Here is a 72,089-nt window from a genome sequence, read left to right as displayed (position 1 = left end):
GTCGGCCATTGATCGCCTTTGTTGTAGGAGCCGTCGGTTGCGGGAGGAGCACTGTGGGCTGTTGCGCAGCTACTGTAGGGAGGCAATGGTGTTAAGTGGTCGCTTGGAGCTGCCTTAGGAAGGCTCGTCGATGGAGCGGGCTGAAGGAGTCGTCTAGTTAGCGCTGGTGGAAGCCATTTGAAGGGTGCAGTTGCTGACTTTGGAGCGTCGCAAAGGGCCGACAAGCTCGGCTGTAGTAGGGAGCCGCTCAGAGTTCATTGTTGAAGTCGGCAAGCTATGGAGCTTAGCTGCTAGCTTTTGTTATGAGAGCCTTTGTAGGCTGTGTGTCGAGGTTAGCTGCCCATGTGCAGATATATGGCGATGAGGCGCTGTTGAAGGCGGAAGCCTCAGTACGTCGTGTTGTAGATTCGGTTGCTCATTGATGGCAACTTGTAGGAGTTTGTGTAGGGCCCGTGAGCCCGCGATACAGGAGGCTGGGAGCTGCTCATCACTAAGAGAGCTGCCTACTGGAGGCATTGTTGGTGGCGACTAGGAGTTGCAAGAGCTTACATGCACTGAAGGCGCTCTGGACTTGAGAGGCATGGAGCAGCCCGCCATTGGAGAGGAAGCCAAAGCAATGGCTATCGCAGCAGCTACCGAGGGATAGGCACCTTGGATACAGCGAGGGCGTAGAAGTTGTTAGTGCAGCTGGATAGAGTATCCAGAGTCATAGATGCTGGAGCAGTATGTGCAGGAGGTTCAAGGGTTTGTTGTAGAAGAGCTCATTAGTACGGTGCTTGGCTAGGCGTTGCTACAATCCTGGAAGAGTTGGCTCGTTCAGGTGCTGAGGAGTTGATGGCGATCAGGGCCGTTGCTGAGGAGCGTGAGCAGAAGCTTCACTACTTCGAAATCAACCTTTCTTTCTCTCAACTCAAGAAACACCAAATAAACTCTCTCAAATGATGGAAATCTCTCAAGAACAAATGACGGAAATCTCCTTCCGATGAACGGAATTTTCTCTCAACGGAAGAGAATGGAACACTCAATCTCTCTCGATCTCTCAATCTCTCAATCACTCTCACAAGAAGGATGGCGCCTTAACGGAAGGCAGAACCATGCTCTGATACCATGATAAAATATGAAGAGGGGAGAGGAGAAGAGTGGAGATGAGGAGAGAGGGCACAGCTAGAGAGCACACCACAAATGACTAACTGTACACTAGAATTAGTTAAAAAAATAGAATATATACAAACCCTTTTAGGGTTAGGGTTAGGGGATCTAACCCTTTCCTTTATAGCACTCTATAAGGTTAGTGCTATGCACATATGATCACGTGATGGTGCTATGCACACATGATCACATGATGTTGAGCGTGAACTCTCAACAAGGAGCACACCGATGCATATTTTTTTATACTAATGTATGAGACATGGTGAAAAATGGGAAAACATACGTGCCCAACCATGCAAATGGTGTTTGATAGACATAATAATTTTCATGTGTATAAATGTGAATAGGTTTAATTCATGTGAAAAGTATGGTACCCATCAGACAAATGCATGTGTGATAGGAGCACAATGATGCATATTTTTTTATACTCATGTATGAGATATGGTGGAAAAAGGAAAATATGTGTGTCCAAGCATGCAAATGGTGTTTGATGTGCATGATGCTTTTAACAGGCCATAAATTAAATATACTTAAGGTGTGTGCAAAGTATGTACCTATCAGAACATGTCAATGCGTATTTTTAATACTCATGTATGGGATGTGGTGAAAAACAAGAAAATATGCATGCCCAACCATGAAAATGATATCACATGATTATGATACTTTTCATGGGACTTAAACTAAATGGTTTTAAGGTGTGTTTAAATTATTATACTCATCAGATAAATGCACATGCGATAGATGCACGCCAATGTGTATTTTTTGAGACTAATGTATGGGATGTGGTGAAAATTTGAAAAATATGTGTGTCTAACCTTGCAATCGATATCAAATGGTTATCATACTTTGCACTACCTTAAACTACATAGTTCTAACCCATGATGGAAATGCACATGCAATAGGAGCATGCCAATGCATATTTTTTTATACTCATGTATGAGATGTGGTGAAAAATGGAAAAATATGTGTCCAACCATGCAAATGGTCTCTGATGGGCACGATACTTTGCACAAGCCTTGAAGTAAATATTTTTAAAGTTTGTGCAAAAATATGGTATCCATCGAAAAAATGCACATGCAATAGGCGCACGCTAATGCTTGCATATTTATTTATACTCATGTATGAGGTGTGGTGCAAAATGCAAAAGTATGCATGTCCAATAGTATGTGTGTCCAACCATGCAAACAGTGTTTGATGGACATGATACTTTGCATGGGCCTTAAATTAAATAATTTAAAGGTGTTTTTAAAGTATGTTACCCATGAACAAATGCACATGCGAAAGGAGCATGCTGATGCGTTATTTTTTTTATACTCATGTATGGGACGTGGTGAAAAATGAGACAATATGCATGTCCAACCATGAAAACAATATCATATGATCATGATACTTTGCATGGGACTTAAAGTAAATAGTTTTAAGGTATCTGCAAAGTATTATACCCATAAGACAAATGCACATGTGATAGGAGCATGCCAATGCATATTTTTTGATAGATGTGGGAAGCAGGAAAATATGTGTATCCAACCATGCAAATGGAGACTGATGGGCGTGATACTTTGCACAAGCCTTAAAGTAAATAATTCTAATCGATGTGCAAAGTATCATACCCATCAGATGAATGTATATGTGATAGGAGCACGCCGATGCACACTTGTTGATATGTATGTATATACATACATAATATATATATGTCATATATTATGTAATATATATATATACTATATCTCCTTTTCAATATATATATATATATATATATATAGAAAAGATGTGTGTGTGTGTGTGTGTGTGTGTGTGTGTGGAAGGGGGGGGGCACAAAATAAATGTTGTCTAAGATTTTGATGCAGCAAAGTAGACACCTTGTCAACAAATCATACACCTTATACCTTGAGTATTAAGTCAAAATGATTGCTAGAATTAGCTTGTTGATGACCCATTGAATGAAAACACAGTTGTTGCATGACCACGATAGGCTCATTCTGACACCTATGATTTTGCTAACATATAAGGTTGTAAATAGTTTAACAATATTGTCTTTGTATTGCAAGTGGGAGGGATTTATGAGAAATGGAAGTGGGGAGGAGTGGGATGAGAGAGGGGGAGCTAATAGGGGAGTAGGATAATAAGGGAGTGGGATGACTAAGGGGGATTTAATAGGGGAGTGGAGAGAAGAGGATTGTGGGATGGGGAATGGGGGCGTGGGAAAGGTGGGATGGGGAATGGGGAATGGGAGTGTGAGATCGGGAATGGGGGTGTGGGAAAGGTGGGAGGGGAGAGGAGGAGCATGGGAGTGGTGGAAGTGCAGGAGGAAGAGGGAATGGATGGGAGGGAGGGCCAATGGGAGAGGGAAAGAATGGGGGGCCAATGAGAGAGGGGAGGAATGGGAAGCCAATAAGAGAGGGGGAGGGAAACCCTAGTTTCTCTTATACATGCTCTTCCTTGGTGGAGCTGATATTGTTGCTCTTGAAACATAAAGAGATAACATCCTTACAACTAATGTTTCTCCCTTAAGTGTCCATGTCACTAGCCCTTCTTTTTTGGGTGGAGTTTCATCCCTTTTGAACTGCTCCCCACCTCGTGTTGTGAAAACATCTGTGAGTGTTGAGCCATCTCTAAAGAGGAAGTTGTTTGATGCAATAACTTTTGATGAGAGAAAGGCTAAAGTAGTCAAAATTAAAGAGGAGTGCCCTCCATATATAGACACCATCAATGTTTCTACTTTGCAAGAGGCCAATAACTGGTGTGGCTTAGAAATAGAGGAACCCATGGTTAAAGTGTTGGAAACATCTAAAATTGATCTTACAATCAAGAATTTGGTCTTGGTTTCATAACTTTGCACGTTGATGAGCTCTACTATGGAGAATTTGTGAAGCTCTTCAACATAAGTGATTGTATTAGAATAAGAAATTTCTCTATCTACTCAAAAAACCCTAGGAATGATGGAGGCACTACTGACTATAGTATACCTTCCGATCCTTCAACTAGGGTGGAGAGAATAGAACCATTTAGCATAGTGCTAGAACTTTATCCCCAAAGAACTTTTTCCCAATATAAAGAGAAGTGCAAGGATTTGATAAACAAAGGTGAGGGAAATCATTTGCCTTTAGCTATGGTGGCAATAGCCATCATCAAGTTGGGGGCTTCCCATAAGTAGCATGATGCGCTCATTGTGGGAGATGGGGACCTCCATGAAGACGTCATAATAGCAAGAGTTTGGTATTTCATGTGGTTTTAAGAATCACACCATCTCCTTTGAAAAGTCACATGTAGACCACATTGTCACCATTGTTGACTTGTGGGCATAGCTAACCTTTTGGAGCAACCGGTGCTCAGATTTTATTATGATTGCTGAAAAATGTAAGACCTTTGTTGGGGCTCAATTCATACTACATAATTTTGGCTGCGGCAAAAAGAACATCAAATCTATTGTGTTGAATATGTTGGACATCACCATAATTGTGTCCATCAAGGATTCCTTGCTCGGAGCCAATCTCTTGCACGTGTTCAGCACTTATATCCAACACATTGGCTACGGCAACTAGGTTCTGTACTTAATGCACAATGTTTAAGCTAAGTGTCATTATGATCAACCAACAAAGAAAGATAACTAAAAGCATTCCAAGTGCTTATAGGTAGGTAATCAAGACCTTAACCATCATAGGGTTAACTCAGCATTATATGAAAGTGCATGTGCCATGTTCAAGGGTAGAAAAATATCAAGGGACCTAGAGAACGTCTATTGCCGAATTTGTGACAAACCATATTCCTTGATCAAGATCCCAAAAGTAAATCCCCTTATAACCACATTCAAGGGAACAATCATCGATGAGATATTAAAGGATGCGACATGGGAGAAGTTTTAAAACTACCTCGACCATTTGCGTATTTGCTTCATAGCAACACAAACTTATTGAAGCCACATGTGTTCAACAAGGAAGTTGAAGGGAACTTCTTGAGGAACATGTTTGGCTTGGTTATTGGGTTCATTGCTCCTACTACTAAGGAAATCAAGTGAAAGTCCTTTGCTTGCCGTAATGAGAAGTCTTGTTTTTCAATGTAATAAGAAATATGCTTACAGAAAAACACTTTGTAAAACCTGTTGGATTTGCAAAATAAAGACACCTGTTGTAAAACCTGTTGGATTTGCAAAATAAAGACATCTCTTGACTCACTCTCTTTGCAATTCAAAATTATTAATGAAATTTCCCATTTCGTTGAATAATGAAATTGGTCATTAATTTCCTTTGAGCATGATCTCTAAAAGTCCATTGTGCTTTGCTACTGCTTTCAGAAAGATATTGAACATATGATAAGAAAACCTTTTGTTTCCATGGACACCAATTTCCTAGCAAAATTACTAGAGAACAAGTGTGTTTTGTTTTGCATATCATATTCTCTCAACTTTCACATATCCACTGACTCTTTTATATAATATAAATCTAAGAAAGTAAAGAAGTTAATAATATAAAAAAGTGTGGACTTCAATGAATAGAAGAATACTTTCAGCAATCCAAATTTTGAAAGTATATACCCAAAAATTGAAAATTTTAAAAGTTATCTCGCTACATAGAAGATATATACTTTGTGTTGAGTCCTTTTAACTCTTTTTCTTTATCTACATTGGTCAACACATATGCATTTCAATTAGAACTATTTTATGACAACAAAAGATGAAGTACAAAGTGTATGAGAGTTTCAATTCTATTAGAAAATTTTAACCGTTCAAATTGTAATAATCCAACATTCGAATATGATCGTTTTCTCGTGCAATTTTGTGGAACACCCTAACAAAAGGAAAAGATGGTCTATAAACATGAAGGAATGCTTACAAAATCTTGTGTTAGAAGGACAAACAAATCCTAGTAGTATCAAAGATTATATTCAGCAAACCTGCCCTTCACACAACATTTCTCTATCTAAGGTGCTAAAAATTAAATAGAGTGTGAACAAGATGCATGGCATAAGCAATCCATAACAAATGTAGACTTTAGATCCACAAGGCTCATCAATCATTTGAAGGAAGCAAAAGGAGAGAATTTCCATCAAGCAGAAGGTGCTAAAAATTAAACACAGTGCAAACGAGATGCATGGCTCAAGCAATTGCAGACTTTAGATCCACAAGTCTCATTAATCATTTGAAGGAAGCAAAAGGAGAGAATTTCCATTGGCAATAATGTTAGCTATAGCAAGTTTGTGGAAATGTTTGGAAGTTGCTCGTAATAACAAGTGAAAAAATACTTAATAGAAATTAAAGACACACCTTCATATGATTTATTTTCATGCAAATGAATTGTTTTCAAGAAACAAAGCATTTATGTTACTAAGAGAACACTCAAATGGTTGGAAAGCAAAAGAGAATACCCAAACATTGGATTCATCAAAAACACCATAGAGTTTTCCATGAATGTAACAAAAAATCAAAGGGAATATAGCAAGGTAATCAAAGGGAATCACTATCCACCACTATGATATAACACACAAATAGAAACAATTCAAAATTTCACCACACTTCATCATTCTTTACCACAAAAATGGAATACCAACCACCACAGCAGAGCTGCACATGAAAAATAGACCCAAAGGGAAAGCCAGACCTCCAAAACCACACATGCATGCAAAGAATGACCAAAAATCAAACAACACTCCAAGAAGGGAAACCTTAAAAATCAGCCATCTCCTCCAAATGACACAAATTGCACAGCATGTATGCAAACATGCTCACAAGTCACACAACACCCAACAAGTTCCCCTTTTACAAGCACCAAAGTATGCTAAATTTACCAATCTATGTTGTGACACATTAGATATGAATTTTCTTGACATGAAGATCCCCCTTAACTACTTTGCTCTATGATCATTTGAAGAGAGCAAGCCAACAATAGCTATTGTCTTCAGTGTGATCAAAACTACCTATGTTTGTAAGCAAAAATGAAAATTGTGCTCCATCATGAAATCCATGTTTCGTCGATTGACACTTTTATTGCAAAAAGAAAGCATCATGAAATCCTCTTCCACACAATGCCAAAACATAGCCAATTCCTTCAAAATTTCCTTTTGCTCCTTGCAATGCCCCATGCACCAAGAAGACACCCACCCACCATGCAGAATCTAGCCTCTTGCGAGCATGCACAAAATACCTACCCACCATGCAGAGTAGAGTCGTTATGCTCCAGAGAGGACAAGTTCATTCAACATCTCCATATGGAGACAAAACATGAACCCTAATTGCACACAAAAACCTAAACACCAAATTGACCACGTGTTTAAGTAAGGTCCAGTTAACCAACTATTAATTGAAAATCTGGATGGGCTTCATTGGGGCCACCCACGTGGGTTAAACCCTAAGGACCCTTGCAAGGCCAAAAAAATCACTCACACACACACACACACACACACACACACACACACACACACACACAAGCATACACATAAAATTTAATTTAAATTCTATATGTCCTAGTGCTCAACTTTTAATCAAAATCTAGTACTTGAAGTACACAGCCATACACTCCCACACACACATAGAATTATACTTAAATACAAATGAAAATAAGATTAAATACATCTAAGAATTTTTCCATAAGAGAAAGACTTAATTAATTGCAACAAGAAGACTCAACATTATCAACACAAATTTTCATTATCAAAATTATTAAAAAATGTTACAACCACAAATGTGGTGAATCACTTTGGCCTTAAAGATGGTTTGCTTCTTATTGACCTTGCAAGGTACATGTCTTTCCTCATGATAGTAACCTCTTGGCAGGTATTCCACATACGTTTGGGTCCTCAAGAAGGGATGCTAGAGCCATTTCACATGCCTCTTGCAAGGTAGAGAGTGATGAATTAAATTCATGGGACTTCCTCTACACGGTTAATGATACAACCTCTGGAGGGCATATTTACTTGGTTGGACCCCCTGTGCTATCCTTACAAAGCTTGACATTTTCATATGATTGCTTTGGGATGTGGGAATCCATTACGTCATTGGATTTGTTGCATGGGTTGCGAACTCTATATACACAGTATTATTGTCTCACCAAGTGTTGGACTGATCTTTGAGCCTCTAACTTCATTACATATACCTTCTATGGCTGCTTCTCACTTGGGTGTCAACTAAATTCTTATTAGCAATTCTTGAGAAATTGCTTGTTCTTTTTATGGTTATGCTTCTTATGTTTTTTGCCTAACTGCCCTATGATTACTACATGCATAATTATTGATACTTTTTAGTGTTCTATTGAAGCTACAATAGAGTTTTGTGTTTATATATAAGTAGATGGTGTAGGCTTGTATATAGATAAGGGATGCCATGTTGTGTTGCTTATATGTACATTGCACAAACACGTGTGTGTGTGTGTGTGTGTGTGTGTGTGTGTGTGCACGCGCGTGCGCACGTGCACGTGCGTGCATGTATTTATGTATGTATGTATGTATGTATGTATGTATGTACTTTGACCAATATTCTTTTAATCATACGGGCTTTTATTCTTGTAAACTCTCTAAATACTTGTAGATGTGAATATTGCTGTTTAAAAATTAGTGCCTTAGTAGAAATTATATATTCCTTTTTTTCTTAACTCCTTCTAAGACAAATAAATAGCTTTTCAATGTTGTTCTTTAGGTATAAAGATACCTATGTTTAAAATCCATGAAGTTTCAAATGATCATACATTTTTTTGATTAGTATGGGTGGTTCTTTTTTAATTTAATATTTTAGACATTTTATGGCTCTTTTTTCAATGAATTTTTTAAGCTTACTTGTTGTAATATTTAGCTTCGAGTAGTTATGGCTCTTTTGTCAATGATTTTTTTAAGCTTACTTATTGTAATATTTAGCCTCGAGTAGTTATGTTTTTAATACTAATTGTTTGTGAGAGTGATGACAAATGTGTGAGGAACATTTTTATACCTATCACCCACACATTATTCAAGATGTGGTAACTCTGATTTTGGTCTAGATGGTTGGCAGGTCGAGTTCCACACTCCTCAAAAAAATGGCATTAAAGACTTGGCTACTCAGGCTTGTATTTGAACTAATTCTTGTTATTATAATATAGTTTATGAACAAGACAACTTTTAAATTTCTTATATTCCCTCTAAACTATTTTCTTGCTTTAATTGATGCATGGCAATTCTATTATGAATTGATAATATGGCTCAATCTATGATGGGATATTGAAATCTAAACGCACACACATAGTTTCCCCAACTAGCCCTTCGTTAGGTAGTGTCATATAATCAATTTTAGTGTATCAATTGCCTTTATTTAGGTCTTTAAATTCCCTTCAGTATTGTTTATTGTTATTTTTGCGCAAAACCAATTGATTTCCTCTCTTGTGAAACTGGAGTATGCAACAACTAGTGTCAATCTACCCATGTCCCCTATTGGTGCCTATTGCATTCTCTCTTGTTTTAAAGGACCTGATTCCCACAATAAATTGCTAGCCTTTGAGAAACATGCTGGTTTAGAAATACCTCCTTCTACTTACACTTTTGCTCCAGTGAATGATTGGATTGCCCTTCTAGTCACGTTTAAGAAAGACCAGCCTGATTTCTTTAATGCTTTCAATAAATTTCTCTCATCCTTATCTCTCATTGATTGGCAAGATGCATGTGATATGAACTTCTATTTTCCCTCCCTCCCATCTATAGTTAACAAACTATATCAAATCAATGGTATTTCTTCTATTTTCTTAGAGATCATGAATACTCTAGAAATTGTTCATCCTCTCCTCTTTAGCCTCCTAGCCATCCACTTCTACTTCCCCTCAGAATTTTTTGGTTTTTTAAACAATGCATAGGTTAACAATGTTTATCATTTTCAAAAAATATGTTTGGAGTATCGTGCAAGCGATTTCATACCCGGTCCACAAACAGGACAAGCATGGTACCCACTTGTAGCAAGTCCTGCATGCATGCATGAATGTGTTAGTATAAGACATGCGTGCGAAAGAGAGTCATAAAAGCATAATCCTATATTATACATGTAGAGACACAATCACGTACCTGCACACTCTCCATATCCTGGGTAGTTATGCATGGTCCACATCAAGATACCTCTGACCAAAATATCATTGGTATGTCTAGGAGCTCTGGATATATCAAAGACCCGCACTCCTCTTCATAATATTTGTATGAATGATACTCTATTTAAAGTTTGGTAATTGGTCAAGGCTATGATAATAGAGTGCATTAGGAAATATCGAAACACTCTCGTCTCTCTTTGTGAAGAAATTTTTGATGAACTAAGTAGAATTCTTAAGTACTTTAGGAGGACGAATATACTCTTTCATTAGATATGTGGCCAACCATTGGGATTCTTAAAACTTCAATTTAAGTTGGGTGCTTGGAGGCTCTTGAATACTATACCTTCCTCCATCCACCTTAGATTTTCAGCAGCAAGCCTCCACCTCGCCATACGTCCATTGCGAGTTCGTTTAAGAGGCTCAACGTAACCGTTCGGGAAGCATGTAGATTTTATACTGGAAGCCTATTTAGTCCGTCACGGCCTACCCTGCCACGCGTGCCTTATCCGCAAGGAATAGGATCTCGTTTTTAGGATCGAGACAACTATGAACGATCGAAGTCCACTCTATCCAGAAAGCCGTGTTGGCTAACACTTTTCAACTTTTGTCTTTAAAGAGCTTTCAAAAAATCTGTGCGGCTACCGGTGTAGATAAGTGCTGACTAAGCCTCATCAAGGCACCGGTGACGGATCGTGCCTGCGGATAGAATCATATCTGGATCTGACGTCATCTGCCAGCCCATGTTACTGGTTCTGTACGCCGTCATTTCCCAAGACGGCCAACTTCAACAAGGTCACATTGTTGCTCACTGCGCATTTTGTTGTCGTGGCTTCAAGATGCTAATGATCTGATTATATTAATGACAAGGGTTAGAAAAATAGCTAGTAGTTATAACCACGTTCTTAGAGCACATTCCCCCCCCTTAGCTAGAGTGGCTTTTTGGCAACTTCCCTTGGTAGTGAGTGGCTCAATTGGGCAAAAGGTTCCCAGTGTGTCTTGCTTTCTAGTGCAAAAAATACCGCTTACAACATGTGAGAATGGCTGAAAAAACTTCTTTTCATTCAAAGAAACCATTGGCCAAGCGCAACAAGCCCCAATATACCCTATTGGAGAGGCTTTTTCCTCGTCTACACTGGGCATGCAAATGCTACTTTTGGGTAGCAAAGATTCAAGAACCAAACAAAGGAACCAATCGAGCGCTGGCAATTAGCATTTTTACCAAGGTAGCCACTAGAGGGAACGCGCTCTACACTTCTTCTCCTATGTGTGATTGTTAGCATTTGGACTGGCCTTTGATAAATGTGGCTTGTAAAGTTATGGTGGGCCTTTATTAAATGCAATACATGGGTTACTCATCCCTCATTAAGTAATAAGCCTCCCCCTTACGTGTTTTCCCTTTTCACCCCTTTCCTCCTCCTTTTAAGCCCCTCTATTCTTCCCACTTTCACTATCTTTTAGCCTCTTGCATCTTCATGTCTTATTCCCTAATTGAAACAATATCGATTTTGCCACCTTGTTGTATTATGAGCTAACACCATTCTTTCATGTCTATATTCTATGGAGTTGGCATACATTATTGTGCCTTGAGCTAGATCATTGTTGCACTCCTCTACATTCTATGGAATTGGAGGCTATGGTGTAGTTAGCCATGGCCTTGTAAGAGTATATGGGAATGTGTCCAAACTAACCATAGTAGTCGTATTATTTATAGGTTTAAATCCCTATAGATTGTTTAGTTCTCCTCTTAATTGTCCACATGTGCCACCTTCTTTGGCTAGATAATGCTAGCTAAATCCATATTAGTTTTTACCATTCCTAATGGTTAGCAATTCATCCTACTAGAGCATATATTGGATTTTTGTGTCAAAGGTGAAGAATCTTAAATCATAAGTGGTGCTAGATAGTAGTAGAGCACCTTACAAGGCCAATTTGTCTGGGAATTTGAAAGCCATCGTTTTGAAAGTTTAAGCAACAAAACTTCAAGCAGCATGAAAGCTATCTTTCAAGGACAACTCAAAATTTACTTGATCTCATTTTACACATTTGAAAGTGTGTGTGTGTGTGTGTGTGTGTGTGTGTGTGTGTGTGTGTGTGTGTGTGTGTGTGTGTGTGTGTGTGTGTGTTACCTATTACTTCAATAAGTCTATATCTCCACTATTCCACATTCTTAGTCAAAACTTTGGAAGGCCCCTGGCAACCATTGCTTCATCAAGACTATGTTCACAATTAAGTTAATGCTTAAGGGTGTAGCAAATAGAATCCCCAAGTAAAGAGAAATCCTTTTGATTATCCTAGCTACATTTTAAATCAAAAATCAAAGAGAATAGCTTCTGGTAACTTTCTCCAATGGTAAAAACCATAAGATAATTTTTTAATTAAGCAAGCTTTAAGGTAACTCACTTTACAAGTCAGTGCAAACCAATAAATTTATGTAAATGTGCACAATAGAGTCGAGAGTATTATATCTCTCATCATAAGTCACCCAAGTGTATACTTCAAGGTTGCCAACATCCTTTTCCACAATGTCATGCCCAAGATTCTACTTGCAAATCCGATAGAGAGGTGTGCCAACTCGCTTGGGGCCATCACAACTAAATGAGAGTTAGAACAATTCATTCAAGATGTGGAAGCCAAGCTTCAATGCCTGTACATAGTTGTTATCCATGTCACTCTATCTAAATTTGCATCAATAAAATCTTGGCATTCTTACAACAAGAAATAAACAAAAGTTGGCATATAAGATTGTTGTAAAATAACTCAACGTCTCTGAAAGGCTAGAAGTGGACTAGAAATAGCTAAACCTTCAAATTTGGCCCAACATTAGTGAATGATAGAATCCAGCAAATAAAGTGTTTAATTCTTATAAAACAAGGGTGAAGAAATACTCTTGATGTTGGGGTCATGGGAGCCCATGCTACTGAGTTTCCAAAGGCAACATCTAATCCAAAGATGAATTACCAATTATGGTTCCAAAACAGGGTTGTTATGCTGACCCAGAATGGGGACTTTATGCTGCCCTAGAATGGGGATATTATGTTGATCCAAAACCTCTGCCTCTTCCTCTTGTGGCTGTTATGCCACCCCAAAATGGGGTTCTTATGATGCCCCAAAATGGGGCTACTATACTGCCCCAAAATGGGGCTATTACGCTGCCCAAAATGTAATAAGGTAATCATGTAGCCTTATCATAATAAAAATTCAGATGGCAAGATAAGATTGGTACTTATTCCCCTTAATTAAATGAGAATGTACAAGGACATCCAAAGTGTAAAAAATGTGCAAGGACATCCAATGAGAATGTGCAAGGACATCCAAAGTGTAGAAGAGTAAAAAATTCCTTACATCGACAGTCCCTTTATCGTAGCCTTCCCCAATTAATATATCATGGCTAAGGGGATAAATAATCACAACCTCTTTTAAGAGAATTCTAAAAAGCCTCTTTCTTTTCCTTCAATATAAGAGGATGCACAAAAATTATTAGGCCACTTATGTCAATAGCATATGCAATGTCTCCCTCCACCAAAAAGCCATAACAATTCCAATCCCATCCTAAGAAAAGGGACCATTATATCCTTTTTTATCATCATGCCCAGAGTAACTTAAATTGAAATGATTAATCACTAGAAAATGAACTACTATGTTATATTGACATAATTAAACACCTTCCATTGAAGGGACCTTATCTGCAAAATGATTAAAATTTTAATGACTTTATGCAATGAATGTTCAAAGGTGGTCAACTGCTCAATCCTTATAGGACAAAGTTAGGGATTCAAACCTTATGTGTCTCCAAAATAATCGGCCCTACATAGAATAGTCTTTTAGGACTCAAACCTATCTTCTCCCTTAATACAAGGAGATGTAAAACACTGCTCTTTTCTAGCATGTAAAAATCAAAGAAGGAAAAACTTTTCCAAAATGTAAAAAATAAATTTTCATGGTTGAAACCATAGTAGAGAGTTGTGATGCCTCATCAGAAACTCACTAGCTTAGTAATGCTTCCTGAATGCCTCATAGTGTCCCAACCCATACATTCATTTTCAATTACCTAATAGGAAACTAAGGTCTACTTTCACAAGGCTAACGACTCACAAGAAGTCCCCTACATGACTCCCTCGTTAAGTTCTATGTAGAGGGTTGCATACCATTTACACTGTACATGGGAGTAGAAAAGGAATACGCATCTAGAGGCTCGCCATCTCCTCCATAGGCCTATAGGAGTCATCCAAAAAATGGATGGACTTCTTATTGGTCTTCAAGGACTCTCAAAGTTAGTTGGATCGTTTGAAACATCAATTATAAAGTACTAACACCCCTAGGTAGTCTCTAGTCTCTTACAAATCCCATGCTCTATTTTTATATGTCCTCTTGTAGGAAAGGACCTGTCTTAATGTTGATGAAGACATTAGAGGATGATCTGGTGATAACAAATCTCTATAGAAAGTGTGATTACTACTTACTTGATACCGAGTATAATTCATGTACTTACTAGAAAAAATACTATGTCATAATTATATAACATAAACCTGCCAAATGTACAAACCTTCAAATTCTGACCCTTATGATCTCAGGATTTCCCTAGCCTTTAAGGCCCTTCATCTTATCCTGTATCATATTAAATCCATGGACAAAGTAAAATACTTCAAGAGATTCAAGCTTAGGTCAAGGGCATAGATGCATACTTCACTTTGTAACCAACTCTTCCCTCCTGAAAATTCTAAACGGGCTCTCATTATTCATCCTCCCTTATAGATCTAGAAAAGGTGCAATAAGCATATGATCAAGCATATGATCCCATCATTCTCGACAATCCATCAAGTCCTTTGAATAGACCAAGGTCATGTTCAATTGCAAAAAATACAAGTGGGCAATTTAACTAATTGTCCCAAATCCTGCTAAATGTACAACAATGTCATCCTAATACATAATGCTCATTAACAATAATGCATATATGTTCCAAGCCTTATAGTCAGTATCATAAAAAGTGGTGGTAGGGTCTCAATGACCTTAGTATGTAGATGCCGAATACAAACATGAACATGAGCCAACATGCTACACCATTTTCTCTTCATAAGATGTAGGCTTGTGATGAATTTTCAAAGCAAAATTAATGTAACAAGTAGGATTCTAAGCACACAAGCATTGTAGCAAGCCAAAATCACAAGGTTATCGAATAACAAGGGGTCTACTCTAAAACAAAGTGTCCAATTAATCAAAAGTGTCTATAGACGCCAAAACAAATTGATTCATGGGAAAACCATTTATTTTGCAATCCTCTAATCTTCTTATGTCTCAAAAAACATCTTCCAAGGCAAATCTATCCACCATGTTAAGCAAGGAGACTTGTCAGTGAAATATGCTAAGTAGAGAATCACCACTCGGTTTACCTCAAGATAATCAAAGTAGGAAGTTTGAGTTTTAGAGGCTATTGCAAGTCTGGCTAGTCCCAAGATGACCTCAAACACCAACATCCAACCATTATAGGTCTTGGCTACTACACTTTGGTGTCTACCTGCCACATAAAACTTTGACAATAGCCATCATTAACTAATTGTGTGATGATCTCTACTCATAAAGGATGAGATTGCAAAAAAAAAGGGGATGTGGAACCATTCAATGCATAGGAAGCTCTAGCATACAACAAACAAATACAAAAAGATAAAGAAACACTGTCCCTCCTAGATTTCCTCAAAGATACATAGAGCCCATGTCTGTTCTAGAATTTGTTGGTACATAAGGACTCTCAGTCATTTTCTAGGACTCTCCAGTCTCCCTAGACAATATATATATGTCGGCAATGTAATTCTCACTAGAGTAACCTGCTCATGAAGGGTCCTTGCATTGCTTTGAGCAAACAATGCTAGCAAGCTCATATACAAGTGACTCTTTGAGCAAACAATGCTAGCAAACCATCGGACAATTTTTTAACTAGACATACAAAGAATTATATAACTCTCTGGAGTGTATAAAAAAAAGACTTACGTCACTGTTGCTAGTCAGAGGGAGTCATGGAAGGAGCACATGAAAGGTAGCACTGACAAAAATATTATAGAAAAAGTAGGTGTCACAAGCAAGAGCATTCGGGTGCCAAACTAGAGTGCTTGGAAAACGCATATGTAGTAGAAAGCAAAAAATAGGAGCGCTTGAGTCTCAAACATGTGCCATGAACTGTGACAATTATCGGTAGTAGAGAGAATATGGCCATGGAGCAAATGCAAGGTAGCCTATTACTTCTTGATATGGTAGGTGTTCTAGGACAAACCACAAGTAGGGCATTGGAGGCCAGGCCAAAGAAGCAGTGCAACTATAGCAAAATTAGGTGGAGCCACCTAGCGAGGTCATAGGAGACTCTAGAGAGGACTCGTAACTCCTATGAACCAATTTGTATCTCCCAAAACAACTCTCAATTCTTCCTATTATATCATGTGATATGGCACTCATGGAAATCATGCCAATGTTTCCTCCCTTTGTAATGCCTTCCTCTACACATAACTTCCTAACTTAATAGGATTTTCATGATGTGCCAACCCCATGTCAAAGAAGTGGTTATTACTCTCCCATACATATGTATTCTCCCTTCAATAAGTTGATCACATCTTTATTGTAGTATTATCAACCAAAATATCCCATTCCCAATTCTTTGATTTGTTTAACAACATGAGTATTTCTACTTCATTATATTCCCATGGTTCTAATAGTCCTCCTTCTTAATTTTCCTATTATCCCAATATATCCATGGTCTTTCATGAGGTAATCCAACTACAATTCTCCCTCTTTTTTTAATATTAAAAAAAGTACTTTCGTTAAGATTATTATGTTGCATATATTACATACACCTCATATCTCAATGGAGCTCATAGCAAGGGTGTGTGTATGCACGTGCACACATGTGCACATGCATGCATGTGTGTGTGTGCACGTGCACACTCAACAAAAAGCTATAGCCACCTCTACTATTCGGCATGATTTTTCTCAAGGTCCCAAACATCAACATATCAATGATTTGAGTAATACTATGGAATCATAGAAACTGGCTTCTCATGCAAGCTTTGATGCACAATATGTTTATGATGTACTACAATAAATTTTTTGACATAGTCGTATGGCTTAGGACAATCCAGTAGCTGCATTCACTTATAAGATTGCTTTGCCCTCTATTGTATCTCCAGTTCAAAATTATTTGGAGAGTGCAGTTATCATACTCTTCCCAAGATAGATGCCTTCAGTGGATGTTGTGAAATGGATCAAGGGTTTATTGCCAGGGCATAAGGTGGAGGGAGTGTACTTTGATGTGCCTAGATTTTATGAATATCTACTCACTAGCCCAAACATTGGAATGTTTTACTTGAATGGCCATTGATGTTTGGTACGCAAATGTTACATGTCTTGCCATGGTCTCCTACCAAAGATTATCAGGGTCTTATCTGACATAGCTAGCCAGTGTGAGTGGAGGTGGTCAAACTACCTGAATACATGCAGAAAGATCTCCCATTCATTGTTGCTTCTCTTGGTAAAGTGGTTTGCGTCCCTCCTTGTCCGATAGGGAGTTGGAATAGATTTTATATTTTATGGGACACATATAAGCCTACTATATCTTCTATTGCTATTGAGGTTGAAAATGTGAATATGGGAGCTAAATATTTTGAATAATAGGGAGTAGTATTTGCAGGTGCACACTACAGATGTCCCAAATTTGGCCATGTCTCTGTAAAATGTCCTGTTTTATTACATCAACCTCCCCCAGTGGCAGTTTTGCAACCAAATTTGCCCCCGCCCAATAAAGTTCCTACTATAGTGAAGAACAAGAAAGAAAGGGTAAAATGGGTACTACATCTCCCGCTTGGCCCCATCCTCAACACATGCACAGTGTCAAAGAAAATAATCAAGCAAAGAGCAAGGGAAAGGTATAGCTAGATGGAAGGAATAATTCTAAAAGATCAGCTTTGGCCTCTATGAGGTCTCCAATATCAACAGCATGGGGTGAGTGTGAGGGTGCATCTAGTTCCACTTCTACCTCTTGTGATATTGTTGTGGTTGGAGCCCTTTGGACTGACATTGTCAAAGGAAAACATACTATAGCCACCTCCATGCACCTTGGAAATGATATGGTTGATAGCATTGATGTCATGGCACATGATGCTTGCTGATTTGCTTTTTTTCTTTGTTACAAATCATCTTTCTTTCATGTATATTCCTCAAAGTGCTTTTCTTACAATGTGCAAGGACTCTGTAATTTAAAAAAATGGAGGCTTTTTGCCATTATGTTTATAAAACACATCTACATATAGTTTCCTTTTGCAAGAGCATAATCAACACATGCTTGTTGGAGAAAATAGACATTTTGCGAGTTATGATGTATTCTATTTTGGTTCTCATGGATATTCTTGCACATTGCCAACATGCAACCATGATCTCCATCCCTACATTGCATTCAATCTTACAAGTGGCAAATGGTTAGTAATACAGTGGCATGATTCATGGAGAAGTATATGAATTAGGATCTGTTTATGCCTCACCAAATTTTGCTCTTAAAGCAAGTCTTTGATCAGAGATTGGAGCTAATCCATGGTGTAGAAATGCTTTTCTTTGCAGAGATTCTAATGAACCAATTTTGATGACAACATGACACATCATATGGTATGATAACTATGGAATGCACCTCTTGAGCTGCTATGCTTTTAGGTCTACATGCTTATGACCTTTGGGTTTTGTTGAAGCCCTTTGATAAAGGGATTACATTTCATCATAATGCACATTCATAATTCTGGGGCTGAGTGGATAGGTGGTACCTAATTCAAGGTGAATTGAATGAATTGAACAATGATTTCACATATGACATGTGGGTGGACCACTCGCTTTTTCTTTCTTTTCATTCACCACTTTGGATGAGTCTCTATTTTGGAATGCATACTCATTCTCTGAGGCTACCCATGCAAAAAGTTATCTGGCACATAGACAGTTTACAAAAATGGTACAATAGGCTCATCGGCCTTTGCTAATGCAAGCCCGAGGATTTGGATATGGCTTGGATCTCTTTAGCCACAATGATACAATATGTTATTAAGTAGTATGGCCACCAATATTTAGGGGAGCAAAGGCTCCATGTCACATTGGGAAAAAAAAATACAAGACTACTCAGAAATGTGTCAGCTAAGAGCATTACATGATGCCGAGATGCTTGAGTATCTAGAGGCAAGGACATGTTTAAGACAAAATGACCAATGTAAGCTTCAAAAATGGTAGATTTTTGCAAGGAAAATACCTTTTGAGGATAAACATTGCTCTTCAAAAGGCTTCTTCAAAAGTCTACATACTTCTAGACAAAAACAATCCATGGCTCAGGTTAAAAAATTGGATGGGACTTGGACAATGGATAGCTTTGAGCTAGAAACAGAATGCTTGGACCACTTCAACCAATTTTTTGTAGCACCATTGCCACTTACCCACCTCGGATTGCAACTAAAAATCTATTTTTGGATACGATAATGCCTATCATGCCTCCATAAGCTGCTTTCTCTATGGATATGCCTTTCCTCTAGAGTGAGCTTGATGATGCTTTAAATTCCTTAGGTGCATGGAAATCCCCAAAATGGGATGGGCTTGTAGTGGAATTCTTTCATGCATATTGGAGGCAACTCAAGAGCCTGATCCTTCAAATGGTAAATCATTGTTGGGAGATTCAAGTGCTCCCATCATCATGGAAAGAGGGGCTGGTTAAGTTGATCCAAAAAATCAAATGTCTAAAACACTTGTTGATTGGAGACCCATCACTTTAATGCCTATTTTCTACAAGGTCATTACCAAAATGTTAGTCAATTAATTAAAAGGGGTTCTTCATGTAGGTTTGCATCCAACCCGATATGGTTTTGTGCCAAGAAGGCAAATACCTGAAAATACTTCCAATGCATATATCGGAATCGAATATGCAAAATATACAAAGCAAGGTATGCTAATAATGAAGGTTGATATTGCTAAAGCTTTTGGTTCTATTGAATGGGATGACATTGCTCAAGTAATGCACAGATTAGGTTCTGGTTCTAGAATGTGCAATGCTATCTATTGGTTGTATAGATAGTATTGCGCGATGCGTGATTGGTGGTGATCTCTCCCGTCCATGGATGTTGGGTAGGTCAATGAGGCAAGGATGCCCTCTCAGTGCTTTGCTTTATGCCATTACTTCTCATACATTATTGTTATACATGGACAAACTTACAACTGATGGAAGAGTACATGGGCTGTAACTACCAAATGGGCTTTGTGGCCCAAGCATATGCAAATGACTCTCTTTTTTTTTTGCACAACACTCAGTCATCACAGACATACATGTGATCCATCATGGAGACTTTGTAATTATATGGAATGGTTGCTGGGTTAATTATTAATTTTCAAATGTGAAAGCCTTTGCCTCTGATTGGCAAAGATTGGCATCAACTATTGTGGCTTTGTCACATTCCATGACAAATTGGGTGGAACTTGGGATTTTCGATTGGTTGGTGTATATGTTTAAAGGAGCACTTGGGTGATGCAACATAGCCAACAAAAGCTAGATTATTGGAACCTCTCTACTTGGCCATTGCATCTGTAGCTGCACACCATACAAGCAATCATCATGGCTTATATACAATTCCACTTACTGCTCGTGCCATGGGATAAGGAAATCTTGCATGCTTTATGCCATAAGCAATGGAGTACCTCTCAAAAACAAAAAAGGACAAGAAATCTCTTTGCCTAAAAGTTGAGCTAATTTTTTCTCCAAAAATGCATGGAGGGCTCAATAATTGATTGCTCAAAAAGCCTTAATTTTGCAACCCAAAAGGAGCCATGGACACAGATGTTAGCTAGAATGTATACTAACACATGCTTTTGGTGATTGGGAGACCACTTTCTCGGATCTATTATGGGATATTTTAAAAGAAATGTCCCTAGCAGTCCTTTCTCCAATCGATTGATCATTGACTGGCAAGTACTCTTGCAATACATTTGTTGGTCTAGACGTTCACTAGATATGGGAAATAGTATGGCATTGGAAAATATACATTGGAGTTGACTCTTTCCTACACCTCTTATTGTGGTTGAGCCCCACAAGGTGTATTTTCTGCATGCAGATCTGTCAAATATGTGCAGGATGTCAAATATGTACAAGATGATTGGAACCTTGAAAGATGAGCAACTAGTTATTGAACCCTTTCGATGGTGAAATCGATTATTGTGAGAGACTATCAACTATTGATCCTTGTGCCATGGATATAGCACCATGCTAATGAGCTTTGGAGGTTGAATAAACCTCTCACATGGTGGACAAGATATATGCATACCATTTGGAATAATGGGCTTCCTCCCAAGCAAAAGGTTTTCATGTGGCGGTGTTTGCTAGGGGTTCTACTAGTGGGGACCACATTGGCTCGCTACCACATTGCATTTGCGCATTGTTTGCATTGCTCTTCTCCTAGAGAAGCAATCCTCCATCTCTTGTGGATGTGTTAAGCTACTAAGGATCTCCTTATGAACCTATCCAGATTCCAAAGGCCTTCTGCTTCACATAGCTTCTCAAAACACTTCTGGATTTTTGGAAGATTCCATTTGTAGCTTGCTGATTATATCCCTTTCTTCTTATGGGTTAGATTTAGTGCATACTAGATCATTTGGAATGATAGAAACCATCGCATGTCCTCTCATACCCCTTTAGATACCTATACATTCTTTAGGCGCTCTTTTCATACATCCCTATATGATACTTATCATGTGGGTGATATCTCTCTGCATCTTTTAGAAGTGTTTTTCCACTACTTCTAGATGCCAAACTTTGTGGTTGCGATTTGTAAATTGCATTAATTAATTAAATCAATGGTTTCACCCAAAAAATGTGTGTGTGTGTGTGTGTGCACGTGTCTCCAAGCATGCATGTGTGTGTGTGTGCACGTGCATGCCTGTGTGCGTGCCTATGTGTGCATGCCTATGTGTGTGTGTGCACGTGCACACATGCATGCTTTATGCATGCATGCATGTGTGCATGCATGTGTGTATGCATGCGTGCATGTGTGTGTGTGTGCCCGTGTATGTGTGTGTGTGTGTGTACATGTGCATGTGCATGCGCATGTGCATGTGTGCATGTGGGTGGTGGTAGGGGAGGTCAGCAGTAACGCCATATAGAGAAGGAAATCCTAGCAAAATTAGGAGTAATCTAACATGCAAAAAAAATATAAATTTAGACAATGAGAATGAGAGAACTACCATGCAAATATGCTATAGGAGAATTAAGATTAATTATAATAAATAGCTCCATCCAACACTGACGAATATGGTTACAATCTCAAACTTGAAGAACATTATACCAAGAAAATTGTTTGAGTATTAAGTATGTAATTCCTTTTTGTCATAGCAATTTATGCAACCCTAATATCATTAGCATGAAAATGTACATAATAAAGGTATCACAAGACAATATGTAATTCCTCTTTGTCATAGCCATTCATGCAACCCTAATACCATTAGCATGAAAATGTATAAAATAAAGGTATCACAAGACAGTTGGTAATGCATGATGCATAATTTTTTTTTTCTAAAAATGCACGGTGAGTGCCAAAGTGTAATAATGACCATACAAAGATTTGGATAAGGAAAAAAATCCAACTTGCGCTTTGTTTATTCCATAATAAAGCAACTCATGTATTGCAAAGAAAGGCTATCATTAAGCAACACATACACTCTATGAAAAATTATTGAGAATCACGATCAATAAGCTAATGACTTATAAATAATACCTCTATAGTAGAACTATAAATTTTTTATTGTAAATAAGCTTGCACTTATATGGGTGATAATCAAATCTAGGATTCATAAGTATGTTGCTGCACAAAGGAATTTATCTCGATGCATAGTATGCGTAGTTGAAAAATCACATAATCCATGCTATTATTCATATGAGGATTTGATTGATTGAAAAATCCATTGCAATATCTAAAGAGATATCTAATAAAGTAAAAATATTAGCTAAAGGTATATATGCTACTAATATGTACTGAGTTAACCCATTGCTTCATTCATGCAATTAACTAAATTGCTAGCCCATGGCATCATTAGAGCAATAAGCGCATCTTGAGCCTACATACCATTAAACCTGGAGTTGCCAATGTTAAGATAATCAGGAGGACTATCTTCCTCAAGAAGTGGAGAGGCTCCCCTCTTTTCTTGGATTCCATTATAAGTTTGAGGTGGCTTTTTTTGCCTCAACCTTGGAGCTTTCCTGTCTCTTCTTGATGAGCAAGTTTTTGACCCACTCAAGGTATTTTGTCTTTCATGTTGTTCTCTTGGGTCTTTTTTCCTACTTAATAGAGGTATTTTCATTGAAAAAAAAAAGAAATATTAAAAGTAGAGATACAATCCTATTAAGTAACCTCGTATTTATAAAAAGCACCCAGAAAACCTAGAATTCATAATGACTTAAGTAGAACAAATGATTTTAGCTCAATGCATAGTTGAAAATTGAAGTAATCAGTGCTATTGTTCATATAAGGATTGGGATGCACATGGGCATTGCAAAAATCTCCTTGTTATTAATATCCAAAAGGGATAGTTGCAACTAAAAATCTAGTAATCAATTCTATTCTTTATATAAGGATTGGGATGACACATGGGCATTGCAAAAATCTCCTTGCAATATCTAAGAGATAATTAAAAACTACTATGTTAGCGAAAACTTTGTATACACTAGAAATTTGAAATGAGCGAACCCATTGCTTCATTCATGCAACTGACCAAACTACCAACCCGTAGTAGTATTAGAATAATAAGCACATCTTCAAGATTATAAATATAGTAAGCCTTCAATGCATACCTTTTGTCATTGAAAAGCATGGCACATGTCTATTACCATAGAATCACCATTTGGGGTAAACATTTAAAGACGACAACCTATAGATGTTGTCAAAAACACAAAGTTAATATGTATAGATTCATTAAATAAAACCAAAACATTCACATACATGGATTCAAGCCTAAAGTGACATGAATCCATGAAGCGGTGAAGAAACAAGCCTATGCACATCAGGATACATCTATTTGGCTTGTGGAGGATAGGCCTAAGCTCTTGTTATGCAATTGGATAGCATGAACTAAGGTGTATTATCCAATGCTTCAAACTGAGTGTATTAAACTTTTTGGCTCACTAAGATGCTAATTATTCCCCTTTTTATTTATAGACATTCTAGTTACATCTATTTACTCAAAGCTGAATTTTTGGACACATGCAATTACTCGTTGTTCCTCTGATTCTCAAAATTTCTATGTATTGTATAGTTTGCTAGTTTATTTGGTACACATCATTTGGACCCTAATTTAGTGAGTTTAACTTAACTTCCCAATATTTAAACTTCCAAAACTTTCAATTATGTATCTATTAATGGCCATATGTTGCATAACATGACCATTGAGTCCTTTATTAGGTCATTAATAGCAAACCTACTAGTTGTTAGAGAGGTATTTTCCTACCTAGTGGTTCACCATGGTCTCTCGATTCTTCTTAAGCTTAATGCCATATATTCTTCTTTTTTTAAAGATGAGAGAGCCTTCTTCTTCATACCTATCTATTCTATTCATAAGAGTATATGTTGGTTGGACTAAGTAAGGTAATTATGGCATGTTGGTTATTGCAAAATATGTGTATAATTTTGTAATATTGACTAACATATGTGAGTCCAAGCAACGAGGGAGTCAATAAATCACACATTTGATTTATAAAACTAAACTTCAACTCTACTCAATTGGCAACTACTCAAATTACTTGATGCTATGAGATCCTAACTAGTCTTGCCCCCAAAGAAAAGAACTTTCCATTAATGCTTGAAAACAACCACACAAATTAGCAATCCATAAGGCACTGATCATGGGCAATAAAGAGAGAACACTAGCTATATAAAAAACCAACCTGTTTCAAGAGAACCTAGCTCATTGCCTAGGGAATCTCTAGAATAAGGGCTAACATCTAGCTTATAACTCACTCTATAAATATGTTGAAGATACTTGAAAGCCAAGCCTTGTAGAAATGCTCCTACCTTTCGGTGATTGATTTGGATGCTGACATCCTACACTAGCGCATAGGGTGTCTTGTTTAAGATCTTGATTTCCTTAGAGTCTTGGTGAAAACCCTCCAAGTTTTCCTAAATCTCATGCCTTAAATAGTCCAACGTATTTTTGTTGGTGAGTTTGGCCACTGCACTAAGTTGGTTGTCACCTACCCTGCATTGTGAGTTTGTTACTTTTGTCTCATCACCCACAACTTGCAATTCATCACATGCAGATTTTACCAAGGGATGAATTGCTAAACAAAGTATCGTTTAGACTTGAGTTAATGACATAATCTAATCATGTTATCATAAGGCCTGTATATAGTTTTTTTGTGGCCATGGACAAACTCTATGGCATGGGTAGCACTTGTGTGTTAAGGTTGATGGAAGTTGTTTGGAAATTCATGAGTTATATATGGCTATGAAACTCTATGCATTTGTAGCTTGTGCTCTTGTTAGCATTTCAATTAGTTATTGTTGACAAGGGATCATTTCTTGCCATGTATGCACCTTGCCTGCTTTTCTTAGTTGACGTAAATGCTGGTAGACAGGTGATAAATTTGAAGCTAGTATGTCGGTTTGGTTCTACTCACGGCTAATATGCCATGATAAGGGATAGCTAAGTTGCTCTATGCTCATTAATAAGATGTTCCTTTCATTTGCCTTTACAAAAAAGTTAATGGTATTGCTATATCCTTGATTTGCATGATTGTAACCATCCCATAGACACTTTTGCATCCAAAACGGTAAAGGAGAATAGTTAGGTCTTACATGAAGTGTAATTGGAATGTAATGGCATGTGTTGTGGTCCTCCTACAATAAACTTTAGTTTCATAACGTATTATTGAGCTTGATGTGGTCCTTTGGGTGGTGTGGTCTTGGATGTGACCCAACTCATGCCGACCAAAAATAAGATACTTTTTTTTTGGGGGGGGTAAAAAGAGAACTACGGTGGGAGTTGGAACGGAAGCTTCGTGGGAAGCTTCTCACACGGGTTGCAACTTATAAATACGCTCCAACCGCTCTCATCCACTCTCTGGTTAGCTAGCCCGCTCTCCTTGTCTTCTTCCTCCTCTCTCTCTCGCGCACTGCTCCTGGATGCATCCTTCCATGGCTTCGCTCTCCAGCCTCATCCCGCCTCTCTCTCTCGGCAGGCCCCTCTCATCTCTCCATTTGCGCCCACGCCCTTCCCACAGCTCGCCCTTTCGTTGCTCCCTCCGCCGGTCCAATCCAGTATGCATCCCCCGGCACAAGCTGACGAAAAAGTGTTCGCGCAGTACCCTCATTATCTGTTCATCTTCCTCCTCGCTCTATGCCGTCCTTGGTGTAGAGCGGGACGTAAGTCTTTCCTCCATCAAGACCGCCTACAGACAAATGGCTAGACGTTACCATCCGGACGTCTGTAGGGGCTCGGATGCAAAGAGCTGCACAAAAATGTTCCTTGAAGTGCAAGAAGCTTATGAGGTGTTGTCCGACCCCGAGCGGAGGGCGGACTATGATTACACGCTCTTGCACCCTTTTTGCGCCCAAGCCTTGGGGAAAGGGTTTTCGTCAAACTTTAGAATGTCGCACAGGAAACCGCGGTCGACGGCTCGAAGCCAAGCATCAGCCGCGTGGAAGCTTCAATGGGAAGCCCAGGTGAACAGATTAAAGCAGCGGCAAGAGCCAGCCACTGAGTCTGCCAGGAACTCCTGGGCTGCAAGAGCGCGCTGCCGGAACGTTACCGGGGATTATTCTGTTTGTTAAATAATTCTGACAGTATGTGACACATTTGTACAGCTTAGATAACGCGAATACTGATACTTGATTTTCCGTTAGTCCATCTTTGTTGGACATTCTACAATACAATACCATGGCCCTCGATTATGACGTATTTCTTTTGCAACGCCATGGTGCTTTCAGAACATTCAAGATAGAGACGCGCTCACCGTCTCAAATCTGACATGTTATATGAGTGGTTAACAAAAATATAAAGCTCGAGAGCACTTCGATTACTAGGTTCATAAGTTAATATAAGTTCTCTCTCCTATCTGCATGCATTAAGCTAATGCATGTATGTATAAATGTACATATGCGCATGTGTCCATGCTTGCAAAGCTTTGATTCAATTTTCTATACCATTATTTAAACTTCTCTCTAAAGAGAGAGAGAGAGAGAGAGAGAGGGAGAGAGGGGGGGAGAGAGGGAGAGGGAGGGAGAATCTTCTGATGATGTTGTGTTACTCCATGCTAGTTAGCGCTCTTTCAAGAGGGTAGAGATGTTGTGTTAATTCTTGTTGTGGATTCTAGTTGGCCAACTCTATTACAATTGATTTCCCAACTTGGTGAGGAGATGCTTTAGCTTCCTTAGCATTTGTATGCTTACGAACTCTAGAGATTGGTTGGAGAAAGATTGTTTGAAGCATTGGTTGGTAAAGTCTTTTTCGAGGCCTTGGATGAAAAAGTTATTTTGTTTTTCAGCGTTTGCTCAGGGTATAGACTATTAGGTATGGGAATTGATCTATAAGAAGCATGCACTTGTTTATGAGACTATAAGAAGCATGCACTTGTTTATGAGATTGTGGTTCTTGTGTTATCAAGCATTTGCTAAGAACAGACTATTAGGGATGGGAGGAGACCAATAAGAAGCATGCACTTGCTTATGAGGTTACATTGGAATTGGAAAAGTTTAAGCTTGAGATGCCAAAATTGGCAAGAGCAAGATGTTCATTGTAACATTGATTCTCATTGTCTCATGAGGAGCTTGCAAAGTTTTTGGAATTGGAGCACAAATGTCTTGTAGGATGTTTGTTAGGGTGTAAAATGCTAAGTTTCTTAGCAAAAGGTTTCTTCTCCTACATTGTGCCTTCGTATTTATTTGAAATGAATTTGGTGGATCACTTGTTTTGTTTGGTTTTCATGGTCATTATTGTTTTTCTTTAGCATCCCTCCTCCAATATTAATGACTATCTCTTACATGAGTGCCACTATACGTTGAGTTTTCCCCATGGCTTAATGATGCTTTGCAATATTTGACATGTTCTCTTGGAAAATCTCACACATTGCAAAGACAGTTAAGAAACTCTCAAGGACGAACCTCGTGGGATAGGGTTTGAAACACTCTAAATCACTTGGACATTTGGTTGTTTCATGTGCTTTTGCATACATAGTTGATTTGGTTTGTTTTTGAGATGGTGAGATTGTCAATAGGAGAGTAGGTAAGCTAATTGAGGCTAAGGCCCCACACATTTTTTCCATTTCTTGCATGGCATATAGGTTGAACATCCTTTTGAAGAGATTTGTAGCTTGGATTGGGTTACATCACTCGACACCACTATTTTTTGCTACATTTCACAACTCATAGCTCAAAAGAAATCTTGAGGTATTCACTCAGTTTTCTTATAATTTCATCATGTTGCAACACCTTTATTAGGTTAGTACTTCCTTGAGGCAACTTGTTTGTCTTCTATTGATGAAACCCTTATCCTATGAAGGTCCCCCCCCTTTTGACTTTATCCTTTTAATCTTTGAAAAATGTGTCCCACTAAATTGTTCCTTATAGTGCCTTTATGACAAGAATACTACTAGCCTTTGTTGTCTTTGTCAGAATCTCTCATGGCTAAGCCTTGTCCAATTTGATGCAAGGCCATCCTTTGATGAGGATCTCTACCAGGTATTCACACCACTAGAAAAGTGGTGCATCTAGAGGTTCATCATGATGGTCTTGATGTGTTTTGATGTGATCCTCAACATGAGAATTCAACATTGGTGCATTAATGAGGGATTTCTTTACCTTGTTAACGATACCTTCCAATCCTTTGGATAGACAAATCTCATGATAATGAATCTAGAGGTTAAGATATGGCTACATAATCTAGATGTTTAAGGGTATTCAACATGCCTTATGAATAATCCTTTATGATTTGTAGACCTATAAACATATGTATTAAATTGTAATATGAATGGTTGCTAGCTCGACTATATGAGCTGCAAGCACCCTATTGCCACTACCTGCTAGCCTTCGCCCCCGCCAGCAGCAGCTGCTCCCCTTTGCCTTGCCTCTCCCCTTTCTCTCCTTCTTGCCCCCCTCTTTGCCTCCCCACTACTACCATTCTACCCCCCCCCCCCCCCCCCGGGCTGCCATTTTGCATCCCCCCCTCTAGATGCTCGAGTCTACCTCCCCCTGTGGTGTCATTCTGCCTTTCCCCCTGCCAACTACAATTGACACAACACACCCGCCAATTGCAATTCACACAACCACAATGAGCCCCCTCTGGTCAATGTCAAAATCTTCAAGGAGAGGTGTCCTTCGATCTTCTAGCAGACCCTCCAACTATCCCTCAGGGATCTTTCCTATTTCTTTAGTCCACTCAAGGCTCAATTTCAGGGGAGAAGCCCCTTCCCAAACCCCCCCTGTCCGCATCAATCACCCCCCCTACCTATGTTCTTGCCTCCCACGCCCCCCTCCATTTCAATTTTCGTAGTGAGGTTAGGGGTTACAATCACCACCCATCCCTCGCTATTCCCCCCGCTTCATCCTCAATCCCCCCTCCTTTGATTCTCGCTATCACAATTGCTTCCGCCTCACCCCTCCCCAAAACCACCCTTTTTCCATCCCCCCCTCCTCGCCTCATCTACTCAATGTTCATCTCTGCCGAAGACCTAGGGCTAGAGCACAATTTTGCCACCCCAGTCTTAGCCTTTTTCCTTGTAGGTTCAGGGCACAAGTCCCCCAGAGCCGACATAGGAGTCTTCTGCTTTCCCTTGGACCACAAGGCCAAAGCCATGCCTAGGACAACCCAAACCGCAAGAGTTTTGGCAGCTCAGGCCTTAGAACAATCTAAACATTCTAGACAACTGCTTGCTTGCACTCGAGGTATTAGTCCTAAACTTGCAACCCCGGCCAAGGAGTTCCATCATCGCAATTGAAACTCTATCCCCTCATTTATGGAGCTTCAACTTCGTTTCCATGGGAGCAAAGCAATGGAACTCCCTTCTCTTTGATCTGTTGATGAGGTATCAGATGTTCAAGATGATGGAATAATAGGGGGTGTAGCAAGAGGAGTTTTGGATCACGCATGAACACACAACTACAGGTGGCATCTTTGGTTGTAGGCCAACCTTTTCAGGAGCTATAGTGGAATCCTTACACCAATAGGACACTCGCACTCAGAGAGCATGAAGGAGGTGCCCTTCTTCCCGTACACGACATGCATTGGTCATCGCTTGAACTTGCTTGAGAGAGCAATACCGGGTTAAGCAAAGGATTACAACTAGAGGTGATCTCTTAGTTTTGGTGCTTATGGGCCACCTCAAGCCACAAAAGATTTCATACTTCTTTTAGATGGTGGCCCATGGAAGTTTGTCAATCAACCCATGGCTACAGTAGATAAACGTAGATGGTAGATGCCACCATTGCAAGGATAGAGATATGAGGATCATTTTACATGTCTTCGGAGCTACCTCACAACACAAAAGATTTGGATGGGCGCCCTCTAGATTGCTGCTAGTATATATATAGAATGCGTAGAGTCTCGCTTGGGGGATGGCCACTTGGCTAACAATTGACAAGACCCAAGGTCAACGAGCCTAACAAATAGAGGCTCAACACGCGACAATGCCTTAAGCCATCGCTAAAGGATAGTTTATGATAAACTATGTCCAACATCACTACTTGGAACATTTTGGGTTGCCCGCCACAGTTTGGTAATGGGTGGCCACAAGGTTCCCCTCGTAGCAGCCTTTGTTGCCATTTGCACCACATCATCTACAACCCGCATGGCATTTGGGAGCATGCGAGTCAAGATCTCAAACAACTATTGAGAAGAGGGCACATTTTTACAAGAATGGTCTTTCCATATCCTAGTTGCTAGCACCTATTTCAAAGTTTCCCTAAGGAGTTGACAACCGATTTCTATCTAGCATTTCTTCTAGGATCCACAACCTATGGTTGGTTTTTTACAAGCATTAATTTAAAAATTCTTTAAAAGAATTTTACAATTCAATAGCTTGACTTTTTATGTGTTTTTTAGCCCAATTCACAAGCGAGTATTATGTTTGCTACATTTGGTAAAACCCTCTCAAGAGTGATCCCTTGGTTAGTCCTTGTTAGCATACATAAGCATTATCTAATATAACTTTCAAAGACATCCTAAATTGATTCTTACATGTGATGCAAATAGATATGTTAAATGTTGCAAGATCATTTGTATAACCAAAAGAAAGTGTCTGGGCAAGGACATTCTCCTACTATCCTACGTGGATACAATGTGCACGGCTGCCTCTAACAGTGCACCATCTCCAAATCTTCCTTTATACGTCCATATAAATTTTGATAGAATATATTTCAATAAGGAATGTAGTACACAATGACTTCTTGAAAAACCTTAAATTGAGCTATAACATGTCTAAACTCATGTTATATACATAATTAACTCTTACATGTCGAGCCAACCCACAAAGACACGCAATCTTCAATAGTGGGATTAGGCATTTTCACATACCACATTCATTCAAAGGGGAAAGTGCAGGTAATTGGGATTAGGCATTTTCATATCCCACGAACATTCCAAGGGGAAAGTATATTTTTGCAAGTAATTATAACACTAGAAAATTTTATAGTTTTCCCAAAGGTGTTCGAACAGAAACAAGAAAATTTGTAAGATAGTGAATGCGCATTTTGGGGTCACAATTTTGACTAATCCTTGACAAGCAAGATGCACTTGGTCATTTATTGTCTATATTTTCCATCTAGAGGTCTAGAAATGTCTCTATGTAGGGAATCAGGATTACTATCCATTGATGGTCCCTCAATAGATTCCGTCACTCTTACCTTGTCAATATGTTAGGCGGTGGTAGGAGACAACATAGAGGAAGTCAATCTTGATGTTGCACTCTTGGCCGTTGCTTGTAGTAGACTATCCCAAAGCTTCATACTCCTCTTTGCAAGAATGCAATATATATTTCCCTCCGTAGGGGAATGGAGGGGGGGAGGGGGGGGGATCATGTTCTCAATTAATTTGAATATCAACAAGACAAAACCTTCTATATGTTTTGACTTACCCGAACTACTATAGGGATATAAATGCACAAGTATTTTGTTCATGATGCCATTATCTCTACAAAATCTTATAAGCAATTCATGTCATATGTATTCTCCACCTCATCTCGATATTATGATTCTTCTACATATCTCCTTCTCAACCACAGCCTTGAAGTCTTTAATTTTTGCCATAGATCTTGATATATGCCGACTCAAAGCATACTGTTGTGCGGCATTGTACTTCCTTACCAACATGGAATCAATTTTTCCAAACACTCTTGTCACTATATGGGACCTCAAGAAGAGAAGGAAGCCTACAAAAAGAGAAAGCCGAGCAGCACCTTGATAGCTCTGACTCTTTGGCTGTAAAGAGTGACAAACACACACTTCCAGTTTCAAGTCCACAATTCTCAATACTCGATATAGGCCTCCATGCCGACCCTTGTTTCAGCTTTGACTTGTGTTCTGCTCACTCTCTCCTCGTCTATCAGTACTTGTAGATCCAAAACCAACACGAGCTTCATCAAGGCATTGACATATGTGCACTCTCATCACCATTGGGAGGCTTCATAATCAGGATGTCAAGGGTATAAATCCCTTTCTCGAGTGGCGCTCTCTATATATTTTGCTTAACTAATGTAGCTGGAAAGTGTGAAGGAGGAACAGGCAGCACAATATCATTTGACCAGTTAGTAAGGCACAGCAATACAATATCACTTACAAGCTAATACTAAGATGTTTATTACAGTCACAAGGCTTCGTAAACCTAAGTATTTAGCTTTCAGCCTTAAAACCCACTCATTAGGCACATCACAAAAAATTTCGGCCAGGCTTGTTGACAGGTGCTCCGCTATGAAGATGCGTTTCATGTGTCAAGTATCAATAACAGGTTAGATTCAGCTAAACAGAGACTAATTTCAACAGCATCCAAAAAATGCCGGAAATCCCTGAACACACACTAAGCAAAATCATACAACCAAGCAAAACACCAAGTATAGCATGCAGCAAGGCACCAATTTACTAATATCTTACATTCTACTTAATAGCTCTATCCTGTATAGGCTTGTCGAAATTAATGCCTGAAAAGGGTTAAAGACCACCACGCATGTGAGCCCCGAGCTCTCCAAACTGATCATCATTTTCCTCCGTGTCAAACGACAGTCGCACAGCATCAAGTTTTGTCTTCAGAACATCAATAGCATTCAAGAACATTTCCGATGCCTTCAAAGCTCCTGTTGACTCGATGGTGAAAATAAAACTGTCATCCCTGCTAAGGATATTGACAAGACCAGGCTTGCCCATGGCCTCAGCCTTTTTAATGACCTCATCATCATAAGCATAGGCCTCTGCATCAACCACCATAACCTATATGGAAAGTTATGAGTCAGTATTCTTAACTCTTTCACCAGACCTGAAAAATGAAGGATCATAGCTATGCCTCCTTGGACAAACATACATTTTCTAAATGTCCTTTCTAGTTCAGTTTCTTGAAGGTCATTACCACCGACTCATGTAATTCATGCATGCTGAGGACAAGCAGATAGCATACACACATCAGCATGCACACCTATTCAAAGCATTCAAATGTTTACTAATTATTTTAGCCAGTAGAGAAATCGTCCCAAAATCAGAAAAAGAACCGTACTTCTGTACCTGATGGGTGTTTGGATCAATGTCAAACACCTTTGTGGGACAGCTATCCACCCATTCTCTTTTCTCTTCAAAACTAAGGGTCTCCATCAATGCCTCATTGATGTGTATTTCAGGTTCATATTGGAAAGTAATTGTTGCAGCAGGAGACCACTTTGCATGATCCTTTCCAATCCCCTTCCGAGCGATTGCACGTAATTTCAATTCCTGGCCTCGTCTGAGCTTGACTATCAGGATTCCCCTGCAGTGTCACAGTAAGAGTGATTGAAGACTATGAAATGAAAAATCATGGCATGTCCCAAGATAAGGCCATTACGCCTTGTCCATGAAAGGTGCTATAATTTATCTCTGAATTGAAAAAGGTAAGGGTCTATAATTCCCTTTTCCAACACTAACCCACATTCAAACTACACCAAGGTGAAGGCAAAGCACAATACCATCCAGCTAATAATATCAGCTTATAAAGATTCCGGTCAGTACAAAGGAGACTAATCTTGGATTCATTACAAAGACAGCTAAAATGAAGAACATAAGACGTAAAATTTATTGACTCTCTTTGTTTTTTCTTGCTCTTCATAGCCAAGTGTGCGAGTCCTAACTGAATGTCCTAACTGAATCTCCCATTTGAAAAGAATAAACCTGCATAAATATTTCACAACCAATGTAGAAAATCATGAATCTTTTGGCAAGCATTAAGATTATCTGATCTCATATAAAGAGATTTATTCAAACTGAAATAAATCATTTACAACGCCATATCAATCACAAGCCATCTCTTGCTGTTTGGCCCTGCCTTCATCTCTCTGATTGTATCTACCTTGCTAAGCCTTGCAAGCTTCGTATTGCTGCTTCAGTTCGCCATCCCTTGCACCAGCTCATAGGTTCGAACAATCAGGCTCTCCCTTCGATGATTCTTTCCCTTTTGAACAATTAACAGAAACTATAACAAACAGCTTTGAGTATCTAGAGCATGCAAGAAGCAGAGATAATTGTACTAGGCATAACGAAGTGCAAAGAAAGAGTGATTAACTATAGAGTTAATTCACTAAATTACCCTTGGGGTAAATTTGGGTTAGGATTAAATAAAGGTTAAAAAGAGTGGTAGGTAGACCCTAGGTCCTAGGTTGGGACATCCATGATGTTATGGCAAGCCCCCACAAACATCCATCATGGATGAAGAAGAACGGTGCCACAAGACACCAATCCACTGGTATATCACATGTCACACGGGCATGCACTCACCATGCCACTCACTCTAGGGCAGCCAATCAGATGCCTTATTTCATATATGGCATATGATTTGATGCATTTTTTATTGGGCACACTGTGTCAATGTGCCACATAGGATGGGACTGAAGCCCTCACCTTTGTGAGAACCCACCAGGTAGCTTCCTGAGAAGCTTCTCCATCTCACCTCCTCATCCTCAGCTAGGGGTATGAGGTCCATTGTGTGTTTGCAGTTAGTTGCTGCATTTTCAGTTTGGTACATCCACTGTAGCCAGTGGTTGGATTCATTTGCAGCAATTCATTGTGTGTGTATCTAATGCAACCTGCGTGTGGGCACTGCAGTCTGGCAAGCCTCCCCTGCTTTCCCCCCTAACCTCGCCATTCAGAGGCACCCCTAACCTTGCCTTGTCTTCGAGAGACAACTTTGTGTATTTTTTACACCCATACTCTAGTGATTGGTTTCTCTTATGTGTTTTACAGAAGGGTAATTTTCTAATTGCCAGTTGTAATTTGTGTGCCTTGTTTTACCCACTTGACCCTCGTCATCAAGAGCTACCCTCAAGTAATCATCTCATACTCTATTATCCTCACGATGAGAAGGACTTATGCCAGCTAGGAGATCCTCCCCGTTTTCTCCCCTCCTATCACACGAGGTCAACCAGGTTATCCGTGAGGATCTCTTACAGCAACACACATTTTGAACCTCGTCGGGATCGAGTGAACTCCCAGTCAAACTTAGCTTCTGCAGAGATCATTGCTTACATATCACAGAGGAGGGTTTCATTGACCCCCCAGGATACACACAGATCTACTTACCCCACTCATTGAGGATCTCTATTGGGCAGTTCCGGGTCTCTTCACATAGACTTCGCATCGAGAGCGGCAGAGCAGAGCAACTCCCCAGAGAGAGATGCATATGCACATTATGTGACATGCAGGAGGTTGAGACAGAAAAGCACTTCATCTTCAAGTGTCCTGTTTACTATGAGATCCGAGGGCGTTTCTACTGCCTCTTTAGAGATAGCTATGAAATTTTGGCCCGATTCCTCTCCTACCCAGACCAGCGATGTTTGGCAGGTTTCATTCATGACGTACTCAGACACCGCGAGAGGATACTTCGATCAAGACAATGAATGCAAAGGGGTTTACCAAGATTTTCAAGAGTCCTTTTTGTATTGTTATTTGGATTGGAATCGTGACTTTATATTCATGTGAAGTACCAATTTCATTTGGGAAGATTGTGTTAATACAAGTCTATGCTTTTTCTCTTTTGGTTTGAAAGCATTTAGCCTTTAAGTATGGAGATGAGAAATATATGAATAGGTACTGGAAGCATAACAAGAGAATGAGCTTCAAGTAGGAGGTGAGGTCTTGCAACTCAAGTTGATAGCACAAAGGCCTCACATGATGTTGTGAATAGTGTGGTTGGTGAGATGATGGTTATAGTTGCTAATCCTAATGCAAGTCAAAGTGAAGCTCCACAATCACAAGTAGATGCAACACCCTCAGCACATAATATCCACCATGAGAGTTGTAGTCAAGGTATAGCTAGAAGGTTTATGGATGCTTCTCGAGAAACCCAAAGGAAAGCATAGAATATTGGGAGTGAAAAACATAAGTTAGGCCAGAATGGGAGTTTGCAATCAATCTACGTGACTATGTTGAGTGAAGATGCAAATATTTTAATGAGGAGAGATCTAGAGGAGGTGACCTAAGCTCATATAAGGAGTCACCTACTTGGCTCTGCAAACAAATCTATTAGACTTTGACATGGTGTTGAGGCTACTCATCAACAATTAAGAGATAAATTATAGCTAGGTGAAAAAAGAAAAAACATAACTTTTTGTTAAGTTACCCTAGGGTTAATTAAACCCCCCAATTAATTTTTGGGCAACTACCCAACCTTAGGCAGCCCCAACGAAAAGAGGCGAACCTCTTTGATGTTCCGCACGGATCTGCACCGTAGGGATCTCCACGCAGCAGCAGCCCACCTCAGCCCGTACGGATCTGCACCGTACGGATCTGCACGCAGCCTACCTGCGCAGCCCTAGCCTCGCCATATCGCAGCCTACCTGCGCAGCCCTAGCCTCGCCATTTCGCTCAGAGCAGCCCCTTTTCGCTGCCCTGCCTGGCCTCGCCATTGCGCTGCCAGCCCACGCAGGGTCTGCTCGCCTTCAGCCCTCGCCATCTCGCTGCCAGCCCGCGTAGATTTGCTGCACACCTTGGCCTCGCCATATCGCTGCCAGCCCACGCATCCTGCTGCCGCCTTCACGCACCATTCACGCTGCCAGCCGTGCCATTTCTGCTGCCTTGCCCTCGCCTTTTTCGCTGCCAGGTTCTTTGCCCTTTGCAGCCCCGCTGGTATTGCAGCCCTGCTCCTTTCCAGCCTGCAACGGAAGCACAGCATCAGCCAGCCTTTCGGTCGAAAAACAGCCTGCAAACAGATTTTCGCCATGACAGCAGCAGCCTGGTGTGCCAGCCCCTATTGTGATCCAGATTCGGGTACCTGCAGCCTGTTGCGCCATTGATAGCCTGCTCTCCTTGCCAGGTGGAGTCTTTCCATTCTGCTTTTAAGGATTCTCTGTCATTCTCAAATTACAGCAAATGAAAGACGCTCCCTTAAAGCATGGAAACCCCTGGTAATTCACCCGGCATTTCAAGGACACCTCAGGCATCATCTACCACACAATATCGTGTTCAGATTGCACAACCAGCCCATTTCGAAGCTTTCGCATCGTGGGTCTTCTGTGTCACGTGCCCTCCTAGTGATTTGGACCACATCCTATATCTTCTGCGTGAGGCACCTCAGTTACATTACTTCCTCAGCACAGTACAGGTTGTGTTCCACGAGACACGAAGATACCCAAAACCCGATATTCCTCAAGAGTTTGCTGTCCATCTTTGGAGAGAATTTTACCCCTCACCTTCGGCATCTCCAGGGTACTCTCCACCTCCTTCAGCTCCCAGATATCCTCCTATACAGATTGTCCCTTCTCCAGGACAGTATTTACACTCCAAGCACTCCTTCTCCTTGATATCCTCCACTTCCGACAGCAGCTCCTTATCCCTTCTCAGATCCGTGGACTCTGCAACCTACTCCTGTCCTCTCACGAGCAGTAACCCCACTTTCGGCATCACCAGTGTTACCTCAGACAGGACCTCCTTTACCAGACTTCCACGGGTGGTTCCATCCTGCTTCGCCTGCACAACAACCTCAGGGAGCAGCCCGAATCCTCTTCCAGGAATGGTACAAACTAGAGCACAAGTTCACGCTTTTCTCACAAGGATCTCTGATATGTCGCAACACTCAGGTGAAGCCTTTCCAGAGATCAAAGACTCAAGTCCAAAAAAGACCCCTGAAGTCAACGTACAAGGCGATTCACTACTGCAACTTCAAATATCCCAGCTTCAGGACAGCATCTCCGACTTGGTCCAGAAAGTTCAACAACTTCAAGAGTCTCGCAGTACCACACATACAGAGGATAACGTGACGCAACCAGACGATTATGCGGATTCATTCCCACCAGAGGTAGAAAACACTGAACTACGTGCCCTCTACCGTCTACTTCAAGCTTCCAAAACTAAAAGACTTGACATCAAACTTCCGGAAGCCTACACTCGTCAACGCAACCTAGCACTTCCCAAAGAGAAGATGCTACCCAGCACAAGACAAGAAAGGCAAAGCTGTTCGAATGGCGAATACCATCCACCTGAGCCTTGCCTGCAACCCTGAACCTTCCCTGGCCACTCAAGTACTTTGTGTTCAAGGATCGATTCATGGAACAACAGTCACTATCCTCATCGACAGTGGCTGTTCTTATAACTTTCTAGCTAGTTCTATGGTCGACAAACTTCGGTTGACCACCAGTCCTAGTCTCATGGACTATCAGATTGAACTCGCAAATGGAACTACTTTCTTGTGCAACACCACGATCAAAAACTTGTCTTTTCACATCCAATATTATATGAACAAGTTGAACTTCGACATCATGCCTCTTTCTCGGTACGATGTCATACTCGGATAACAGTGGCTCTACGACTATGATCCATCAATCAGTTTTCGCAGCCATACGATCCAGTTTGTCCACCAGGGAAAACTTATTGAGCTAACTGGTTCTAGGGACTCTCCTTCAACCCCAGTTGCCTTTGCCCTACAAATAAAGAAGTGGGTTCGTGAACGCCAAGTAAAGACTTCACTTCTGTTGGTTACGGCAGTCAAGGAGACACCAACAAAGGATCCTCCTAAATACCTCAACCAACCTTTTTTCCAGCCCTACCTGGATCTTTTTCCACAGGAATTGCCAAAGCAGTTACCACCTCGACGACCAGTGGATCACCCAATCGAACTTATTCCCGACAGTCATCCACCGTCGAAACCTCCTTATCGGGTTTCTTACACTCAAAATGAAGAGATCCAAAGACAGGTTACCGAACTACTCGACAAAGGTCACATTCGGCCCAATCGCAGCCCTTTCGGATCTCCTGTACTACTGGTGGAAAAAAAGAATAAGTCAATGCGCCTCTGCATCGACTACCGAGCCCTCAACAAGCTCACTATCAAAAACAAGTATCCATTGCCTCGCATCGATGACCTCTTGGATCAACTTCTACATGCAACACAATTCTCAAAGATTGATCTTCGTTCAGGTTATCATCAAATTCGCATACGAGAAGGCGATGAGTACAAGACAGCTTTTCGAACAAAGTATGGACACTATGAATGTTTGGTCATGCGTTTTGGGTTAAACAATGCCCCGGCCACATTCATGACACTCATGAATGACATCTTCAGGCCTTTTCTTGATAAGTTCGTCATCGTTACCTCCATGACATCCTCGTTTTCAGCAGATCCCTACAAGAGCACAAACAACATCTTCACCAAGTTTTTGAAGTTCTCCGCGCAAATTCTCTCTACATCAACATTGAGAAGAGTGAGTTCTTCAAGACCCAACTCGAATATTTGGGACATGTTATTTCAGCTCAAGGCATCTCTGTGGATCCCAAGAAAGTCGAGGTAATCCGAAACTGGCCTACTCCTAAGAATGTTCATGATGTCCGCTCTTTTCTCGGATTGGCAAACTTCTACCATACAAAGGTCTATCAGTTTTCCGAAATTGCAGCTCCTATGTCCGAATTATTGAAGAGCATAGCAGTTTTTCAGTGGCTTCCCGAAACAGAGTATAGTTTCCAACAACTCAAGTAAGCACTCACTACCACACCCGTTATGGCTATTGCTGACCCAAACCTTCCATTTAAGGTCATGACCGACGCTTCCGACATCGCTACAGGAGCAGTCTTGATGCAAGAAGGCAGAGTTATTGCTTTTGACAGCCATAAACATTCTGATATCCAAACCCGATACCCGGTTTATGATAAGGAGTTTCTTGCCGTTGTACATGTTTATCACTCTTGGAAACATTATCTCATGGGAGCCGACTCTGTGGTCAAAACAGACCATCACTCTTTAAAGTATATCTTTACTCAGCCAATCATGAACGCTCGACAACCACGCTGGGTTGAGTTTCTGGCCAACTTTCACATGACCATTGAGTACATTCCAGGCCTACGCAATGTAGTTGCAGATGCTCTCAGCACGTTACCTCTAGCATCAACTATGGTAATCTCTACCTTATCTGTAGATGTTCCGAATTCATTCAAAGGAAAGTATTTCAATGATAAAGACTTCGGCACAGCAGTACATGTTCTTTCAAAAGATCAACCTTCGACTTCCGAACAAAAGATTTTCTCTTCCTATTCTTATACGGACGACCTTCTGTATTATCAAGATCGCATCTGTGTACCACATGACAAGGATGTTCGACGTCTTTTGTTAAAAGAGCATCATGTAGTTCCTTATGCTGCCCATCCAAGCATCAACAAGACTTATCGGTTACTCAGTGCAACATACTACTGGCCTCAGATGAAAAGCGACATCATCAAAATGGTTACATCTTGCTTATCTTGTCAACAAATGAAAGCAAGCCGACGACTTCCAACACCACTTCTTCAGCCTCTTCCAATTCCAACCGAAAGGTGGGAAAGTATTTCCATGGATTTCATTACAACACTACCACGATCCTCCAGAGGTAACACTCAGATTATGGTAATTCTTGATCGATTGTCCAAAATGGCACACTTTGTTGCTTGCAAAAGCAGTGCACAGGCTCCGGACATAGCCAAACTTTTCATACAACACATCTTCCGACACCATGGATTGCCCAAGAATATCATATCCGACAGAGATCCTAAGTTTACCAGTCACTTTTGGATTTCACTCTTCGAATCTTTGGGTACAACTCTACTGTTCACTTCAGCCTACCACCCAGAATCAGATGGCCAGACTGAAAGAGTCAACCAAGTTCTGAAAGAAATGCTTCGACATTATATTCAGTCACGCCTAGCAGCTTGGGAAGAGTATCTACCACTCCTTGAGTTTGCTTATAATAACTCTTTCCATAGTGCCATCAGCATGACTCCATTCCAAGCAGCCTATGGACACACTCCGATTGTACCAACGAATTTTGTACTTCAACATCGAGTGGCCCTAGCTGATCAACTGGTTCAAGAAATGCAAGACATTCTACTTCAAGTCAGGGATCATATGCGAAAAGCGCAAGAGCGTATCAACGGTCTGCCAACAAACAAAGACGTCACCTGGAATTTGACACTGGTGACAAGGTGCTATTATTTGTAGCCCCACATCGCTATAAGACGGTTAAGTCTGTGTTTCCTAAGTTGCGACCAAGATACTATGGACCTTTCTGGATCGTCAAGAAAAATTCACCTTTAAGTTACAAATTGGAATTACCACCATCATGGGGAAAATTTTCATATTTCTTGGCTAAAGACGTACATTCTAGGCGATGAAGCAGTTCCTCCTGCAGGTGATTATGTCCCAGAAATCGAAGACGATTATGTTCTCCTTATTCCTGAGCGTATTCTGGACCATCGACAGCGAGAGACTCGACATCGACTTATCACAGGATTCCTTGTTCTTTGGTGAGATCTGGACGACTCCGACGCTACTTGGCAATCTGATGAAGACTTGCAGCAGTACCCTGACCTTTTACAGCAGTATTTTCAGAATTTACAGTGATACTTTCTACATCAGTTCATTGTCTCCACCAGGGTCTTCTTTTGAGTGGGAGGGGATGTCACGATCTGTGACGTATTCCTTTCTCTATTTCTAGACTTATGGATGGTTTGATGAATGGACACTTGTGGAAGGGTATGTCCTTTCGACGGGACACTTCCTATGAGGCACAACCCTTCACAAGAGACACTCTATTGAAGAGACATTTCTATTGTAATGTACCCTCTCATCAAGGGTCACACCCTTCACAAGGGGTACACACCTCTTCATTCACATACCCTTTGGAGTACACACCTTTTCATGTGTGACTCTTCACTCTCTATATAAGAGAGGCCCAATTGTATGGATGACACACTACATCTATCCTACAAACATTCAAGCAATACAATTATTCCTTGTTCTCTGCAATATCAGTCTCCTTTCTATTCCTTAGCACATTTCTAAATATAGTAAATCTAGAATTTCTTACATTCAAACTGGCCACCACTGCTGCTTTTGCTCCAGGAGCTGTTTCCAGCTGCTGTACGGCCATATTCTGCACAGCCACCACCTCCTGCAGTCACTCCTGGCTTTTACAAATCAGTTCAACTCTTTTTGCAGGTTTTTCCCTTGATTCTGAGCTGGTGCAGCTGATCCTCGCCAGCAAGACCAATTTTGGAGTGTATCTAGACCCGTTTTTAGGGTTTCAACAGGCTGCCTCTTGTTTTGAAGCTCTGCAGAGAATACTAATCTGGAAGTCACATCTGCTGCTGTCCTGGACAGTTTCAACCTGTTCTGGAGCTGTTCTAGAGAAGGCTATTGCTGTTTTTGGCTGCAGCCTTCCTGCTCAACTTTCCTCATTTTTGCTTGATTGGCCCTTAGAAATTTGAGGCTTTTTGTCTCCATTGGTTGCATTTATTGGCCCTCATGCCAAGGGGATGTTTATTTGCAGATATAAGGCCAAGCATTAGCTTGTCGAGCAGTAAATTTTGTTGGTACAGTTTAATTCACAGCAAGTACTTAGTGAATTAATCAGAGGTCGTATATTCAGATGGCTAAAAATGCCAGTGATGAGGATAAGTTGGATAGCATCGGAGCTGGCAAAGGTGCTGGCCTTGGTCGACAACCAGCCCAAGGCCAAACACCTGCTCCACTGATGCAGATTAGAGACGATTGAATGCCGGAGATGCACAGCCCTTGTCTTTAATGCCTCGTGCAAGATTTCTAAAAATGCATGGCACACTGTAAAAGCAATGCAAGGGTCTGGTTTCTGAACTGAACTTGCTTCAATAAGGATGCATGATGGAGACTCAATGTCAAACCATGTGACTAAAATTCAGGATCTCAAGAAGCAACTCCTGAACATTAACAAAGTTATTCCAGATGCTCGCCTTGTCTCCACTACTTTGAACTCCCTGCCCGAGTTGTATTTATCTTTTCACACGTCACTCAAACTGTTCCTGAGGGGTAATCTAAAACCACTCACCTTTCAGAAGCTCTTGCGACTTGTGTTGTAGCAGGAGCAGACACAAAAAAATACACCAACTAATATGTGTGCAGGAGAGCAGGCATTTGTTGCTAAGTACAAAGAGAAGTCAAAGTTTGCTGGTTTTCAGCCAAAGCATGATCCGGGAGAGTTATCTGAAAAGGACAAGAAGGATGCACATAAGCCCAAGAAAAAGAGCAAATGCCATTACTACAAGTAGTCAGGTCACCACATCTATGAGTGCCCAAAGAGGATTGCAAAGAAGCAAAAGAAAGAGTCTGGCATAGCAATTACAGATTCTTCACCTTTGGATGCCAATAAGGATTATGTTGTTCTGCACTAATTATGATGCCTCTTCCAGACTTCTCCCTTAAACTTGCACTTATCACTTCACCTCCGTTTGCTGCACATTTCACTCCCAACGAGGAGCTCTCGTTCAATTTTGTAAAAAGTCGCCATTCAGCTCATCATTTCAGCATTGACAATGCCGTACAAATCTATTCTGCAAATCTCCAACGTACATCGCCAGAACTGTCACTCAAATCATGGAAGCCAGTTCTACCGTATAGATTCGTCACTCAGGCTCATGTTTGTATAGATTTATGTGTGTATGTCATACGTTGCTCCAGCAGCTCATACAGCTTGCACCAGTACTGTAAATTTGCCCTACATCTTCCGTATGATTGTCAGAAATCTGTCACCCATGCAGCCTAAAAAAACGTCCAAACAACCTCTGCAATCTTGCCGTATACAACTCCTACTCATTGTTGTACAGAACTGACCTGCGACAGTTCATCGTGCCTGCCATCCATACAAACCTGCGAAAGTTGACCTTCGTACAACCTGCGTCACTTAATCTACATTGTGTCTGTACAGCTAGCTCCACTACATTTGGCCTTGCTTTGGGTCATGTTTGCAGCTTGCAGGTTCAGATTTGCAGTCACATTGTAGTGACATTTACCTAGTACAAACATGTTTGCGGCATTTGCCTAGTACAAACATATTTTGGAATTTTGTGTGTTTGCTAATTTTAGCAATGCGATTTGCCAGATTTTGAGGTTTCTTGAGGTCGATGACAGGTTATTGCAGTGATTGAGCTGGTAGAGTGACATTGAGTAAAAATTTCGCTTTACCCTCTGTTCTGGCATACTTTCCTTTTTTGAAAATTTGGGGTTTTTACAAGATTGACATCCTCATTGCATAGCCTTGAGGCCTTGACATTTGTGGTTATTTTCTTTTTTGGGGATTTTTATTTGCAATGGCCAACATGGGTTTCTTTGGAATGATTTCAGTTGAAGACAAACTTGATGGTACTAACTACCACATGTGGTCATACTTGGTGTGTCACTTCTTGGTATCCAGAAATTTCTGGGGTATTGTCAATGGATCAAAGACTAGACCTACCTCTCCACCACTGGCACTTGCTGTTACCGCATCCACCACATATGTACTACAGCCACTTTTGGCTCTACTACTGTTGCTGTCCCAGATCCTCCTCCATCAGGTGGGATCAAAGGGATGCCCAGGCCCATGCCTTGATCGCATTTGCATGCAAGAGATTCATTATTCCTCACATGAGATCTTGCAAGACAGCCAAGGATGTTTGGATACTTTGGCCCGTTTGTATCAAGTTCTTAATGAGGCCACAGTTGCCTTTTTGAGGAGATAGCTTGACAGTGTACCCATGCAGGAAGGGGACAGCATAGATGCTTATCTCACCAAAGCCAAGAACTATAGTGAGTAGCTTATTGATGTGGGTGAGATTGTACCACATGCACAAGTCATTTCCACGGCACTTGATGGGCTAGGACATTGAGGTTAATGCCTATGGGTAACCTCCCAAAAACTATTCCTTCAATCAGCTTGTTTCCCTACTCTTGCAGGAGCAGCAGAGTCGTCGAAACCGAGCTACTTTGATTCTTGCAGATCAGGCCTTTGCCCCTGATCACAAGGGCAAAGGTGGGAAAAATTACAGCAAGCCCAAACCTTCATCTGGCACCTCATCCTCTTCTTCCGCTGCTAATGGGAAGGGGCAGCGTTGTATTTACCGCAGGAAATCAGGTCATGACATATCTGAGTGATGGTTGAAATATGATAATAGTTACAGAGAACCAGCCTATTTGTGGGAGCTATTTTCCTTGCGTGCAACCAAGGAAAATGCAATTGGATCCCATGACGTCCCATTAGATGACTAAAAACAGTATTTGATACTTTGACAAGAGTTGTGGAGAGTAGTGGTAGGAAGGGTGGTAGAACTTATTTTGGATAAAGGGCACATGTTCTCAGTATAGTAAACATTGGACATCATCTCACCACCTCCTCCCTAGGAGAGCCTAGAGGCTTGGTCCTCAGGAATAGACCAAGAGTGGAGGGGTTTGCATCTAAGTCTCCTAGGTAGTAGCCCCGTAGGTCTTTGACCAGGGAAAGCTCATCACACATCATGTAGTTCGGATGGGTCTCTATGCCAAGAGTCCGGGATCAGGATCCTAAAGGTGTATGAGTCCAAGTTCCAACCCACTCTCCATCTGAGTCCGTCACGCAAAATTTAGTAGGCTCTGTATGAGCCACTCAACAGTCTCTGTCTCGAAGCCTCAGCACTGTAAGCAGCATGCCCACCATCAAGCTCTCCGTGCGACCTCCTCGATTCTGCCCCTGCCTCAAGACTCTCCATGTGACACTGCGACCATCTTGAGCCCCTCAATTCTGTGGTGAGTAGAAGCGCATTGCTTTTGAGGAGAAGAAGAAATAGCAGCGAATTTCAGGCACAAATGATGAGCACAGCAATGAGGTAGCACATTTTGCTCACGATGAGTGGGCATTTGTTGTGACATGCCATTATGATTTGTCCTTGGATGCTTCCGCCTTATTACTTTCAAATTTGAACTCTAGCCAGTATTTTGTTAATGGTGCTTCAAAGCACATCACCTCCTACAGGCAGCTGAAATTTGTATCATATTGCGTGATACTCCCAAGGGGGGATTGTCACTTGTTCAAACAATGGCTCCTATCCTGTCAGAGAAATTGGACAGGTTGAGGTTATTTCTGTGTTAGGGGATACAGTCACTCTGATTTCCATCTCAGCAATTTCTAACAATGGCTTCAAGGTTGTCTTTGATGGTTATCGTTGTGCCGTTTATGGCAATCGGCATAATAATTGCATTGTGCTTACTAGGACATGTTCTAGAACCTTGTATCATCAAAATGCATATGAAAGTCAGCCACCTATTGAAACTAATGCACTCGCCTATGCTTTTGAATCTGTAATTTCAGACATACTTATGGCATGAGAGGTTGGGGCACCTCAATTATAAAAGTCTGGTCAAAATGCATACACAGGATATGGTTATGGATCTTCCAAATATGCATGCACCTAAATAGCACAGTTGTCAGAGCTGTTTGTTGGGAAAAGTGCATAGGTCCTCATTCCCAAAAGATGGGACCCTTGGTACATCCAGGAAGTTGCACTTAGTGCACAGTGATGTCTGTGGTCCGGTGCAGACAGCTTCTCTTGTGGGTTTCTACTATTTTGTCACTTACACACACATGGGTCTATCCTCTCAAAGCCAGGTCTGATGTCTTTGTGGGCTTCAAGAAATTTTTAGCCATGGCTGAAAATGAGTGTGGATAGAAACTCTTGATTCTCCATACAGATGGGGAGGTGAGTATATGTCTCAGAGTTTGCTAATTTTTTGGCAGTCCGGGAATCATTCATCAATCCACTCCTCCTTACACCCTGCAACAGAATGGTGTTGTAGAGCAAAAGAACCGGTCTTTAATGGAAATGCCCGGCTATATGCTTAAGGGCAAGTCTGCCAAATAAATTTTGGATAGATGCTCTCATGTGCCACTGCCTGTGCTGAGGAACCTCTATGTCACAGAGATGCATTTGAAAGCAATGGATGGATGCAAGGCATGAGGGCTGAACAAGAATCTATTCATGCTAATGGAACTTGAGAGTAGTATGACTTTGCCTGCCGGCGAGTATGCCATAGGCACTAAGTGGGTGTACAAATTGAAACAGAACTGTTAACTGTTACAAAGCCACCTTGTTGCAAAAGGCTACGCCCAGCGGCATTGACTTTGAGGAGACATTTGCTCCCACTTCAAGCATTAAGACTATTCAGTGGGTTATTGCTCTTGCACCCCATAAGCATTGGGAGGTTCACAAGTTGGACATTAAAACCGCTTTCCTTCATGGGGATTTACTGGAACAGTCTATGTCACCCAACCTCCAAGATTTGAGGTTGAAGGTTTTGAAAATCAGGTATGTTCGCTGAAAAAATCCACCTATGGTTTGAAGCAGGCACAGCGGGCATGGTATGCCAAGATACATTTTGTTTTGCTATGCTTTAGATTTCAGAACAGCCCTACAGAGGCCAAACTTTATGTCCAGAAGAGTGAATCAGAATTTGTGATTTTAATTCTTTATGTGGATGACATGATACAGGATGTGGCCACCAGATCCTTTTGCACGACTCGACCTGCACATGTCCCATATGGGAAGATGCCCTTAACCCCTGGTTTGATGATGAGTGCAGAGAGATGAGAGCCCACATTACACGTGAGCGAGCACTAGGGCATTTGACTTCACCAGAGGCACAGCGGATCTCACGTCAAGTGACGGCGTGAGAAGCGGGCTCCTCATACATGGGATGGATGGGTGATCAGATCCTTTCACGGAGTAGATCCTACCACGGGATGGGGGCTCTTGTCAGAGGGGAAGTCGCCCATCCCCATCACAGATCTAGTAGTATGGCATACATATGCATGCTCTCTCTATGATGTCCCAGGTCAGGGACCACCTGATATGTCCTCTATGCCCAGACCCACTACTTGTCACTTGTTTACTACACAGAATGTATGGGCTGCTCTTCTTTGGCTTCATAACAGGGGATCACTGGATCATGAGGGACTACAAATGAGCACTTTGCACACGGACAAGAGATCTTGACCCTAATCCTTGCACATCAACCATGCCGTACGCCATGGCTTCCCGCCTACTTGGAGTACAACCACCGTAGTACCAATACACAAGGCAAGTGATTCCATGGACACTGGGAACTACCGCACTCTTATGATTGCCCACACTCTGGCTAAGATATATGGGTTGGTACCAGAGAGGGAGATTAGCAATCACACAGAGGGTCACGCGCAACGAGCTCTTGGACAAGCAGGTTTTCAGAGACAGCATTCCACCCTAGACCACATTTTCACCTTGAGGGCTATCATCAAGGAGGCGAAGTCCAGGCATCAAAAAGTCTACACTTACTTCGTAGACTTCCATTCAGGCATTTGACATTGTCCCACGTTCTCGCCTGCTCAAAAGATTACAGGAGCTGCAGCTCCCACAGATCATGATCTGGGGGGTCATGAGTCTATATGAGTCCATTAGAGGGAGAGTAGGTGCCCCAGGAGGTCTATCAAATTGGATTGAGAACACTAGTGCACTCTTACACATACTTGGGGGTTGTGTTCACTGGACCAGGTTTCACAATGACCCATGCAAGTACGGCACGACTCACACGAGGGGAAGGTGCTCTGGCTAGACTAGAGAGGCGATGCTTCCAGGCACACTTCCAAGACCCTCTGACACGCTGGTGTGACCGACTGCCATGTATGCAGAACCTTTCTAGGGGAGTAGTGTTTCAGCGACAAAGTGGAAGAGATTTGAGAGCCTACAAGTGATTATGGGACCCAGGATGATTCGGAGCAAGCCCTCAGTCCCCCATTGTTGACACAGCATGGTACGCACGGGTATCTACATGGTTTGGTAGTCACGTCATTGAGATGGACAGACTTCCCCGCTTTCAGTACAGCATGGATGCACCACCCAAGATTATCCTATCATACAGATGGACATACTGACCTTCTTGATCCGGCACGATGGACATCAAGTCATAAAATAAGTTCCCATCCTTCTTCAACTCTGAAGGTGTGTGACCTTCATACCAAAGGCTACCGTTAGCATGAAGGACATGCAACACACCAATTATGCATGTTGCATGCTCCCACTCCTTGTAGTTGGATGGATACAAATCTATCAAACAAATGCACGATATGGAAGGCCTACATCCGAATGCACGGGTATGTCCTCATGGGTAAAGACATGTTGAATATATACATAAGCGCCTGTCTAGTTGTCGGGAGACATTTTTAAATCCATGGTTCCACCTTTCCAATGTTTGGAGATGTCCTTTGCATCCTCCCAAGCCACTTTATAACACCCACAATTAGTGGGTCGCATTGTGATCCAAGAATATTTCCTGTAAAGTTGAGGAATCCATTCCTCACGCTCATCCATGATGTTTTTCAATATAACAGACTGTAAAGTACCTCAATATCTACTATTTCCCATCTCCATAGTCCCTAATCCAATACCATATGATTAACACTAGGTCTCATCCTCTCTCTACTCACCCATAAACATATTTCCCTCAAAATTCACAATCTCCTCTCTCTCTCTCTCTCTCTCTCTCTCTCTCTCTCTCTCTCTCTCTCTCTCTCTCTCTCTTCAATTGTCTTCCTCTCTCTTTTTCTATAGCTATCTTCCTCTATCCCTCTCTTTATTTGCCCCTCTTTCCCTCTCTCCTTTAACCTAACCCCTGACACAAAAAAACTAAATAATATTTCAAATACTTCATCATCATCTCTCTCTCTCTCTCTCTCTCTCTCTCTCTCTCTCTCTCTCTATCTATCTATCTATCTATCTCCAGCATTCACTCTCCTTCCCTCTTTTCCTTGACCTCCTCCAGCTACATACATTTAGGGATTGGGGCTCTCCACCAAGATCCAGTTCTACCATGACCACTTCCTAAGGGTTTCGGAGCATGGTCTCGTCATCATACCTCAGTACCTTGAGGATAGGAGAGTCTCACATGCATTGAGGATCGCCATCGGTCAGTTGCAAGTCTCGTCACATCAGCTACAGATCGAGGCAGGGAGAGCTGCAGGCATACCCAGAGAGTAGAGGATCTGCACACTGTGCCGGATGGAGGAGATCGAGACGAAGGAGCACTTTCTATGAGTCTACCCAGTCTACTATGAGATCCGAGGGCAATATTACTGCCTCTTTCAGGAGGGGCATGGCTTTGGTTCACTTACGCAGTTGATCCATTTTCCCGATCAGGTTTGTGTTAGGCTCTATCTAATTGAGATGCGACGACACAGAGATATACTGATACAATCACCCGAGAGCAGCAGGGATTGATGCCACAGGCCACCAAGATTGACAGAGCACAGACACTTGTTACAGATTTTTATGCATCTAAGTAAGTTCCCAGCAATAGGAGCATCTAAGTAAGTTCCTAGCAATAGGAGTCCCCGCCACGATGCTGCCAAATGAGAGACACGCACTCCACGTGCGACAGAGAGAGGTACCAGAGCACGCACGATCGTAGTTCGGCCTACTTCAACCCTCCTCAGAGGTGACCACCAGAGACGAGGCGTCACCCTTGACACAGCCCACCGGATCCAGAGATCGAGGAGACCACGCCCTCCACCGCATCAAGAGACAGCTCAATAGACACAGATACGAGAGCTCCTCACATCTCATCAGAGAGCCACCAAGTTACCTGGATATATGGAATCTGGGCATGTAGTGGGGACGTTAGCTTTGAGCACCTCATACTCTTCTGAGATATTTTGCTTTTGCTACTCTACTATTTTGTTCGCTAGCTTAGCACTTTAGCACTCAGCAAGGGCCTTAGTGAGACCTTTGCTTCAGCCCCTAGTGGCTTGTATGAGTTACCTTTTGGTTTTGCACTTTGTCTCATAGGCCCGCATTCCAATTAGAAAGAAAGAAAGAAAGAAAGAAAGTCTATTAACGTCCACTAGAGACCAAAAGGTCTATGGGACAGCAAGAAACCCTCTAGTACAACTCCTTTAGGGAGGGCGCATGGCAGCTCCCAAGGAGTGCAAAAGCAACCCCCATTTATTTAGAGTACCTACATAATAGTCTAAAAGAGTAATCAGCCATACATCAGTTTAAGAATGAGAGTCTTTTGGTTTTGATTTAAACTCTCTAATTAGGGCTACACCTTCATGGTAAACGGCCCATTTTCCATCCTTTCTAGCAGCCCTGACTTTAGCTAATTCAGTCGCCTTATTTTTTAGTTGAGCTTGTGTAAGCTCTTCAGCTATCCATACTTTGGTACCCTTTAGCTTGTAAGATTGTCGAAAAAGCTTGATTCACATATCTTTTGACTTCAGTGTAAGGATTGCCTGACCTTTGTAGTGCATAATAGAAGTGGGCCTGGAGTCATCATCATCTTGCTCATCATCATCCGTCCATTCAATGTTGGGTTGATCTTTGTCAATATTTCACTATAAGTGTCCTCCTCTTTGTGCCAATCTTCTGGAAGTCCCCCTATTCTAATCTTCAGCACATTATCACATCTAGCTTCGTGTTCTTTAATCTTTGCTTGAATATCAGACTTACTTGCTTTGGTATCCACTTCCATAATCACTTCCTTCTTAGCTGTTTGTGTTGGAATGGTCACCTCCCCATCTGTAAGCCCCCATATGAGGAGAGCATAGGGGAGGTAGACCTGGAAATATTGGGGCTGCCACATGGGCAGCACATGAGCTGCCATGCGGGCAGCTGTCAAGAAGCTGCCAAGACAAAGGGCAGGCCATGGACCTGCAATTGGAGGCGCAGCATGGCGACCTGTTTGGGAAGGCTTGTGCACAGGGTTATTGCCTGCAGCAGGTCCTGAACAAGGCACGAACCTGTACGGCTGCATGGCAGGGGTCTATGGGCAGGCATAAGGCCTGCAAACAGGCCTGCAATAGGCGCAGGAAGGGGCAAAGGCAGCAGCCCAAAAGGGGCTGCCAAAGGCCCTTTTATAGGGCTGGTTGGACCAGCCAACCAAGTAGGTTTGTTACAGACCAGGTCAGCCAGTCTGGTCGGCCCAAACAGACCTAGGGGTTGGCCCTACCAGGTCGGTCCATTTCAGGGCCCCTTGGGCCTATAAAAGAGGAGGCATTGGGCCTCATTCATTCATCACTTGGAGCAGCCCTCGGGACAGCAGACAGGAGCAGCAAAGGGGGAGCCTCAGGCCTACATTCAGGAGGACAAGGTGACCTAGGAGAAGCTGCAGACTGAGCTAGAGTGGCAACCCACCTAGGCTGGCTTCCGGACAGCAAGGTGGAAGGGATCTAGACAGAGAGTCTACATATGCTCGAGGTGGAGCACGCAGGCTCAAAGATCTAGAAGTGCCAGGCTTGTAGTAGAAGGACCTTTTGGTATTGTATCTTGTCCTAGTTTCTCGACGGATGGAAATATAAAGTGTTGCTTCTATATTTGTCTCTGAGCATTGTCTATTTACTGGCTTGCACATCTATGCACATAAGTTGAGAAGTAAGTGATTCCACACCCCACATCACACTATGTGAGCTCCTAGGCATTACTATCAGTCTTCCGCTGTGCGTACCCTCTGTTGGGTCATTTCTAACAGTTTGTACTTCAATGTGAACAAGATCTTTGACTGTAGAGACTAGCTGTGGGGTAGGGGAGGAGTCCTTACAAGATTTTACAGCCTCATCAATTACTGCCTGCTTACTAGGCCCTTCCAGTATGTGAAGTCGAACTTTTACTTCTACTAGTTCCAATCGTAGCTCTCTCACTGCTTGTTGTAGATAAAAAATCTGATCCTGTTGCCCAAGGATGGGTCGTTTGGAGCCTTCTTGTTGATAATTGCGTGCATAGGGAGAGGGTGTCATTGCTACAACTGTAGAGTATCGAGTCCTAATGGAGATTGAAGGAGTTGAGGGGGACTTGGAGGAGAGGATAGGCCAGTTCATAATTGGCTATCTGTAGAATCCCCTATCTGAACCTAACCCCAGGGTTGGGTTGGGGGTTTAGCCCAACTCGGGGTTAGGGTTAGGATTTAGCCTAGCTCGAGATTAGGGTTAAGGTTAGGGTTGGGGGGGGGGGGGGACGACGGGACTAGAGGGTTTGTTGGTGACGACGGGCTAGGGGGGGCTAGCAGCTAGCGGCTACTGACGGTTGTTGGGGGCTGCTGGCTTATGGCAGCTGTTGGCTGCTGGCAGTGGCTCTGCTAGCTGGTTAGCTAGGTAGATATGTTAGATTAGATTAGATTAGATAGATTAGGCAGGGTAGGAGGCAACTGAGACAGGCGACGGATGGGCTGAGCGGCGACGACGACGAGCTGAGCGAGAAAATTACTATGCCATGTTAATGTCTATTACTCTCTATCATGGATTGTTTCGGCTTGATAGTTTTGAGAAGTGGTCACACAGTGTTTGTATTGCTTCTACTCCTACCTCTACCATGCATGATGCAAGTTGGAGCATACCAAGTTTGGACATGTCAACTATGGCAGCATGGTGCTCTTACAAAGATATCATACGGTTGATGCGTTGCCACATTTGGAAGTTCCCCCCAAAAACTATTTGTGACGGTTGCATTTTCAATACAATGCACAGATTTTCTTATCCAAAGGATAGTGCTGTTTGGGTTGCCAGAAAATTGTAGCTAATTCATAGAGATGTTTGCGGCCCCATAAGGACTCCATCCTTGGGAAATCATCTCTACCTTGTCACATTTATTGATGATTTTTAAGGTTTGCTTGGGTGTTTTCACTTGAAAATTTTTCAGAAGCTTTAATGGTCTTCAAGCGTTTCATTGCTTTGGTTGAAAGTCATTCAGAATGCAAAGTGCCAAACCTACTTTCCAACAGAAAGGTGGAATACATGTCAAATGAATTTGCAAAATTCTTGGCTGAGAAGGGCATCACACATCAATACACTGTGTGTTACACTCCTAAGCAAAATGCTGTGGCTGGAGGTAAAAATCGACTGTCACGCATGGAGATGGCCCAATGCATGATTAAACCAAGGGGTTGCCACACAAATTTTGGGATGGAAGCAACTATGTGTACCAATCGTGTGCTCAACCACTTCTTATCATTTATGGCCTTCAGCCAACCCTCAGGTTGACTTCCTTGGTCAACTCTTTGGTTGACTTTAAGACCTATATACGCCAGCACATGAGCTTTCTTTATTATCCATTTGGTGGGTCTCTTCCTTTCCTCAACTGTTGTTTGCCTCCTTGCATTCCAATCCAGTTCCATTGCTCCCCGCACCCAATAGTTGTATCAGAGCAGTGTTCTTGACTCCTACCAACTTCCCCCATGCTCAGTTTCAGCTCGTTTTTCAAGATTAGCTCTCGTTTCTTGTTCCACTTGCAGATTTAGCTGCCACGACAGCTTTGCACAGTCCTATCACTATTCCATGTCCATTTCTAGTCATTTGTGTTGTCATTGCAGCTTAAGAACATCAAATTTGGACCCATACACCGTTCGCCAAAAATAAGCTCATCTTGCAGTCTCTACTACAGAAAGCTGTTTCTACAACACGTTGCATGCTGCAGTTCCTCCCACACTCCAGCAGTTTCGTTAGGATCAAAGAGATGCACAGGTACATGTTGTGATTGCTATGAATAGCAAGAGGTTTGTTATATCTCGCAAGACAGCCAAGGTTGCATGGCCAATCTCTATCAGATTAGGAATGAGGCCAATTTGCGGATACTTACCCAAGGAGTTTTCTGATTTTTAGCAGCCCAGGGTATCGTACATCAATGCAAATTGCCATACACTCCGCAACAAAATGGACTTGTAGAATGGAAAAATGAACATCTACGGAAATGGATAAGTACATGCGTAAGGGGAAGTCTTTGCCTAATTTGGATGCCGTTATGTGTGCCAACCATGTGCTCAACCGAGCACTCACTCGAGCCTGAAGACCATGACCCCTTGTGAAGCATGGACATGCCACTAGCCTATAATCTCACATGCGAGTGTTTGGATCTCTTGCATATGCACGTGTAACCTCTCAGCTGAGGCATAAGCTTGATGATAAGGCCATCAAATGCATTTCATTGGCTACAGCTCACAAAGCAAAGGATACAGGTTGTTTCAGCCTAGAACAGGCAAGGTAATTGTCAGTAGAGACATGGTTTTTGCTGAGCATGCAGCTTGACCTTGGCTGGACTGTAAAAAACAGCCATCAGTAGAAGCCTCTAATGTATTGGATACCATACCAGGATTTGAGGTTGCAGGTTCTGAAACTCAGGTATGCCGGCTGAAAAAGGCCCTCTATGGTTTGAAGAAAGCACCACAGGCATGATACGCCAAGATACATTCTCTTTTGCTATGCCTTGGGTTTCAGAACAGCCCTACAGAGGCCACTCTTTATATCCGGAAGAGTGAGTCAGAATTTCTGATTTTAATTCTTTACGTGGATGACAATGGACATGCTTATCATTGGACACAACACGCACAAAATTGCAGATTTCAAGGCAGATTTGCACAAATCATTTGCAATGTCAGATATAGGCAGGTTGCACTACTATTTGGGCAGTTTGCTAATGTTGAGGGGGGCATAATGACAGTTTGTTAATGTCGAGGGGAAAATAATGATGAGTCAATCCAAATATATTGGACACCGCTTGCAGCGCTTCCAATTCAACAATTGCAAGCCGGTTTCTACTCCATTGGAGCCTTGCTTCCATTTCTCTTTCAAAGATGGGAGTGCCCCATTTGATGCCACTTTTTATCAGCAGGATGTGGGCTGCCTTATTTACTAATGTCATACCCGGCCTGATTTGCAGTATGTCGTTTCCCAGCAACATTGGCAAGCAGTGAATCAAGTCTTTTGTTACTTAAAGGCCACACAGCATTTGGGACTTTTCTCTAGTGACCAGTCTTCACTAGATTTGCATGCATTCACAAACAGTGATTACGCAGGTTGTTAGGACATGAGGGTGGCTCACAGTGGCAACCGTTTCATGCTTGGCTTTTCATGCATTTCTTGATTCAGCAGGAAGCAGCCTATAGTTGCTACTTAAAGTTGTGAAGCTGAGTATAGGGCAGCCTTCACAGCCGTAGACTTTGTTTGGCTTAGTAGGTTACTTGCCGATCTTGATGTCCGCCATACCACCTCTACCATGACCTACACTAACAACCAGGATGCTTTGGCCATTGCACGTAACAAGCACATGGAGGTGCAATATCGAGCGCCTGTCAGCTGGAGATATAAAAGTTGTCCTAAGTTCCCACAGAGGATAACTTAGCAGATCTCTTCACTAAGGCTCTACCACAACCCAAGGTTGAGGCTTTTCGACATGCCTTACACTTGGCACCATTTATTCCGTGACATTGACCTCCCTGTACTATCATAGGTTGCTATATCCATCTTTGACGAATATGTGCAACTATGATATAGATTCCAAGTACACCTAAGATGTATCCAAGATACTTCAGCCATACCATGGAGGGGTTTTGTTAGCACTTAGCCCTGGTATGGCCTTGTAAGCCAATTAGGACTTCAGTCAGCCCTCAAGTTGACTTCATTGGTAATCTCTTTGGTTGACTTTGGGGCCTATCTAGGCGACCACATAAAGTAGATCGCACAACAATTTGCTGCTGCTTCTAGCTGTCCTAACCTTACCCACTGAATTGCACTTGACCCAACATAGGTTTAGCTTCAACCACCAATTCGTTACACAGCAAATCCTTACCAGATGGCTTCGTGAATTGTCACGAGAGGAGCTGCCATCTCACTCAGCAAGGGTTTGTGGACCTATATACAAAGGGTGCCAATTTGAAGACTAAGAATCCAATATGTCCTTGTTTTCTGAGGGGATAGCTGGATGGTCATCTATCAAATAGATGATCGCCTCGTACCTAGAGTGCATGAAGACATTGGCATGTTGAGAAGGTGAAGAATTAAAAAAACATTTCAAACCAAATACGGCAATTATGAGCGTCTCCCCGTTCATGACATTAATAAATCATAGCATTGCATAAGAAGATACATTGCAAAAGAACGTGTCAAGTTGAAGTAGCCACTCCCTATTAGCCCTATCAGGAATTTTAAAGCTACTAAGAGCGATTTTAATGGTATTCAAACAAGCACATTCAAGTTGTGGTCTATTTGCATGTCGACATCCAGACCTCGAGTGGATTGACTACTTCAATTCATAATAAAAATATACACTTTTGCAATGAAGATACCATAATTAGGACGATTTGTCACATATGATTATGCAACTTGCAATACTATACCACCGATTAGCCTTTTTTTTTTCTTAAAGCCAAAATCTCCTTAAAATTTTTGAAATACCACCCATCGCATGCAAGAAGGACTTGCCTTTGCCCAGGTGGTTCGTCAATAAAGCCATTGTAGTCACCATGCCCACCAGTATCAACAGCAATAACCTCCTGATCAGAAGATCGAAGATCATGGCTTGTCACATCAAGTGTCTGATCAGACGTGCACTTGACTTCAAGGGTGAACTCCACAGAGCAATACTCACACCTACAAAAAGCAATCAACCATTGCACGATCAAGAAAGCTAGAAACCCAAAAAAAATAGGCAACAAGGTAGACCTTTAATCCAAACATTTACATGCTCATCAAAAAAATTTACCAAATTTCAACAAAAGACCAAAGGTGGTGTTGCACTTCAAAACATTCTGACGCTCTAGAAAACTTCTCAAAGTAACTACACACACATGGCTTGACATGCCTTAAACACAATGCACTGAGCGTGTATACAATAGCATAGTTCTTTTACAAATCCAATTATGTACTTAAATTAAACAATTGAGGCTAAATCCACATAAACATTAATTGACAAATCATTATGGCTTCATGTGCTTCAACTCCACTAGTCCTAACAAATCCAGTTATTGACTTATCTTCAACAAATTCTAGTTGCATCCACACTAACATAAATAAAACACATGGCTTCATGTGTTTTCAACGTACACAGCTTAAGTCACACTTTCTAAGAAACAAGTTAGGTATAGGGGGTGTGGGGGTTGTAGACTATAGTAGAAGGTCGAGCGTATGCATGTAGGTGTCCAAGGACTTAAAGGTTTGGACCGTGAAAATCATCAGCAATTTATGCTCTAAAAGTTAGTACATGCCAAGAGTTTCAAGCAGGCGCAGATGGAAATGAAAATGTATTTGGAGTTAAGTTATTGTTGGAAGGAGAATGGACAAGGAAGGAGAAAGAAAGGATAAACATTCAACCTATACATTAGCAAAGCAAAAGCAATCAGTCGGAGTTAAGTTATTGTTGGAAGGAGGATGGACGAGGAAGGAGAAAGAAAGGATAAACATGGATTAGCATTGAAAGCGAAAAAGCAAAAGTAATCTAAGCCAAACGGTGCTCCTTGTGACATCTGTCTCTAGATTATTTCAAACAAACACCAATTCAACCATGTGGATTAGTCAAATTTCACTTGGAAATAGAATGAGTACAACCTAATGTACCTTTCAAAAAATTGCCCCATGACCCCCTGATTCACGTAGCTTTTTGCTATTAGATTGAGTGCAATCAGATGTACCTTTCAAAAAATTGCCCCATGACCCCCTAGTTCACGTAGCTTTTTGCTATTCTTTGGCTCATACCTAGACCCAAAAAATCTGAACATTGACCAAACATCTACCACTATGTGGTTGTGATACTAATTGATTAAGTGCTTGGAGTAACCTAAAGAGTCTATCAAACATCAAGATCAAAGTTATGTTAGAGTTCACACTCTAGTAAGTCTCTTTCCTCATAAGTTTTGTCTCTCTTTTCAAACAACCAAGGCTCACCCCCAAGTTCACTAAAAGGTGTTGGAGCTGAATAGATAGACACACAAGTTTAAGGGGAACTGTCTGAGTCTCGCACCACACGCAGTCAGTGGAGATTGATCCGATATGCTAGACTCGGAAGCCTAGTGGAATTCAATAGCTGATAATCCCCAAAGAATGAGACGCATTGCTGCACTAGCAGATGCATCATTGTAGGTGGTAGGTCATGTGTGAAATCGCCATCAAGAAAGCACTCACATAAATAATCAAAAGAGCACGACTGCTCATAGTCAAGGCCTCATTCTTTATTGGAGGCAGGAATTCCACAACGGCCATTCAGTGAAATTGAGAGAAGAAAAGAAGTTCAGTGCGGGACAGCGGGGGGGGAAGGGGGGGGGGGGCGCACACCCACACAGTGCCTTGCTTCAAAAAAATCTTATAAATATTGTAAATAACAAAGAGGAGCAAAGAGATCCACACTTCAAACTACCACTAAGGCACTCCTCTAGCACTTTAATGCTCAAGAAAAGTGCAATTCCAAGAAAATAGGCCAGTTTGTTACAATCACTCCTGGTTAACTCAACTACAGTAATTGGAGCACAAAACTGTCAAGCCGCCTCATGATATAAGAAAAGGCTTATCCACCCACTTTGCATCAGTTTTGGGATATATTTTGCAGACTTCTCTATTTCATACTTCTTGTGAAATACATCCCAAGCTCCCATTGCAGACTCAACACCACAACATGTACTATTGACTGAGGACAATGGGAGTCATAGCATCCCCGCGTTTTGCTCCCAATCATCTAGCTCTCGTGCTTCCATCTCAGCTGGCTTTTTTTGCTTCCCTTCAACTACCTCCACAAGTTTTTGCCACCAAACACATTTAAAGACTGGTGGGATCAAGCTTTCAGGCTTGAACACTACATCGTGAAAGCTTATGATATTTATGCTAAGCTTTACCTGCTTGGTTGTGAAAATTGTTGGATTTTTTCTGAATTTTCTTCAAACAGATATAGGTTATCAGCAGATTCTTGCACCAGCAGCCTGTATGGACACAATATAGGTGCTCAAAGTAAGGTGTATTGCATTCAAATGCCAGACCCGGACCTCTTACGAAAAGACAGTGAAAACTATAAAGTAACAATACAAACTAAAACATGAGTACAAGACTCCTTAGACATGCACAACCCTATAAATCCCTAATCCTAACCCTAGGGGTGATACCACTCTCCTGGTGAGGTTTAGAGTCACTTTTTGAAACCACCACCTATTAATCCTCAATGCTCTCCTGGATTCGTACTTCCTTGGTTTTAAACCCAAGGGTGTATCAAACCTTAACCAAGGCCAACATCTTACTAACTCTTTTAAAGATGAGGATCTCATCATCATGAACAACTACTTCAAGGAAGATGGTGCCGGAATCAGTCTCTCATAATGCTTTAGAAGACTAATGTGGAAAAGCGTTAAATTTTATAACAAGTGGATAAATGCATACATAAACCTTCTTGATCTTGTCTATAATCTGAAACAGGTATAGATAGATAGATAGAGGTACATATATGCATACACACACACACATGTACATACATATACATAGATAGATAGATAGAGAAAAATCAAAACTTTGTGCCTTACAACAAAAGCTCCCATAGCACCCCAAATAAGTCAATTGAATCATATCGTCTGATCTCCATCGTTTAATCCTCATAAATAGCAAGCGACCTCAGCTTACATATACCTCGTAAGTATATGACTTTCGTCAAAAGTATCATGGAACACTGCTTGACAGTTAGCTAGCATAGTAACAAGATGGGCTTTCATACCCATGTGACTCAAACTAACTCCTACCACACCGTACTATTTTGACAATCATAGAACACACATTTGGCATTACACGTAATTATGGAAGCAGCTTCAAGCGCAACCATCACCTTAGGATGAGCATCCAAATCCATCGAGAATTTGCTAACTCTTAGACAAATATGGCTCTACAGATTTGAAATAATCAGCATCGAAATATAGCATACATAATCTATGGAATCATGCATTTCAGTGACCTAGCCTTGAAAACCGGTTTTTAATAAATAGTAAAGACGAGAACAGGCCGTTCTCTGTAGATAACAAGGAAGCAAATTATGATGGGAGGATGAAGAAAGTAATCTGGCTTTAGGAAAAGGTTCCACAAGATTACAGTGTAACTTCAGAGCACATAAAGAGAAAATAAGCGTTTGCATGTATTCGCACTAAAAGTATAAATACCTGCCATCACCATCACAGGCATCACAATCTCTGGAAAACTTCATCTGCATAGCCTTGCTGCTAACGAGCGGAATAAGACCGAGGCGGTGGGCAATAAACTCGTCGTTGAGGACAGAGGAATTCATCTCGATCTCGACCAGGTCTATGGCAATGGTGGGCACTTCAGCCAACACAACGCGACGGAGAGCATTGGCCATGCTGGCATCCGTATTTTTGAGTTCGAACTTCAGGAAATCGTCTTTCATCTCGCGAATACGCACAGTGGGGAAGCGCTGGTAGCTCACATTATCCATGGTAGCGACTCCACAGGACCAAATAGAATCTGCAGACGCGCATGCAAAGCCCAGGTTTAAACTTTAACATCAAGCTCATAGTGCGTTTGAAGCCTAAGCCACTTCACACGCGGCCCAAATGTGGGCCCAAGGAAAAGTCATGGGACCATGGAGGACTCAACTCTTCTCGTATGAGGTGGGTGCCTTGCCCGGTTCTCTTGGCCGCCACTCAGCTTCCACCTCAACCAAAGGAAGGGCAAGAGGTTAGGCGCCCATGATCATTTTAAAAGATTGATTGGGCCGCATCATTCGTCCAAAGATGGGCGGCTTTGGTGTGTAAAAAGCCTAAATGTCTTCGCCAATCAAACACCAGATTTTTCCTTCACTAAGCAAAGCCAATGTTGAATTAGCAAAGTCCACACTAAATTACTAATTCAGCGCAAGATAAAGGCTGTGATGTTGTGGGTCTAGACTGCATCCCACGCTAGAACAAGGAATCCTCCAAAGGTCAAATAATAAAGTTGTCCTCTTCACCTATTACTCACCTCTCCTATTCCAACCCATTAATTAATTAGTTTTGGTGCATGGAAGCTTAATTAACCTATGTTTATCTATGGCTTAATTTATTTATGCTTTAATGAACTTATGTTTCTCTAAGGCTTTATTTATTTATGCATATTAAACCTATATTTCTCCATGGCTTATTTTATTTCATGCATAGGCTATGTCTTAGGGGGGCTTCCCCAAACGTTCAAGAAAAGATTCGAACTCAAAACCTTCTTTTAAGCTTCACAATGGTGTCAATCTATTCCCCAACAAGTATTGAGAGCAAGATTAAAACTTGGGAGTCACTTATAGGCACTAGGGGTAATGCCTTTGTGATTGGAGATTTCCACATGGTAAAAGATAGGGGTACAAGTGGCTATGAAAGGGCTCAATTATCAGAGGGGTAGGATTACAAGCTTGGGAGGAATTGAAAGGTTCCCTATATCCAAGTGGGACTTTTACATTCACTTGGAGCAACAAACAAATAGGGTAAAATAGGAGAGAGGCAAGAAAGATAGGTGCTACTAGTTTCAAGACTTGCTTAGCCAAGCTCTCTCAGGTGCATGCATTCTAATGTTGTCACAGAATAAGCTAGTGTACTTGGTATGTGATTTTGGCTCTAATAAGATTGGTTCAAAGATGACCCATCTTTTCTAAGTGCCAGGTAGAAGGTAAGTGATAATAGGTATAGGTGGAAGAGTAGGCTCAACATAATCCAAAGTAAAAATATTCCAATTGCTTTGGCTTACCCTACACAAAGCAATATGGACAAACACTAGAAGGGATACAATTGGAAAGGGGGATGGAAACTATAGAAGATGCCTTGGGCATAGGGAGGACATCTATCATCATGCTCGAATGCGAGGAAGGTATGGAAGGTAGTTCAATACAAGCTAGGGAACCCCTTCATTGGAAAGCCATACTCTTAGAGGATGCAACTAAGTTGAAATAGGAACAATGGATATTAATCAGTTCTCATGCATTTTGGTTTATTTGGATTGTCAGAATCAGCCTACAATTTAATCATGTATAGGTAAATGCTGGACTTATTTGTGGCTATGTTGAACAAGAAGAGAGGCTTTTGCCTTAGGAAAGGAGTATTTAATAAAGTGTAGGGAACTTTGAAAAATGATCTCTCTCGTGCCTTTACCTCCATCAATGCACAAATGTATTTTAGAGAGGCAAGATGTGGCACTCTCATCTTTTGGGGAAAGACTTGCAGGGAGAACTTTGGTAGCTACTACTATCTTTGCCACCATCAATGTGATGCCATGGAAATTATGGACACATTCATATAGCCCATCATCGTGGCACCCATGAGGAGAGCGAATTGCAGAGGCAAATAAAGAGAATATTTTGTACATAAAAATCAAACTATATTGATGTATAGCACCAACATTATACACATAAAAATCAAACTATATTGATTTTTATGTATATACATACATAAAAATCAAACTATATTGATGTGTAGAACCAACATTATATAGATACATAAAACAATAGTATACACTTTTCATTGCCACCTCAAGATGGTGTTACTTTGCATTGTCCTTTGGAACATGGTTTTTGCATTTATAATTAACATAATTTTATGTGGTGAATTTGTATTTTATAACTAAGTTATTTGATATAAAAATTAATTATAATCGATTTATAATAAAACACGTTTTGCAACATTGTTTTTACATTTGGCATGACCTACTTTTTATGATACTCCAAAAAAACATGTGAACTCATTGCAAAAAGACTCGCTATAAAGTAAACCTGAGTTTCTCCTCAATGCATGCCACTAGGGTTTTTCTTGAAAAAGTGCATGTGTAGACCTATTTATGGGACAAGATTTGGTACAGTTCTTGGTCCCATAGTGACCTAGTAGTCATACCAAGTCTTGCACCATTACAAGTCATGGATCCCTAGATTTTGCCTTACCCTATCAAAAAATTCAGCCGCTTAGGGAAATGCAATAAAAAAATTCAATATGCATGGTAAAATCCAGATTCCAAAATTTCACAATCCAATGCATGTCATCATTTTTAAAAATCCATCAAGAATTGGAAATGAGAGAAGCATAAAAGTAAAATATTTGAGGAAACCATCTATACACAGTTTGCAATGGAAACTTTGACGTAGCATCAACAACGATAATTTTGACAATAATATCGATGTTGTGCAGGTAAAACACACTACCCCAAATTCATCGCTTTCATTACAATCTTCAAGCTTCATTAAGCACCTCCATCCCCTAGGCTTTGCCCCCATCTTTAGAGACACATCCACATGGATGAGGAGATATGGTATAGCTCTAAGAATGAAATCTTCGCAAGTGTACCAGGTAGGTTTTATGCTACCAGTTTACATTTTGTGGTGACTTTGCATTCATAATGACTTAACTTCATTATAATAAAATTTTATGGGAAGCTGAGCTAGGTTGGCTAGGGTGATGAATTTCTCCCCTTCCCTTCGATAATTTTGGTCTTTATGTTGACTTGTAAATAGTTGCAGCGGACTAGAAGGATCTCTAAAGGTAAAGATATGATAATTCTATTGAGATGTTCTCTTCCGAAACTTTCGATATTATTCATGGTTGCTTCAAAATATTTGAAGAAAATGAGTTAAAATCAAATGAAAATACCAATAATGATTGATAGGATCTCTTGAGGGGATAGGAGGTGGCAAACAAGAGGCAAGAGGTAGGTAGCAAGTGGCAATGCGATTGGAGGAGGAGGAGGAAGATGAGGAGGAAGACAAAGTTGAGGACCAGGCTCAATTGGCAAGCAAGAGGAGGGTAGTAACTCATGTCAATGGAGATGGGAATTTTGGTCATGCTTAGTGGCAATGATGGAAAGCTCCATGTTTATGGTGGCCTCAACAATGGTGGTGAATCTTCATCTGAAAAACTAGCTCAAAACACTTGAAGAAAATGAGTTAAAATCAAATGAAAATACCAATAATGATTGATAGGATCTCTTGAGGGGATAGGAGGTGGCAAACAAGAGGCAAGAGGTAAGTAGCAAGTGACAATGAGATAGGAGGAGGAGGAAGACAAAGTCGAGGACCAGGTTCAATTGGCAAGCAAGAGGAGGGTAGTAACTCATATCAATGGAGATGGAGATTCCAGTCATGCTTAATAGCAATGATGGAAAGCTCCATGTCTATGGTGGCCTCAACAATGGTGGTAAATCTTCATCTGAAAAACCTGCTCCAAGCACTTTACACTTTATATGATTTGTTGTTGACAATCTAATGTAGCAAAAAACATATAATGAGGGGCAGTTTAGGTTATTTAAACTAAATTAAAAAAGGCACCCCAACATATGTGTGCATATGGGTGTGTGTTTGGGCAAGATGGCATTGCCGTCTTCCCTAAATGCAAGCCCTTATGCACATAATACTAAGGAGGCCTTTTTATAATTGTTAAAAAAAAATTACACACACACACACATAAACACCCAAAACACACACCCACAAAACATCATAATTTTAAAATTATTTTAAAATTTGTTATGTGTACATGCGTGCGTGCGTGCATGTGTGTGTGTGTGTGTGTGTGTGAGAGAGAGAGAGAGAGAGAGAGAGAGAGAGAGAGAGAAAGAGAGATTTGGGGAGTAAATAAATCTATTTTTTTTATTTTTAAAAATGATCAAAATTAAAACAACATACCATAATACTACTAGCTTCAAAATGGTATGTAGAAAAAACACGGAAACTACAATGCAACTACAAAAGACCAAGACCAAGTGTGTGTAATGGGGTGTGACGGATCAGACTCCATGAATTTTTGCAAAGTTCAATGAGCTTTCATGCTTACTACCTCAACAATGGATAAATTACTCATGACATTCATTTTCAGTGAATTCTTATTGCTTATTCTACAAAACAATTAAGTGGATCACATATCAAGTGCAATTTTGATGAACATACATTTACAAAACACATCCCTTATCCATAGTACTAATCCACAATACACACTTTCGGATGTGTTACAATTTTGTCTCTTTACATGTGGTTTGAGTTCTTTGTACTATTAAATTAGTTTTAATAGATTTATGATATAGATGCGCGTATGCGCATGGACGCACACACACGCACACTTACTATTCTCATTTTTCTTTTGCATCTACTTAATTTCTTAATTTTTCCTTTTCCCATTTTTTATAATTCCTTTTCCTTCTATCTCGCAAACACTCCCTAATTTTTCCTGATTCCTCCTATTTTTTTTCAATTTCTTTCTTAAAGCTCCAAATCTTTCTCTCTCTCTCTCCCTCCCCCCCCGTCCCTTGCATCTTTAACCAAATTTCTCCTATTTTCTTTCCTATTTTTTCCTCTTCCTTCTCCATAATTTTCCCTAATTTTACTTGATTTCACTCCAATTATTTTTATTAATTTTTTAAAACTAACTTTATAACCGCTTTTTCCTTATTTTTCAATTCTCTCTAGGCCCCTTTTATTACACCTTTAAAGTCCACATCAAGTTGTTTAGGTCTGTGTTTAATAAGCCACTATTTTATTGTGGTCCTGATAACAAGGGAGGGGTGTTTATGACACTTGTCTTCCCAATTAAAGTTAAGCTAGTTCTTACCATGTTTTCTTATTAGATGGTGGTAGGTATGTTGACTCTCCTCTTCAATAAAAGAGATGCTTATCAAGATTTCACATTTGCAAAAATATTATTGTCATTTCTTATCAAAGCTCTTATATACCTTTTATGCAATTTCGTGGGTGCTTTACCTACATACTCAAACTCTTCCTTAATTCTATAATGTTCTCTTTCTATCCTTTACCCTCACTCTTTTCTCTTTTCACTATGCAAAAGGGGTTGTTATCTTGTCTTCTAGACACATGTCCTTTCCCCTACAACTCTGGATGGTTGCACATAGTACACTTAAGTCATTAAGACCTTTTTTGGCTTCTTGACTCCTTTCTCTAACTTGTGTCCTGTTTTCCTTTCAAAATTCTTCATGGGATGTTTCGCTCTAATCAGAAGCTCTCAACAACCCTATTCTGGCTCCTTCTCCCTCATCCCAAGCATCTTTGCATGGTTGCACTTATTACATTTCAGTCATCATGGGGTTGGCTTTTGACTCACTTCATTGCTCACCGAGCAATTTTCTCTTTCTTTTGGTTTTTTCTTATTTCTAAGAAGTCTTCCACTCTAAACAATTCCCAAATTAGCCAACTCCACCCTTGTTATGGCTATCATATAAACATTCTTTTTTCCCCTGGTTACTTGCAAAACTAACAGCTCCCATTGCTCCAAAATCGCATGTCTTACTCAAGCACTTCTCTTACTCTTTTTCCACTGCTTATTTGACAATTCTAAAACATTACTAGTCCTGTTCGGGTAGAGAATAGGTCATCACACTAGGTGATGACCTACTGTCTCAGCTAGTGTGTTGTATCCTACTGGGGCAAAGGTGGTGGCTACATACACATACACACACACTTACTATTATCCTTTTTCTTTTGCATCCACTTAATTTCTTAAGTTTCCCTTTTCCTATTTTTCCTAATTCCTTTTCCTTCTATCGCACAAACACTTCCTAATTTTTCATGATTCCTCCTAAATTTTTTTCAATTTCTTTCTTAAAGCTCTCTCTCTCTCTCTCTCTCTCCCCCCCCATCGCCCCCCCTGGTGTGCATCTTTAACCAAATTTCTCCTATTTTCTTTCTTATTTTTTTCTCTTCCTTCCTCATAATTTTCCCTAGTTTCACTTGCTTTCCCCCAATTTTTTAAATTAATTTTTTAAAATTAACTTTTTAAATCCTTTTTCCTTTTTTTCAAATTCTCTATAGGTCCCTTTTTTTACACCTTTAAAGTCTATATCGAGCTGTTTAAGTCTGTGTTTAAGCCACTATTTTATAGTGACCCCGATAACAAGGGACGGGTGTTTAGGACACTGGTTCTTACCATGTTTTCTTGTTGGATGCTGGGAGGTATGTAGACTCTCCTCTTCAAACAAAGAGATGCTTATTAGGACTTTACCAAGCTCTAATTCTTTTTGCAAAAACATTATTGTCATTTCTTATCAAAGCTCTTATATACTTTTTATGCAATTTCATAGGTGCTTTACCTACATACTCAAACTCTTCCTTCATTATATAATGTTCTCTTTCTATCCTTTACCCTCACTCTTCTGTCTTTTCACTATACAAAAGGGATTGTTGTCTTGTCTTGTCTTCCACACACACACACACACACACACAATTCTCCTTTTTCTTTTGCATCCACTTAATTTCTTAATTTTTCATTTTTTTATTTTTTCTAATTCCTTTTCCTTCTATCTCGCAACAATCCCTAATTTTTCCTGATGCCTCCTATTTTTTTTCAATTTATTTCTTAAAGTTCTAAATCTCTCTCTCTCCCCCCCGCCCTCCCCCACATCTTTAACCAAGTTCCTCCTATTTTCTTTCCTATTTGTTTGTCATCCTTCCCCATAATTTTCCCTAATTTCATTAGATTTCCCTCCAATTATTTCATTAATTTTTTAAAACTAACTTTTTAAATCCCTTTTTCCTTTTTTTCAAAATTTCTCTATAGGCCCCTTTTTTTACACCTTTAAAGTCCACATCAAGCTATTTAAGTCTGTGTCTAAGCCACTATTTTATTGTGACAAGGGAGTGGTGTTTTCGATACCTATCTTCCCAATTAAAGTTAAGATGGTTCTTACCATGTTTTCTTGTTGGATGGAGGCAGGTATGCAGACTCTACTCTTTAATAAAAGAGATGCTTATCAGGACTTCACCAAACTCCAATTTTTTTTGCAAAAACATTATTGTCATTTCTTATCAAAGCTCTTATATTCTTTTTATGCAATTTCATTGGTGCTTTACCCACATACTCAAACTCTTCCTTAATTCTATAATATTCTCTTTCTATCCTTTACCCTCACTCTTTTGTCTCTTCACTATGCAAAAGGGGTTGTTGTCTTGTCTTCCACACATGTCCTTTCCCTTGCAACTATGGACGGTTGCACATAGTACACTTAAGTCATTAAGACCTTTTTTGGCTTCTTGACTCCTTTCTCTAACTTGTGTCTTGTTTTCCTTTCAGAATTCTTCATGGGATGTTTCGCTCCAATCAGAAGCTCTCAACAACCCTCTTTTGGCTCCTTCTCCCTCATCTTAAGCATCTTTGCATGGTTGCACTTATTACAGTTAAGTCATCATGGGGTGGCTTTTGACTCACTTCATTGCTCACCAAGCAATTTTTCTTTCTTTTGGTTTTTTCTTTTTTCTAAGAAGTCTTCCACTCTAAACAATTCCCAGATTAGCCAACTTCATCCCTGCTATAGCTATCATATAAACTCTTTTTTCCCCTAGTGCTAGGTGCTCCATTACCACCTTTCGATCGTCCACATCATGAGCCCAAGAATGCATCCAAACTCGAGTATTACGTGCACGTAGAGTGATGAGGCTACTCACCATGATCAATTACCTTCCACAGTGGGTGCATCCATAGTTTGGTAAAAAGAAAAAAACGTATGGGATGGTATGGGCAGTAATGAATCATGGCTAGACACAACCTTGGTTCTTGTAAAGTGAGTGAGCCTATTATAAGAGTAGTGTTGTTATTATGTAATGAGAGTACAATGCAAGTGACTTTTTTTAAAAGCAAAGAACTATCAGTTTGTGTTACTACTTTTGAGAGCTCCCTTGCTCTGTAAGCTACCATAGCTTGACCTCTTTCAATGGTTCAAGGACACCTTTCCAGAGATCAAAATTCAGCAATACTCAATTGAGTCATTCCGTGATAAAACTAAAGGATAGGTAGATTTATCATGTGTAATGGCTTTTTTCAAGGATATAGTCAATTAGATAAGGACCCAGAGTTTGGGTCTTCATGGAGCGTCTTGCAATTGTAGCTATCATATATGCAAAAGTGAGGGTGGATGTAAAGCTTTAGAATGTGCTTACAAGGGTGTCATGGCTCTTTGGTATTCTTTGGTGTGTCCCAAACATTTTTGGAGAACCATTCCACCATTGTCAATATCTATTGGGTGAGTGCAAAAAATGTGGTCCAAAGAAAATGTCATGTCGCTCTCGCAAGATGAATAAAGTTTCTAAAAAGGTGATGGTGAAGGTCTTCCAATTTGTGGATTTAGGCACCACTATGCAGGGGGGGAAGAAGCAAAGGAGATGCATTGCATTGATCTTATATGGTTAATAAAGGCTCACCTCAAAATATTCATCAAGCAAAATTACATTTGTAAGTGGTAGGTTGAACAATTTAAAGAGTGCGTGCTAAGGTTTCCTAAAGATATGGTAGTTCAGTGGTGGAGTTTATCAAAAACTACTCTTTTAAGGAGCAAAATGAGATTCAGTCCATGCATTGGCACTCCAGGTAGGTTATAATTTTTGTGCACACAACATGCATTTGTATCAAAACTAAGGTGAAGAAGATATTTTCACTACTTTATTTTGGATAAGGTGCACCCTCTTTGTCCAACATTGTTTTATGATACAGCATAGGTGTTGAAAGATCAAGGGTTGGAGCTTACCAGGCATTGGGTTTGGTCATATGGAGGAGCCTCCCAATTTAAGGCTTGAAGACCTTTCTACTTTATTTCTAAATTTGAATAGCTCACAGGTTTGCAAATGACATGAAATTTCTTAGATCTAGCATGGCAAGGACGAGCACAGTGGAGCTAGGGCTGTTGTGAAGAGAGCATTAACACATGAACAACCAAAGAAAAATGGATTCACCTTAGAACATGCAACAACTGATGTCATGGGTTTCTTGAGGACCAACTTGTCTCATGGGGTACTACAAGCTATGCATCTAAGGAAAGGAATGTAGATGAGTGTTTTGGGAGGCTAGAAAGGAGATGTTGATGCATCTATCTAGTGGGACTATCAACTTATGCCCACGACACAATCTATGCACTGTATTAGAGGAGCTTCACAGGGGGCTAGTAGGAAAATAGCAATCAAAACATTGTCATGCTACTACAATGCTTGTATCCCCAAGAGTCTTGGAGAAACTATAGCAAAATAAAGCATATGTCCATCTGGGAATACCACATCATTGTTCCTAGTAATGCAGATGATTTAGGAAGTGATGAGGAGCTCATTGATGAACCTATGTATGCTGAGGGTATCATGATGCGATTAGTGATGCTCTTTGCATGGCGAAAAATTTCATAGTGAAAGTAGAGGTAGACAATGAAGAAGGTGCAAACTTTTACATTTTGGAGTGTACCAAAGCTAAAGAGTGGAGTGAAAAGGCTATGTATGATGGTTGGGGCAACATAATAGCAGAAGGCTTCTATGTTGTGAAGGGCTTATTCTATGTCCATCAAGGTCACCATTGCTATAAGCTGCTTAATGATCAACTGGAGATATTATTATACTCTCATTTTATAAGGTCAATCAAGTTTCCACTAGAAGCCATTGAGGGAGAGAGCAACTTGTACTTGCTTTCATTTGAAGTGTATGAGGTAGTCTACAAGAGTATGCCTTATGATCTTTTATAGATTTATTTCCCTACCTTGCTTTTATGGTCCTATTCCCAAGTGTTTGCCTTCCATGTAAGCGTTGTAGTGTGCACTTTGAAGCACAGACATTGCCAAATCTGTTGCGGTGGCCTCATATAAGCTTATGTATTTAGCATACCCATGAGCAGCCCTCATGCTAGAGTGCTTGGTCTCAGCTAAATTCATAGAGGGCACAAATCCAGTGTCCTTATGTTGTTGCATGAATGAAC

General features: G+C 40.8%; 2 protein-coding genes across 2 annotated transcripts; one reads left to right on the top strand and one right to left on the bottom strand.

Moving 5' to 3' along the window:
* Window positions 1-26,263: 26,263 nt before the first annotated feature.
* Window positions 26,264-27,243, top strand: LOC147883763 (chaperone protein dnaJ 20, chloroplastic-like). The gene has a single exon (XM_087398874.1). The coding sequence runs from the start codon at window positions 26,339-26,341 to the stop codon at window positions 26,984-26,986; it is 648 nt and encodes a 215-aa protein (XP_087255000.1). The 5' UTR covers window positions 26,264-26,338; the 3' UTR covers window positions 26,987-27,243.
* A 6,017-nt stretch (window positions 27,244-33,260) lies between these two features.
* LOC147883762 (DNA-directed RNA polymerases II, IV and V subunit 3-like) lies at window positions 33,261-62,038 on the bottom strand. The gene is made up of 5 exons (XM_087399021.1): window positions 62,020-62,038; window positions 61,566-61,887; window positions 57,868-58,035; window positions 33,914-34,151; window positions 33,261-33,625 (listed from the first exon to the last, which is right to left on the bottom strand). The coding sequence occupies exons 2-5, from the start codon at window positions 61,856-61,858 to the stop codon at window positions 33,350-33,352; spliced, it is 975 nt and encodes a 324-aa protein (XP_087255147.1). The 5' UTR covers window positions 61,859-61,887; window positions 62,020-62,038; the 3' UTR covers window positions 33,261-33,349.
* Between the last annotated feature and the right edge of the window lie 10,051 nt (window positions 62,039-72,089).

Source organism: Dipteris shenzhenensis, chromosome 27 (genome assembly GCF_047967505.1).
Source record: "Dipteris shenzhenensis isolate YYH24624 ecotype China chromosome 27, Dip_SZ_1.0, whole genome shotgun sequence".
NCBI lineage: Eukaryota > Viridiplantae > Streptophyta > Polypodiopsida > Gleicheniales > Dipteridaceae > Dipteris > Dipteris shenzhenensis.
The sequence above is the reverse complement of the archived record's forward strand: the minus strand, read 5'-3'. Positions and strand labels throughout refer to the sequence as shown.

Coding starts and splice junctions, on each gene's coding strand:
- LOC147883762 (XM_087399021.1), bottom strand. CDS start 61,858: ATGGATAATGTGAGCTACCAGCGCTTCCCCACTGTGCGTATTCGCGAG. Junction 58,036..61,565: donor GCCTGTGATGGTGATGGCAG/GTATTTATACTT, acceptor TGCTTTTTGTAG/GTGTGAGTATTGCTCTGTGG. Junction 33,626..33,913: donor TTGATCCAAACACCCATCAG/GTACAGAAGTAC, acceptor CTTTCCATATAG/GTTATGGTGGTTGATGCAGA.
- LOC147883763 (XM_087398874.1), top strand. CDS start 26,339: ATGCATCCTTCCATGGCTTCGCTCTCCAGCCTCATCCCGCCTCTCTCT.